General features: G+C 32.4%; 2 protein-coding genes and 1 long non-coding RNA gene across 16 annotated transcripts; all 3 read left to right on the forward strand.

Moving 5' to 3' along the window:
* The first annotated feature begins 27375 nt into the window (after nt 1–27375).
* On the forward strand, nt 27376–30933 carry LOC107886661 (BTB/POZ domain-containing protein At1g67900). 2 transcript variants are annotated; one of them, XM_016810706.2, is made up of 5 exons: nt 27468–27803; nt 28170–28271; nt 28357–28426; nt 28515–29780; nt 30221–30933. In XM_016810706.2, exons 2-5 carry the CDS (start codon nt 28213–28215, stop codon nt 30719–30721), a joined length of 1896 nt encoding a protein of 631 aa, XP_016666195.1. In that variant the 5' UTR covers nt 27468–27803; nt 28170–28212; the 3' UTR covers nt 30722–30933. The 2 variants fall into 2 exon arrangements, with proteins under 2 accessions (XP_016666194.1, XP_016666195.1); XM_016810705.2 differs by having other exon boundaries at nt 27376–28271.
* Nucleotides 30934–36574: 5641 nt separating this feature from the next.
* LOC107886660 (uncharacterized) lies at nt 36575–38547 on the forward strand. The gene is made up of 2 exons (XR_001680841.2): nt 36575–38108; nt 38202–38547. It is a non-coding gene; the product is annotated as an uncharacterized lncRNA (long non-coding RNA).
* Nucleotides 38548–45079: 6532 nt separating this feature from the next.
* LOC107886658 (uncharacterized) lies at nt 45080–50320 on the forward strand. 13 transcript variants are annotated; one of them, XR_005915171.1, is made up of 7 exons: nt 45080–45340; nt 46257–46423; nt 47391–47424; nt 47489–47626; nt 48603–48809; nt 49867–49964; nt 50099–50320. XR_005915171.1 is itself a non-coding variant. In XM_041096221.1 (4 exons), the coding sequence occupies exons 1-3, from the start codon at nt 47369–47371 to the stop codon at nt 48786–48788; spliced, it is 321 nt and encodes a 106-aa protein (XP_040952155.1). In that variant the 5' UTR covers nt 46962–47368; the 3' UTR covers nt 48789–49964; nt 50099–50320. The 13 variants fall into 13 exon arrangements, 1 of the variants encoding a protein (XP_040952155.1); XR_001680834.2 differs by having other exon boundaries at nt 45111–45455; nt 47489–47567; XR_001680836.2 differs by having other exon boundaries at nt 45114–45347; nt 47489–47567.
* Nucleotides 50321–70303: the final 19983 nt, after the last annotated feature.

Below are 70303 nucleotides of genomic sequence, written 5' to 3' on the forward strand. Positions count from 1 at the left end.
CTTCAAAAGTTAGCCAAGTTGTATGTGGCGGAGATTGTGCGACTTCATGGAGTCCCAGTTTCAATTAATTCTGATCGGGATCTCAGATTTACATCTCGATTTTGGCAAAGGTTACATGAGGCATTGGGGACACGATTGAACTTTAGTACGGCTTTCCATCCCCAAACTGATGGTCAGTCAGAGAGGGTTATTCAGATTCTGGAGGACATGTTGAGGGGATGCGTGATTGACTTTCGAGGTAGTTGGGAGGATTACTTGTCGTTGGCAGAATTTGCATACAATAACAGTTACCAGGCGAGTATTCGAATGGCACCGTATGAAGCACTGTATGGACAAAGGTGTCGTACACCTAGTTGTTGGACTGAACTAGAAGAGCGACAAATTCTTAGACCAGAGTTGGTAGCTGATACTGAGGATAAGGTCAGAATAATTAGGGACCGGTTAAAAGAAGCATCAGATAGGTAATATTTGTATGCAGATTTGAAGCGTAAGGAGATTGAGTACTCAGTAGGTGATATGGTCTTCTTAAAGGTTTCTCCTTGGAAGAAGATATTAAGGTTCGGTAAGAAGGGCAAGTTAGACAGGATTCACGATGTTTTTCACGTCTCCATGTTAAGACGTTATCGTTCTGACCCTGCTCATGTCCTGCCAGTTTCAGAAATTGAAGTTCAGACTGATTTGACCTTTGAGGAGGAGCCTGTGCAAATATTGGCTCGAGATGTTAAGGTTCTCAGAAGGAAATCTGTCCCGTTGTGAAAGTGCTTTAGCGTAATCATGGAAGGGAAGAAGCTACTTGGGAATCAGAAGAGACTATGCATCAACGATACCCTCAACTAGTTGGATTAGGTAAATTTCGAGGACGAAATTTCTTTAAAGAGGGTAGAGTTGTAACGCCCCAATTTTTGGGAATTCTGTGAATGTTGGCATAGGTTTAATTATGTTAGTGGGCCTCTAGAAGGCCCAAGCTTAAGATAGAACCCGGCAATTTTAGTTAATTTTTGTTCCATAAGAAAAAGAGGGGTGAAATTATGAAATAGGACCTATGTGAAAATGTTAGAAAATGCTATAGGCTAAATTGAAGTGGCCAAATAAATTGGAGTGCAAAATAGGAGGATTTGCATGACAAACCTCCCATTTTACATGAAGTGGCCAGCCATCATGTTGTTGTAGACAATATGAGCACTTGATATCCATAATTCATGCTACAAATTGATAATGGGTTAGGTAAATGTTCCATGATAATGGATTAGGTAAATATTCTATGATAATGGGTTAGGTAAATGTTCCATGATAATGGGTTAGGTAAATGTTCCATGATGGGCATTTCATGTCTTTTGTATTAAAGAATTAAATGGATGAAATATGAAATTTTATTAAAAGAAAAAGTGGTGAAAAAAATAAAGTTTTGTCCATCTTTGTTCATCATAGCCGAAAGTTAGAGAAGAGAAAGGAGAGGAGAAAGCTCTTGAATGTTTGGTCACTTGAGGAAGAAAATTGAAGGTAAGTTCATGGTAGTTTGCTTCTATCTTGATGTTCATGAGTTCTTCTTGATTCTACCTTAACTCTTGAAGCATATTTTGGTTTTTAGTTATGTTGTGAGCATTTAGTCATGAATTAAAATGAAGGAAATGGTTGTTTTTTCATGTTCTTTTGATGAAAAATGAAAGATAGGTGAAGTTTAGCCAAACAAATGAGCATGCATGTGCCTTAGATGCTAAGGGGAAAAATCAGCTAACATGTTGTGCTTTAAAATGATGAAATGGAGATTATACTTAAGTAAAATCATAGATATGTGATGATTGATTGGTGATATACATGTTTAAATAACATGCATGCAAGTTATGTGTGAAAGAGTGATTTGGTAATAAATCTGCTTGGGACAGCAGCAGTAACGTGACTTTGGAAAATCACCATAAATTGTGGGAGATGAGTTAGAAGCTACATAAATTATGTAATTAAATCTTGTTAAGTCTAGTTTCAAATTAAATAAACTAGAACATATTTTGAATTCTGTAAAATGAGAAATTTGATTCGTAATGAAGAGTGGTCAGATTAGTCAAACAGTGAAACATGAGAAACTTTAAGAAAAATCTGGTATTGATTGGCCAAACCAAAAATTCTGAAAATTTTATGGATAGAAGATATATGAGTCTATTTTTAGGAAAAATTAACGGCACTTGATTTGGAGTTTCGTAGCTCCATTTATAAATGATTTAGTGACTGTTGCTCAGGAAGACAGCTTGCAGTGAAATTATGATTATGTGGTAAACATTGACAAAAATTTGTTAATGAGTTGCTTATTGATTTCTTATAAGCTTACTATGATCTGCAGGTGTGGTTGGCCGAATATTGTAAGGGGTTAATACGTATTTTGTATTTGAATGGTTAGATTAACGTGTTAGTAATTCAATTGTAGGCGGTTCGTGTGTGGATCTCGTCAGCATATCGTCGCAAAAAGGTGTGTAACTAACACCCTCTTATAGACTAGATCGGCACAAGCCGAAAAGCCGAAATGCAGAAAAGCTGGTATTTTGAGATCTTGCGAGTGTGTGAATGCTCATGAGATTAATAGTTTGATGTATATGGTAAATTAAAGTGATAAGACTGCAGAGTGCGCGATTCTGTGCATTTTGATATTTTTGGGCTTAATGGGCAAAAAACGGGATAATGGGCCAATGGGCCCAAATTGGTAAGAAAATGCAGTAAGTGTTTCTGATCGTACGTAAATGGCTATGTTATGTATAAAAACCTTAAGAATAGTTTAATTACTTGAATACCCCTATGTATGCAAAATTACCATTATACCCCTAGGGTTACTTTTGACTGAAAAGCATGACAATCTGATTCTGTATGATGTATGCCATGGTTATATATCTGTTGCATGGGGTCTTGGGTTATACTATGGAGGAAGCGTCCTGGTGGCTATGCCACAATTATCTGATTTGGTGGCTCTGCCACATATATCTGTCCTGGTGGCTATGCCACAATTATCTGATCTGGTGGCTCTGCCACATATATTTGTTCTGGTGGCTATGCCACAATATCTGTATCTGGTGACTTCGTCACAATATCTGGCAGCCTCGCTGCGATTTCGGTGGTGTGTAGCGGTTGGGTGGGTCGAGTAGTCTCCCCACATGGTGTAAGGCAGGTACGGGGGTGTTATGGATGAATCTGGGTTGGGTTTCTGCATAAACATGTAATATCTGTTTTGTTCTGTTATGGGCCTATGGGCTTTATTCTGAATTTCTATTCTGGGCTAAGGCCAACTTATTCTGTTTCTGTGGGTTGAGCTGATTTAGACTATGGTTGGGTTATTTTACACACTGAGTTTCCCCAAACTCACCCCTTTTATTTTCATCCACGTAGGTAATCCCCAACCATAGTGGGCTTGGAGCTGTGAGGGAATTCGGAGTGGCCACCCGTTCTGAAAGTTTGATTTTCTTCTGGTGAACTGGATATTCTTTTAATTACGTTTAAGGTTTTGGGCTTTTAAATGTAATAAGGCCGCTTATTTATTTTTGATGGTTTTTATATGTTTTATTAAGATAGGTAATATTTATATTTAACTGTTGAAATTGGATAGCTTTAGGGCGCGTTTTCAAAAACAGTAATTGATTTCAAAATAACACGAAAATAAGCAAAGCTTCCGCAATGAAGATATTTTCCAAAATTAATCACTTTTCCTAAAAAGGACTTAATCAAATCGGTTTCTTAGAAATATACATGACGTTAAGGTATGGCAATGGCGGTTTGCATGTCTAGGATTGGATCCGAAGGGAGTTTGGTACTTAAGCAGTCCGATGGACTCACCTCCTCTTTTTCGGTTTCCTACCTGGTGCACAGCTTCCATTCACTTTAACCTATAATGAAATCATCTTTTAAAACACTCAGTAAGTTTTCTTTCTAGAACGGAAATGTTTTGAATGCTTCGATGTGGCATGTCGGATCTGGCCATAACGTCTGGGCCGGGTAAGGGGTGTTACAATCACTCTGACCCTGTTTCACAAAAATTCAAATATCTCATCATATGAAATTCCTTTGCTTACACCGTTTCCTTTATCTGAAATTAGACTCGATAAGTTTTAATTTCATATTTTACTCAACCTCTAACCCAATTTTCGCTATTTTTGGTGGATTTTCAAAGTCGGACTGCTGCTATTGTACTAATCTGTCTTAGTGCAACATAATGATAACCATCACAAATTTGTCATAGAAATTATTCTCATAAATATCACTCATTCATTTGAACTCTTATCACAAGTCCATTTCATTTCACATGGCAAACACATGCTCATGGGTTTCGAGTATGTACCTGTGTTATCTCTTAGCACAACCACTCATCCAAACATGACAATAATTTCCATCTAAGCATAAATGAGTTTATCATTTCAAGTATTTCCAATCCATTTCTCATATTAATTCCTGTTGAATTCCTCGGAATCTAGATGGATATCACATTTATCGTCAAGTCATGCAAGTGATCATTTAAAGTACACACTCCTGCGAACCTCTCTCATTACGGCGGGATTACCAGTCCAGGCTAAATCCCCCGTATCATAACTCACAGAGTGTTGTCGAGATTACCAGTCCAAGCTAAATCCCTTACAATGACATACACTCTCATAAGCTCAGATCTGAATCACCAGTCTAAGCTAAATTCAATCCTTAATCGGATTACCCATCCGGGCTAAATCCTTAATGCACTCATATTCTTCGGGAGGCTCGATCACTTAAGGAACATCCGTTCGGGCTAGATCCTTTCTATATTGAGATCAGCGGATTACCCGTCCAGGCTAAATCCTTTTCTGCAACACATGCATGATCTCATGTCATGTAAACAATGATTTATCCATCGGATATCCCTTTTTATTCAATTAGGATTTTTATCTTTTTATCAAGTATATCAATATGCATAGATGATCATGCAATGTACATTCAATTCAACATATTTTCATGTTTATTTGGGCATTAGTCCATACAATAAAAATAACATATCACCTAGTTTTCATACAAACTTATTCATTTCATTGAAAATGTCAATTTCCATCAAATGTCCATTAGCGTCAAATTCAATACAGTCATAGCAAGATATATTTCATGTATAACAATAACAGTATGAATAATATGCTTATTAAATCACGCGAACTTACCTCAAATACGGAAACGGCAAAATTACCATTTTAGTCCAAAACTTGTATTTTCCTGATTTAAGCCTAAATCTCGATTTCCCTGATCTATCACTTCAAATATAGTCTATTTAGGACTCACAGTATTAAAATTGACCCAAAATCATATTTTGGAAAAATTACATTTTTGCCCCTAAACTTTGTCAAAATTATAGTTTAGCCCCTAGGCTCGTAAAGTGATTTTTATTCAATTTTCCCATTCTATAGGCCTAGCCGAACCATTTTCATAGCTATAGAAAACTACAATTCTCATCATAACACCCTTTTATACCATTTTTACAACTTTTACAAATCGGTCCTTTCAGACGTTTTCGTCGAAAATCACTTAGTAAAAGTCGTTTATTTAACACCCAACACTCATTTTCTACTATTAGATATCAAAATACAAGCATGTAACTCATGGGTAAATTTTTAAACATAAACCCTAGCTCAAAATAATGGTAGAAATAAGTGGATCATGTTACCAGGACTTCAAAAATGTAAAGAACATTAAAAATGGAGCTTGCGATCACTTACAAATAAGCTTGGAAGCTTGAACCAAACCCTAGCCATGGTGTCCATGCTAGTTTCGCCTGGATGGAGAAGATGATAGCCAATTTTGGCTTATTTTCCCTTTTTAATTCTTTTAATTATTAGATTACCAAAAATATATATTATTAGATTACCAAAATGCCCCTAACTTAAAAATATTTTATTACACCCATTTCATGTCTATTTTTGACCGAAAATTAACCAATGGTCTAATTACCATTTAAGGACCTCCAATTTGAAAACTCATAACAATTGGACAATTCTAACATGTGGAACTCAACTTTTGCACTTTTTACAATTTAGTCCTTTTGACTAAATTGAGTGTTCAAACGTCAAAATTTTTTAACGAAATTTTCACAAAATCATTCCGTGAAATCATAAACCATAAAAATATAATAAAAATAATTTTTTTAGGTCAGATTTGTGGTCCCGAAACTACTATTCTAACTAGGCCCTAATTCGGGATGTTACACACGTGTCCAGGAGCTTTGGGATAATTCTCCATTTAGTCCTTGTTGATTTTAGAGTGTTTCATTTTGGTCCCCTATTATTTTTTATTTTTATAAGTTAGGCTCTCAATTTCATTTCAATTTCGATTTAATCCTTATTTATTTAACTTCGATCCTTGATAGATTTTTTATATATATTATTTTATCTATTATTTGTTTATTTATTTATTATTCCTTTACTTTTTTAATATTTAAAATTGATTTATTTTCTTTTTATTATACATTTTATTTCTTCTTTTATTTATTTATTTTTCTTTACCTTCTTAAATATTTAGAATTTATATTACTTATATTTTTTTTGTACTTTTATATTTTATTATCATTACCATTATTATTATTTTATTATGCATATTGGTATTCTGATTTATTACTACTATTATTATACTTTCATATTTTATTATGCCTATTATTATACCATTGTTACTAGTCGCTAGCATAGTATTTTTATTTTATTTTTTAGTCTTTTTATTTCATTTATTTATTTATTTATCATTCTAATATCATTTTATTTTACCCATCACTATTTGGTTTTATTTCATTAATTACATGTCGTCATGTTAAAATATATTTATTCATTTTTACACTATGCCCAAATAAATTAAATGTATATCATTTTAAGAAATAACGTCATTTTATCAAATGTATAGAAAATACTCAAAATCGAGGCAATATTCGTTATTTTTGGAATTTGAGGAGTTATGCTCCTAACCTACGGAGTATGACATCTTCTTAAAATCAAAATAACCGAATACCCTATTTAAAACAACAAAAAGCAAGATTTAGATAGCGGTCAAATGGTGATTATTTTGGTTTTCGAGAATCCAATTTATCGTGTCCTAACTCTCGGGGCATGGTCTTTCTTTTCGATTAACTTGAAATAAGGCCTTTTTCATTTAATTTAATTTAATTTAATTTAATTTAATCATATCTTAATAACATTAATACAAAAGGATCGCATGTTAATTTAATCAATTAGGTACTAATTTTGGGCGTAACGAGGGTGCTAATCTTTCCTTGTGCGTAACCGATTCCCGAACCCATTTTCTAGATTTTTGTAGACCCAAAAACATTGTTTTAATAAATCAAACCTCTTATTAAAACGACCAAATTACGAGGTGACCCGATCATACCTCCTAAAAGTGATTGGTGGCGACTCCCATTTTAATTCTTTTTAAAATAAAAAGTCGATTTCAGTAAAAGGTTTCGACACATGTCATTATAACCCAAAATTTAGTTTGTTACATATACCAAACTGAGTTGATGGATAGTGTGAGATATCTCCACCAAGCTTCCAACCCAATGAGCTTCCAACCCAACGAGCTTCCGAAGTACTTTAAAACAGAGGAAATAAAACACAATAAGCATTTAATGCTTAGTAAGTTCGTATAACGGGAAATTAACTTACCATTTAATTCACATTTAAGGTAAGCAAACTAAACATGCTCAAACCAATTTAGCCAAATGCTTAAATACATATCCTTACCAAGCATATTAGTCATGTATTTCATAGAAATATCAAGAAACATATATGAGCTCAATAATAATAAAAAATTTCATATACATTTATTTTCCACATCATGTGTCCAGATAACATGTACAAATCATTTCCATATATTTCAGTAAATACGGATAATGATTCATTTCAAATTCATATATTTTCTCATTTCAGGATTTTGCCCGTTGAATCATTTAAAATATCGATAGAAACACGGGTAGTACACATGAAGTGTACAAATCTGTAATCCGTCAACTCATATTCAAGAATGCTCATACGATCATATAAACAGGAAGCTCTTTCGAGCCTTATAACGGGAAGCTCGTGTGAGCCATGTAATGGGAAACTTCGGAGAGCCATTAACGGGAATATCATACAAGCCAATATCAGGAAGTTCAAGTGATCCAATATTGAGAAGCTCCGAAGAGCCATTAATCGAGCAGCTCATGAAAGAGTCTTTAATCGGGAAGCGTCAAAGAGTTATATGTCGAGACGCTCATAAGAGCTGTAGTGTGTCTACAACACATCCAGGATTATAACCAATCAAGATGCTCCAAAGAGCTATTAACGAGAAGCTCGCAAGAACCATATAACGAGAAGCTCCTGAGAGCTTATAACAGGACGCTCTTTTAAGCTGTTGTGTGTCCGTAACACATGTAAGACCACAACCAATTCGGGAACCCTGTATCCATCAAATTTCATTTATTCAAACGGGACTTAATATTTGTTGGACATTGTCTGACATATGATTGATTTTCATACATGACCATTACAAAATTCACATACATAACATTCAACTCAAACATATAAACATACAGTTTAATTACACGAACTTGCCTCGATAATGTTCGTCTATACAAAAGCTACTAACATGTTACGTTCTCATTTCCCTGATCTACCTCCGTATTTGATCTATCCGGATCTACATGAATGAATTTAACATCAATTTATATTCAATTCAATCCAATTTACATCTTTGGAAAAATCACCATTTTGCCCTTATACTTTTAATTAATTACGATTTCATCCCTAAACTCGAAAAATGAAATTCATGCAATTTAATCCTTATTCCAAACCTATTCGATTTTTACATATAACATTAGCAGCCTGTGTATTTCAAAATATTTAAAAAATTTTCATGAATTTTACATCTTTTCAATTTAGTCCCTAAACCATAATTTCATCAAATTTCTCTTTACAAAACTTGTTTATCTATCAACAATCTTTCATTCTCTACCATAAAACTTCATAATTCATGCATACTCATCCACGGTAAAACTTTAATATTTTGATAACTTTATAAATTAATCCTCGAGATAGCTAGATTAAGCTATTACGATATTGGAAATATAAAAATTATTAAAAACAGGACAAGAATGCTTACTTAATTAAGCCAAATAAGCTTGCTTGAACTTAGGTTTTCATGGCTAGGGTTTCCATCTTTTTATTTGGGAAAGATGATGAAAAATGATGATATTTTAGTAGTTAATTAATTTATCATCATTCCAATTTAATCCTTTTCTTTTCTTAAATTTCCAATGATGAATCATCGTACTTATCTACTAACTCTACTAAATGGTCTATTTGCCATATAAGGACCTCAAATTTTGAATTCCATAGCTATTTAATCCCTTTAGCTACTAGAATTTAACTTTTGCATGTTATGCAATTTGGTCCTTTTATCAATTAAACATGTAATTGGTAAAATTTACTTAACGCAATTTTTATACGATATTCCTATCATACAGTAGACCATAAAATAATGTTAAAATAAATTTTCTTTCGAACTCGAATTTTTGGTCCCAAAACTACTGTTCTGATTTCACTGAAAACGAGCGTTATAGAGTTCTTATACAAAAGAAGAAAAGATCAAGTGTTGCTAAGGTGTGTAGATGCTATCGAGGCCAGGAAAATCTTGGAAGAAATCTACGAGGGTATTTGCGAAACACATGCTAATGGTTTTACAATGGCCAGACAAATTATGATATTCGAATATTATCGGTCCACCAGTTAAGGGGATTGTATCAACTATGCCAAAAGGTGTTATAAATGCAAAATTTATGGAGACAAAGTTCATGTGCCTCCCTCACCTCTTCATATTATAACTTCTTCATAACCTTTTTCTATGTGGGGTAAAGATGTTATTGGGTCAATATCACCAAAAGCTTCCAATAGGTATCAATTCATCTTTGTGGTCATCGATTACTTCACCAAGTGGGAAGAAGTCGCTTCTTATGCCAATGTCACGAAATCGACAATTAGCAAATTCTTGAAGAAGGAAATCATTTGTCGATATGGAACGCCAAAAAGGATCATATCTGACAATGCATTGAATTTGAACAATAACATGATATCGGAGGTTTGCAGTCAATTCAAGATCAAACATCCTAACTCGTCACCATATCGCCCAAAAATGAATGGCATAGTAGAGGCAGCAATTAAGAACATTAAGAAGATTGTGGGGAAAATGACAGAGACCTATAAAGATTGGTATGAGAAATTACCATTTGCTCTGTCAAGACCTCCACCAGGGTAACGCCTTTCTCATTGGTTTATGGAATGGAGGCAGTCTTGCCAATTGAATTCGAGATTCCTTCTCTCCGAATTTTATTAAAATTGAAGTTAGATGAAGTAGAATGGATCCAATCTCGATATGATCAATTGAAGTTGATCGAAGAGAAGATGCTAAAAGCTATCCGTCATGGTCAAATATACCAAAAACGAATGATGCTAGCTTATGACAAAAAGGTTCACCCCAAAGAATTCCATGATATGGACCTGATATTGAAAAAGATCCTTCCCATACAAAAGGACTTCAGAGGGAAATAGATACCAAACTGGGAAGAACCTTATGTGATAAAGAAGGTATTTTTTAGAGGAGCGTTGATTTTGACCGAGATGGATGGCAAAAACCTGTTCAATCTTGTGATTTTAGATTCTTTCAAGAAATACTTCACCTAAAAAAAAAAGAGGCCGAGACAAAAACTCGCAAAGGGCACCTTAAGACCAAAGGGGCTTTGAGTTGAAAACTCAAAAAATGGCAGCTCAAATTTGGGTTGAAGATTGAGCGTGTGGTAGTCATGTGTAATGGCCTAAACTCAAGGTTATCGGAACAATGGTTTCGTAACCATAGATCTGATTTAAAGAGAAATTTATTTCAATATTTTTGCTTGAAAATTGATATGATAGGAAAATCGTATGAAAATATTGATAGGAAAATTTTATCGATTTAGTGATTAGTTAGAAAAAGAAATTATTGAAGAAATTGGATAAAATAAGGTATCGGGACCTCTATCTCGTAAAACTGAGTCAAAAATAATTTTATAAATATTTATGAAATTTTATTAATGTGGTATTAAAATTTCGTTAGGAAATTTTAATGTTTGGGTAGTCAATTAAATGAAAAGGACTAAATTGTAATAGGTGTAAAAGTTGCTAGAGTGATTAAATAGCTTAAGAGTCTAATGAGAAAGGATTTAAAAGGCAATTAGACCCAAAAGTTATTTGGGCTGGACGGCAAGGGTATGAAATCAGCAGAAAAATTGATAAATTAAGGGTAAAATTGGAATATTGCAAAATTAACTAAATAAAACTAGGACTAAATAGGAAATATCTAGATTTCTCTTCATTTCTCTTCAATTCCAGCAGCTAAAAACGCCATAGGAGGGTTCTCTAAGTTGGTATTTCATAATTTTTGCACCAAGTGAGTTAATCCTTACCTTTTTCTTGTAATTTTTGTGTTTCTAAGACTTTTACAACTAGGTCCTACTATTAAATTCATTAGTTTTTTATTTCATGGATGAAATTGAAAGTCGCCATGGTTGAGTGCTGTAAGTTTATGATGAAATAGAATGAAATTAAAGCTTTAATTTGTTTATGAGATGATTTTATTAGGCAATTTCAATGGAAATTGATTTTTAGGACCTAATTGTGAAAATATTTGGAATTAAAGTTTATTGCTGAAATTTTGATTCCTAAAGGTTGTAAACTAGTTTAAGGTGATAGAATAAAATGTTAATTGAGAAAAATCAGCTCAATTGAGAGGCTAATTGAGTAGGGACGAAATTATCATTTATTAAAAGCTTAGGGGAAAATGGTAATAAACAGCTTTCACTAAAACAGTTTGGACAGCAGCAGTAGACTAACTTTGAAAAATCATCACAAATTTTAGGAATCGAATTAGAAGATGAAAAAAATATGGAATTAAATCTTATTGAGTCTAGTTTCTCATAGAAGAAATATTGTAAACAATGGATTTGTAAATTTTGAGATATAATGAATTTTGTGAGACAAGGTCAGAATGATTTCGGGTTCCCCTGTTCTGACTTTGAAAAATTATAAAAAATTGAATAAAAATAATTAGGGACTTAAATTTATATGTATAGAATTTTGAATGAGTCTATTTTTAATAGAAACAAACAAGAACATCATTTGAATTCTGTATAAAGAGATAATTTATTTTTAGTGAAGAAGGGTCAGAACTGTTAGACAACAAAACAGGGGTGATTTTGAAGAATAAACTGTACTGATTAGCTAAACCAAAAATTATGAAAATTTTATGGTAAAAATATATATGAGTCTAGTTTCAGGTAAAATTAACGGATCTTAATTTGGAGTTCCATAGCTCAAGTTATAAATAATTTAGTGACTATGACTCAAGTAGACAGCTTTGAATGAACTATAAATAATAGTTGAATTATACAGAATGTTGCATATGAACATGAAATGTATTAAAGTGATAATTAAATTTATTTATTTAGATCCAGAAGATTCAAATACGAAGCTAGATCGAGGAAAGGAAAAAGTTCGGGATTAGTAGATTTTTACTGTTTACAAACAAGTATCAAGGTAAGTTCGTGTAACTTGAATTATATTCTTAAATGCTTGAGATTGTATGTTATTGATGTGAATATGATTTGAATGTTCATTGTATGAAAATTTATGAAACATTGATATATTTGATAAAATGGAAAGAAATCCCGGTTGAATGAAAGGAAAATTCGATGGATCTCTGAAAAGGAATTGATGGTAAAAAGGATCTAGCCCGGACGGGTGATCCTATCCTGATATAGCCCTCCCGAAGAATATGTGTAAAATGGATTTAGCCCGGACGGGTAATCCGAATTAGGGTCTGAATTTAGCCTGGACTAGTAATTCAGATCCAAGCTCATTAGAGTAATTGTCATTGCAGGGGATTTAGCCTGGACTGGTAATCCCGACAATACTCTATGAGTTTATATTGCAGGGGATTTAGCCTGGACTGGTAATCCCGCTGCAAGGTTGAGGTTCGCGGGAGTGTGCTCTTTGAAATGGAAATGTGCGCACATGAATATGAATTGACAGACTCGGAATTGTACACTAAAAGTGTACCTCTGAAAATCCATCGAAAATTCCAAGAAATTCAACGGGATAAATATGGAAAAATAACAAGGAAATGGAAATCATGGTATTGACGAGCTCATCAATCATAGTATATATTATTGGTACATGGAAATTATTGTACTAACTTGAATGTTGAATTTGTGCATATTAGGGTAGTAATGCATTGAATGGATATATGGATGTTTATTGTATTGTATTGAAAATATTAGGTAAGTATAATTCTTGTTACATTAGCTTATTAAGCACAAAGTGCTTACCCCGTTTCCTTTTTCCCTGTTTTGTAGTGTTAAAGAGCTCGGAGGTCAGATTTAGTCGGAGACACATCACACTGTCAACCTTAGGATTTCGATATATAAAGAAACTTTATTTTGGAAATCAATGGCATGTATAAGCTAACAAAGTAAATGTTAACGTGAAATGAATGTAAAGTTAGCCATTAGTATGGTTAACAAACCTGGTTATAGATATGTGATGACGTTATCTTATATAAATGCATGAATCTATCATGAAAATATGTTGAATTGATTTGGTTGATGTGGATTGGTCTCGATTTAATATTACAGGGAAGGTTAGATATTTATAAAAAGGGCTATATTGAATATAAAAAAATTTTAATTCGTAAACTCCGGTAATGCCTCGTACCCTATTCCGGCAATGAATACGGGTAGGGGTATTACATCATGTCTTCTCATAAATAGCAAAAAGGAGAAATGTTGCATCTTGGGGCCTCAACAAAGTACTTTAGACCTCCTAGACACATATCAAGCTTAAAATTATCCTAGAAAAGGTTGTGTAGAGAAGCTCATGCTGCGATATCTAGGGTACTCGATTTCATTTTTACCCACTTTGTTTTTTAACAATGTTTGCTATTTTGATTAATATTTTCATTAAGAGTTTTCCTCCCAATAAATTTTAATATTGTCCATTGTTATGACCTTTTTCAAGCATTTTTACATTGAAATAACGATTAATGGACTAACAATATTCAAGTAAAAGGATTTCTGCATATTGCTCTAAAAGGTTTCTAAATAGTACAAGGACCTGAAACAGGACCAACAGTTAGAACTAACCAAATTTGAAGGATGAAAAGATCTCGAAGTGAATAGTCCAAATTATGATTACCTCTTCGGGTTTCCTGTTAAAGATACCAGACCTGAACAAGAAGCATGGTAACACATCAATGATAGAACCTTGACGAGCAACAAGCAATGTCAACCTAAGCACTAAAAAGGGGATCATTCTAAAAATGTCATTCTGCGTTCATACAAATACCATTCATATACATCTTGTTAGGAGCATTTGATTCATTCTGATCATAACATCCTAGTCGTTTGGCATAAAATATAGGCATATAAAATGGATTCTATAGGTCATGTTCCCCAGAGAACGGTGTAACAGATCAGTAAAACCACAAATCCTATACCCCTAAAGTTTCAGTGAGTCAGATTGAATCTGCCATAGCGAATCTTATCTCCCTAAAGTTGTAGTAGAGCAAGATGAAGCTACGAATCCTATATCCCTAAAGTTACAGTGGATCAGATTGAAGCTACAAATCCTATATCCTATATTCTTGAAGTTGCAGTGGATTGGATTAAAGATACAATTCTTATACCCCTAAAGTTGCAGTGGGTTGGAATGAAACTCAAATGGTGAATCTTATCTCCCTGAAGTTGCAATGGAGCAAGATGAAGATATAATTCCTATACCCCTAAAGTTGCAATGGGTCTGAATGAAACTACGATGGCGAATCCTACTCTCTGAAGTTACAATGGAACAAAATGAAGCTACAAATCCTATACCCCTGAAGTTGCAATGGAGTAAGATGAAGTTACAATTCCTATACCCCTGAAGTTGCAATGGGTTGGAATGAGGCTACAAATCCTACACCTCTGAAGTCACAGTGGGTTGGATTGAACTTACTATAACGAATCTTATCTCCCTGAATTTGCACTAGAGCAAGTTGGAGCTACAATTCCTATACCCCTGAAATTGCAGTGGGTTGGTATGATACAACAACAAATCTTATCTCCTTGAAGTTGCAACAGAGAAAGATGAATCTGTGATATTAAATCTTGCCTTCTTAAAGTTGTAACGAAGCAGATACAGTAAAATAGAGTAACCAAGGAACTAAAAGAGTGGGTTACTTGAAAAAGAAAAGCACTAAAGAAGTCGAGATCCAACTAGACCAGACAGAATTGGTCCTCTTTTAAGGAATTTACTCTCTTCCTGTTACACGACAACGAGCAAAGAGGGGCAGCTATAAGGGCCCAAATACGTCCGACCCAATGAATAAAAAAACAAAATAAACCAAATAATAACTAAAGTCTAAATTACAAGCCCAATTTACCCTAACCCAAATCTGCTGACCTAAAAACCCTAAAAGCCCAAAACCCAAAACCTAAAAACTAAACAAGAAACCTTAGCCACCTCTAAGCCTCCAACTGCCGCCGCTTCTTTACCTCTCTATGTCAGCAAAAGCGTTACTCAAGGCCTGCCATCGTTTCACCGAAATGGAAAAAGCACAGGTCCCCATCATCGTTGACCACCACCGCCACTTGTAAGAGGAAGAAAATAGAAACAAAAGAAGAAAAGAAAAAAAAAGATATTGTAATTGATTTGGCTATAAAAGCCTAACAAACACATTGTAATTTTTTTATAGTGGATAAAAAAAGAAGAAAATCTAGAATATGAAAAAAGAACAAAGTTAAAAAAAAAGGTAGCCTTTTTATTTGTCCTTATTTTGAAGCAAAAATAAAAAATAAAAAAGCAAAGATTTTTTTTTACCTATTAAATGTTGTTGCAAGTCCCTTTCCCCCGACTCGAGAAGCCTCAGAACTCCTAGGGTTCTGTTGAGGGCCTCATCGGAAAAGGGAGAAACCGGAAGGTTTCTTTTTCTTCGGCCAAACACTGGTTAATCTTCTGGGGATTTAAACCCCCAATCTACATTCTACTCAAAAAGGGGATCAAAAAAGGCTATTTTGGGGAACTTCGGCCACCGAGGCTACAGTTTCCGTCGCCGATGATCGATGGCATATGGGTGGCTTGAGAGAAAAAGTAGAAGCAATTTTTTTAAAAAAAACAGGTTTGAAATGAATTTTTTTTCAATGAATTTTACTTTATATAGGCTTCCAAAACGATGTCGTTTTGGCCTGGTTTCAGAAGTCCCAAAATGACTTCGTTTTGAGCATGATTCGACAATCCGACCTAGCCCCCTTTAGATCCTCATGCTTTCAAAAAGGGTGGTATAATTATTGCTCCGGTCCTTCTACTTTTGAACATGTTTTGATATAGTCCTGATTTAGCTTTTCTTTTCTCTTTTAAATTTTACCATTTAATTTTATTTTATTTTCATTTTGGTCCTCTGACTATTTACCACTCCTGGAAATGGCCCATATACTGGGGTTTAGAATAATTTCCCATTTGATCCCCACACCTTTCACATATTTTAATTTAATCCATTATTATTTTGTAATTTCTTTTCCTTATATATTCTTCTATTTTATTTTTCAATATAGTACTTTATTTATTTAATTATGCTCCTTTACTTACCTTTATATTATTTTTCGCATTGCAAATTTATATTATTTGCATTTCGCCCCTTTTTAAACTATGCATTTTTATTTTTTTTTATTTTTTTTCTTATCCTTAGGTGATTATTATTTTATTTATGTTGGTATTATGGTATTAATCATGTCGTAACTATGGTCATTATTATAATAAATCAATATTATTGTTACTATTATAGTAGTATTATTATCTATTAGCATAATTACTATTACTTTTATCATCATGTTATTATATCATTATTTTGCCCTTTTTTTACTCACGTAGTTACTTCATTTCTATCCATTTATTTATTTATTTATTTTTTCCATTATCATATACATGACTTGTTTAAATATAATCATTCATTTTTCTCAAATAAATTAAATGTACATTTTAGCCGATGTATAGGAAATAATTAAAATCGAGGCAATGTTCATTATTTTTGGAATTTAAGGAGTCATGCTCCTAACTTATGGAGCATGGCCTCTTTCTAAAACCAAATAAATTGAATATCCTATTCAAAAATAATAATAATAAAAACAAGATTTAAGTAATGACCAAATGGTGATTGTTCTTGTTTTTGAAGATTTAAAGCATCGTGTCCTAGCTTACAACGCATGATCATTTCTTCTCGATTAACTCGAAGTAAGGCCTTTTAGTAAAATTTAATTTAGCTAAGTGATAATTTAATAAATAAAAAATCATCATACAAAGAGGGATCGTATTTTAAATTCTCTTCAAATTTACATCTTTTGACATCAAAATATTAAGTGATCAACTAGGTACCAATTTTGGGTGTTATGAGGGTGCTAACCTTTCCTCATACATAACCGAATCCCGAACTCATTTCCTGGATTTTTTAGACCGAAAATTATCGTTTTAATAAATCTAACATTTTATTAAATGACCAAGTTTTGAGGTGATCCAATCTCACCTAAATAAAAAAGGATTGGTGGTGACTTTATTTTCATTTTAAAATAAAAAGTCGATTTTCAAAAAGGTTTCGACAACTATTATTAATATCAAAGTAATTATTATTATAAAAATTGAAGATTAAAATTTCAAGACTAAAAGCATCACATAATTAATTGAAGGGAGAATGTTATATTTAATATTTGTATTTTCATAAAATATCCAATGTGATACTTATATTTTGAAAATATTCAACTTATACTTTCATAAAATGTACCATAATAAAAACAGTTTTTTTTTAATTCAAATATCACATTATATATTTTTATAAAAATATAGATTTTGACATAATAACCCAACATTGTTAATATAAGAAACAACATTAAAAAAGCATCAACATGAATGTACACTTTAAAAATAAAAATAATTGGAGCTACTAAAAAATCTAGAAAATACAAAACCAAATCTAGTAAAATAATCTATTTAATTAAAAATATATCAAATCAAATTTTATGCATTAATTAAAAAATATGTTAGATATATGATTATAGAAAGATTTGAAATTATTAATTAGTGAGATTAACAAAGAGGAAGAGATGGAGTTATAGTGGTGGTTCATCCTTGGTTGGGATAAAGAGCCACTAGATAATAAGTCAGATAAAATGGTTGTAGGAGATAGGTTTGGTAGAAAAATGATGAGTTTATATATGAGAGATAAATGTGTCAACATATTTCCAACTCATTATTTCGCAGTGATGTAATATCTTAAGATATAATTTTTTATATAATTAAATTATTAAATGCATGCAATTGTATTATTTAACTAAAGGCTTAAGGCTATTTGGATGTTGAAGTTGAAATATGGTTTTTAATTATGTGACAACTTCTCGAAATGTTATGTGCAAACATAAATATAGTTTTTTTTATTTTTTTTATTTATATTTATCACGTGACTTTTTAAGAGATTGTCATGTGGCACCACTAGATTGTCTAGCAATATCAAGTCAACACAAACTAATGTTGTTAATTCAGATGTACCAACCTGGTTAATGGAATATAAGTTCATGTACTAACTAGGTAAAAAAATTATGGACCAACTGGGTACAAATGGACAAATTCAGGGGCTAAATTATATATTATCCCTGAAAACAAAGTAAAGAATGCATGTACTGTTGAAGAGTCCTGATATAGATTTGGGCCACTACAGTTTTGGTATGCAATGGATTTTCTTTATGGTGACGTAAAGTTTGTGCTACATCAAATTCAGCCATTCACTTGATCAATTTAGTTTGTTTATCCAACAAAATTTCAAAAATTAGGTTGTAATATGATGATTTTTTTTTTTACTTTTTTTCCTGCAAACCCAAATTTATTAGTTATGTAGTACTAACTTTATTTATTTTGCTTAACACTATGACCATCAGAAATAAATATAAATCATATTGTGGCAGATGTTGGGTCCATGGATTTTCTTCACATGTAGCAACCAACAGCCCATGCTCATGGATGGTTTCCTTGGGCTTCCTCTGTTACTGTTCAAACTCTAGAATAATGAAATTTGTGCGACAATCTTCACGTGGGTATGGGCGTTGTATACATATCCTTAATGCTCACTGACCCAATTCTACGCCGCTGTTTTCTCACTGACTCAATACTGTTTATGACAATGTCGGCAACTTTTGTAGGCCATTTCTGATTTTTGATCCTTCAACATTTACTACCGCTTGGTTCAACACTTCCCCCACCCCCTTTTATACTAAAAAGAAGCTTTTGTTTAAAGAAAAAGTAACATTGATTAACGTAGTCAAAATTGATACACTAAAATCTAATGTAATCCTTAAAAGAAATGATGATTGAAATCTTTGGATTAATTAGGGTAGGCCCATTAAATGAAAGCCTCTACGAACAAAACTACTACTTTCCCAGTCCCAATGACAAAAAAACTGTTGCCACTTCTTCTACTCATTCATGCACTTTTGAGCCACAATCACCTTAAAAATGAAAGAAAGAGAGAATGAATACTCATTGCCAATGCCTTACACTGGATTTTGGATTAACATTCCAAACCCTATCTTATTGTACTTTTTCTTAAATTACAATTGACTAATGACTTAATTTGTTGTTTGGTGCTGATCCATATCTTGATTGGGATGGAACCTTATCATTATCCCTTCTTCTTTTTGAATGGAAAAAGGGTTTTAGCCCCCCTTTGGATTAGAGTCTCCATTGTTTGTATGAAAAATGCTGCAGAATTGTAATCATTTTCCCCCTACTTTTTGGATTTCATTGATTGCTTTATGATATGTAGTTAACCTAATTTTTACTACTATATTTAATGGGAGTTTGATTTTTGCAGCCATAGTTACTAAATTGATATGACAAACAGTTTTTTTTTTAAAATTAAGAGTAAATTACTGAGTTGGTCACCTAACTTTTAGCACATTTTCATTTTGGTTATCCAAAATGAAATCCTTCTAATTTCGATACTCAACTTTTAGGTGTTTTCATTTTAGTCACTCAACCATTAAATCTCTAAACAACAGTTAACTTGCACACGACACACCATGTTTACACTTTCATTTTGGTCTCTCAAAAAAAATTAATATTGAAACATTAAGGGTTAAAGTGAAAAAACAGTAGAAACTAAAATAATGCTTTAAAAATTATTAAATTGTACTTGTTTACCCTTTGCCGAAAGTTCTATTTTTTTCAATATTGAAATTTTAAATTTCAAAACATCAAAATCAATTAAATAAGTTATTGAAAATTTTTTATCCCTTGATAGTGTCAACCGATTAGCTACTATAATATTGAAATTAATTAATTTAGTCTTCTTTTAAATCTTAAAATTTTATTTTATGTTCCCAAATTAAAATCAACTCAAATAAAACATATTTAATAATTGTACATGAAACCCAAATTTCTTTTGATTATATGATATTGAGCTTTTCATACTAAGCTAAAAGTAAAGAAAATCTTTACAATTAATTAAATCAATTAAATTTATCTTCCATGCCAAACAAAACCTAGAATTTTTTTCATCACTTCTTTAACCAAATGAAAAACAATAAATTACTTTAATTAATTGCAATGACTTTTCTTTGCTTTTAGTTTAGTATGAAAGATTTGTGATTATATAATTAAAATAAATTTAAGTTTCGCAGACAATTATTAAATATTTAAACAAATCAGTTAACATTATCAAGGGATAAAAAAATTCAACAATTTATCTAATTGATTTTTATGTTTTGAAATTTAAAATATCAATATTGAAAAAAAATTAGAATTTTCGACAATGTGATAAACAAGTACAATTTGATAATTTACTAATACATTATTTTAATTTCTACCGCTTTTTTACTTTAATCCTTAATTTTTTTAACCTCAATCAATACTTTTAAAAAATTATATTTTTTATTTTGTTTAAAAAAAAGATATTTTTTTAGTGACTAAAATGAAAGCATCCTAAAAGTTGGGTGGCTAAAATGAAAGTGTGAACTTAATGTGGCATGTGCAAGTTAACCGCAGTTAGAGATTTAACAGTTGAGTGACTAAAATGAAAGTGTCCTAAAAATTGAGTGACAAAATTGCAAGAATTTCATTTTAAATAACTAAAATAAAAATACCCTAAAAATTGAGTCACCTTAAAATTAATATAAAGAAAGAGATTAGATTTAGATATAAACCATGTTTAAAGATACTATGAATCTATGATGGTATTAAAAGTTGTATAAATAATGTAAATATATCATATAAAATCAACTCTTAGGGAATTATAAGAGTTAATAGGGATATTTTAGATAATACAAAAAATCAATAGGAATAATTTAATCATTACGACTTAGTAAGGGTTATTTAAAAATTTTACAAAAAAAATAGTTTATTTATAAATTTTATTATTTTATTTTAATTATTATTATTTATTATTTAATTTATAAATAAAGAAATATATTTTTATTTTTAGTTAATTATGTATAGGTTGAATTAATTAGTACGGGTGAAAAAAAAATCAACAACATTTTGATTCAAAATTAATTAGGCTTAGATTTTATGACTTTGAACTTAATAATATTGTTGTTACATTTTAATTAATATTATACTTTAATTTTTTTATTGTTTGGAAATTACTTTTTTGTAATTTTTAATTTCATAAAAGTTACAAACAATCAATTATATATACACATAAGCGCATACACATACGTGTAACATTCTTTGAGGTTTTTTTTTTTTTGGGTGGTAATTTTATTTCACTTTGATTTGTTTTTCTTCCATTTTCACTGTCATCTTTACATAAATATATATATATATAATCATCTCTTATTTTCTCAACAAAATACTTATATAGCTAATACTTTTTTCATGTTTTTTTCTGTGCAATTTTTTTTGCGAATGAAAGACAAGAAGTCAAATTGTTAAAATAAACTACCAAGATGAATAAGCCAGAGAGAGAGAAAAAAAAAACATTAGACCCATCCCAACAAAAAATCAAGTGTAGAAATCAACCTAAAAAAATCAACAAATTCAACAACAATAAAATCTTGAACCAACATTATCTTAGCTCAAATCATGGAGTCATCAACAATAAATCGTTAGCTAATATAAAAATTAAAAATAAATATAATATTGATAAAATATTAACTTAGAATTTTAAACACCTAAAGTAACATATTTCATAATATTAACTGGTCTTTCTTTCGCTCCATTCCCATTTTCCTATTTCTTTCCCCTCGCAACATTTTCTTTTCTTTTTCTTATTTATTCTTATTTTTAAAGAATTATTTCGAGTTTATTTGTTATAAGTTAATATGCTTTAATTTTTTTTATTATCAACAAGTATAAAACAACGACTAGAAAGAGCATAGGTAGGGCAACTTAATTTCATCATATATGTATTTAGAACAAAAAATTTGAGATAAATACCAAAACTATACATCAATTATGGTTTATGAACTTTGCTTTTGTATAATTTTATACATGAAATTTTAATTTAACCTAATTCTTGTAAATTATTAACATAATTATTGATATAATATCATTTTATGTTTATATTTTACATACATAAATAATTATATTTATCCAATATAAAAATAAATTGATGTATTTATTTCTTTAAATATATATGATTAAATCAAAATTAAAGTTTTATGTGTATAATTGCATCAAATTAAAATCTATGTATATAACATAATTACAGATTAAATCAAAGTTAATATATAGTTTTGAGATTTTATCCCTAATTATTATTATTATTATGGAGTATCAATCATTTAATTTAATTAATTAAATTCCTGGAAGCGATGATTAAAACTTGCTTTTTTTTAAGGAAAAAAATCAGTACAACATTTATAAATTAAATAGCGGAAACGACGCTCCAAAATGATATCGATTTAGCATACTCATTGCCTATATACTTTTTTTTAAGAAAAAATTTAGAGCTTATTCAAATTAAACATAAATTAATTGAAGTAATGCTTTTTATGATTGTGAAATCCCTCGTGTTTTTATTAAACTATCTGCTTTACCAAAATAATGTCTAAGATGTTGAAAATGTAACCATTTGTATCCTAACTTCTACACCCTATTTTCTGACTTCACAAATCAACGATGCTGCTTATCAACAATGCAATGATTGATTGCAAAGCTAAAAGTGAATGAGACGTATTTGTTTATCAGACACTGCTTTTTGTAATTACCAACATGCAAAATTGCATGTATTTGGAGCATATTATCAACCTACATATAGCTGGCACCCTAGTTGCTTTTTTATTATTATTTAACTTTGGTGCTGTCAACTTTTGAAGTCTGGTGTAAAACTTTAGACTTTTGAAGATGATGAGGTAGTAATTGGAGATTCAAACAAAGGCAACACTGTGTCTTGTCTTGCTGTCTCAGCAGTAAGCCTCAAATTTTAGATTTGACATGCATTTCTTAGCTGGATGAAATCATCTTCTCTTTTTTCTACCCTAAAATACAAAATCTTGAATTTTAGGCCCTCCAAATAGTGAAAAGGTAAAATCGGGTGTTATTATACCGACACATTCATCAAATTGGGGTCATATTGATGATTGGATTACTACTAATCATTCACACTCATCCAAAAACAACAAAATCTACTACATTCCTTTTTTTCCCCCTGCTGCTAGTCTTTCACAGTAAATACTAATAAGGAAAAGCTACTGAAGTGTACTAGTTTGGAATTTGTGTTAAGATAAAATCATAAAATTTTAGGGACCAAGTTAAAAGTCTTTAGCTACTACGTTAAGTGGTAAGGAGTTTAATACCTTCTAAAATAATATTTCAATTTCAACACTGTTGAATTCTGGTTTTAGATAATAATAAAAAACATGACACTGTTTGTGGTATGACACTCAATCCTGGCATTACCATGCGTTGCACGCGAACCTCAAGTTATGGCGGTTTACTTGAGAGAAAAGACTTAAAAGAGTAGCCTAAAACCCATCATTTACCAACTGCTACTGTGATGTTCAGGCTTTACTTATTAACTAATCCTCTTACTTTGTCCATAAATCCCACCTAATGTTGATGATTAGAGACAAGTATTCTGAGATAGTCATCGTACACTTTGACTTAAACATTAGACATGTTGCCATCATTTTGTTTTTGGCATATGGTTAATGATCATGACTGGACAATATGCTATTTTTGGTGGGAAAATGTTAAAACAACTATACAAGTATCGCTATTCACTTTTAACTAGATTATCTATTCATAACTTCTCCATAAATTTGTAGGTTCACCAGTAGAAAAATCAGACATTAGTAAGTCAAATTAATGGGGTTGGACCAACTAACTAATGGCAGGAGGTGGAACTTCAACTTGTGTGAGAGTTAGGACCTTCTTCTTCCCCTCTGTGTAAAATTTGGTTAACTCGGGTCGGGCCAACTCAGTAGAAACACAGAAACCCCACATGGGAAAAAGCTGAAAGTGACTTTTTGTTGGAAAGCAGGGGCAGATGAGGTGGTGACACCGTGAGAAGACTGAGCTGAAGGTTAAAATTCATGAGTCTCTATTACAACATCAACATACCAATCTGGCAGAGATGGTCGTTAGGGTGTGCGTGTGAGTTACTTTTGTTAATATGCACACGAAATTCCAAACCCTAAAAAGGGAGTTTACATAACATGACAGACAGACAGCGATGACACAAGCTTGTAACCTTTGCTCAACACCTAGAGTATTACCAAATAAACCAGACAAATAGCTTTAAATATCATCACCAGTCCTTCCAAGTTGCCAGCATTTTTCTGATGACTAGACTTAAACTTAATTTTGGGTGTCGGGTGCAACCCTGATCACCGAGCATTTCACTGTTATGGGCCCATCTTTTATCTCTCTGTGCTTAACTTGTATGTTATGTAAATATCAAACTCAATAGTTATTTGCTGCAGATATTGTTTTTGTTGGAATGAACTTTGGAATTTCCAGCACGAAAATGTACAGAGAAAAAAGTGTATATTCTTCTGTGAAAGACAAATTCGTTTATTATTGCTTTGAAGTTTGATAGAATCTTGAAGTTCCTTGATTTCCCTAAGTAAAATCCCTGAAAGAACAAACGGAACAATGGTGCATTAGGGAGGATCCCACATCAACCTGTCAACGATCAAGATTGCACATTTCTATAATAATTAAATTAAAAAGTATTAAAAGTAAAGAAAAAATAAGTTTTAATATATATATTATGTATATGTTATTTGGAGAATTAAAATTAGTAAATAAAATAAAAGAAATTTAATAATTTTTGCCTGCTTCAAGCGGGAAAAGAAAAAAACTATTATAATACTTTTTTAACTATACTTAAATGGTTCGTATAAAAGATAAAGAGAATAAAATAGGCAAAATTAATAGTATATGCAAATTTCAGAAATTTTTTATTTTTGATTTTTTTTTTCATAATTTTTAAATCTGGCAGAAATTTTAGCAAGAAACTATTTGGTTCATTCATCTAATGTAGATAGATAATTTATCTATTTTTTTAATAAAGAGATTAACATGTAATCCAAAATATAATATAAGGACTGTTATGGTAGTTTTACCGCAACTCAATTAGTGAGGTAACAAAATTTGGGGTTGTTAAAAGAGGTGAAAGGGCCAAGGTTGAAAGCACCAAAATTCAACCCTTGAGGATCCAAAAGGGTTTCCATTGAAAGAGTGGTGGGGTCCTACAAAAGGACGAGTTGTCGGTTGGCCACCCCGTTGGGTAGCACAGACAAGGACCATCAGTACACCCATTTTTGGATCACCTTTTCTTTTCAACATAGGATTTGAATTTTGACATCAATTTATACCCACATACACTTCACCATTATCCAATGCCACTCATTTCTTCACAAATTATCCTTCTCTTTACCCATCATATATCATTTCTTTTTAAGTTTTTTTTTTATTTTAGGATTAAATATTAAATTTATATATGATTTCTAGTTTAATGTGTAATTCGATACACAAAATTTGAATTGTGTGAAACTTTGATTTTGATGCAATTGTGTAGATTTAAAAAAATAATTACATGCATTCATTTTCATAGTGAATTAATATATTTTAATAAACTTTTGGATACGTTGCTATTAATTTTGATACTTATTGCATAATTTTTATTTAAGTGTAGTGCGAGTCTAAAATGTAAAGAACAAGTGAAAACATGAAATCACATTAAAGATTTGGATATGAGAGTAATAATTTGATATACAAAGTTTTTTAAACTTTAAGATTATTTTATTTTTATTTAAATATTATTTTTAAATATATTTATTAGGAGTTAAATTAAGATTAGGTTTTATCCCTTATATTTTATTTAGATAAATATTTAATTTTATCTTTAATAATTTATTTATGAATAAAATACAAGGAAAAAGTTGGCATGGTTCAATGCGGAGTGCATTTGGGTGATGTCATGGCATAAAGTGATCTAATTTAAATGATTCATACGGTTGATATCATTAATTGGAGTCGAGTTCTTCTAGTTGCAAGGTTATCGACGGATTAAATTGTAGAAGCATCTTTCAGGCTTATTAGTTCAGTAATGGTTAACAATTGAGCGATTCTTGTAGTTAATTTACAATTAAGGAAGAATTGATGGCTAAGGTTTTTGATCACTATAAACTGCTTACCAATGAATGAGAAGACATTCATAGTCCGTAATAAATTTCGGGACTAAGACCGACGTCTTACCCGAGGCTAAAACATTCATAAATTGGCTTTGCCTTATTTAATTTCAAAACCAGTTTTTATTTACTGTTTTACTGTTGTTCGATTTTTATTTATTTGATTTCGTATTATTTTAATCTCCCTTAATTTATTTTATCAAGACTCCAAACGAAGTACCTTAATTGTGAAAATTCGAATACTATCAGACCAGATGGATCCTAATATTTTATATTTTATTTTTAGACATAGTATCTAATTTTGGTATTTGATGAGATAAATGGCAGTGTATGGAGCAGTGAAAAGTGTAGGTAAAGCTTTAGAACATGAATGATGTGTGTTGGTTGAAGTGAAGAACACATATTTTCCTATGAAACCATGAAATGCTCATCATTCTTGCTGAACCCACATTCATGTCCTGTTACTAAAATAAATATGATTCAATATTTGATAAATGAATCCCTTGAAGAAGCTATATTTAATCCATCCAGATATAATATGCAAAGTGCAAAGCCGTCGATAAGGATTGTAAAAGGCTTTAAAGCATAAAGGCAACTATACATGATACTCTGTTCTTTTTTTTTTTTTTTGTAAAGCTAGAAGATAATTATTTAAATGACAGACACTTTTTTTTTCTAAAATCATATTTGATTTTATTAAAAAATAAAATAGTAAACGAGAATGAAGAGGCGTACGGTGTGGCGTATAGATAAACTAGAGTTTGACTAAAATAATCCAGGGGTGTGCGTACAGGTGAAAACATCAATGATGAGAGGGAAGGGGCACTAGTGGGCGCAGGTTAAGCACGTGGCTGCTTCCTGTCTCATTTTGCACGCTACCATGGCTTCGTCTTATGTGTTAGTAACTCTCTCACAAGACACCGCAGATTGACCTTCATAGCCTTCTACACTTGAAAGTTGGAGAAACCATATTTTTTTTTCGATATTACAAAAGCCTTACTATATTCAGACATTTTTTAAAAAAATTACAGAGTTTTCTTTTCCCTATGTACTCAAGTTGAATTTTCCGATGAATGATTGGGAGATGTTTGTGAATAGTATCAAAAGCGTTAAATTTCAGGTAGCTGTCTCAGAAAAAGAACACTTATTTATTCGAGTGTGTGAGACAGTGTTTCTACTTTAGAGTAAGGCAGTGAGAGAGAGAGAGTTGGTTTATGGTTGATTGAGTTGGTGAGAGCTTTAGAATACTTAAATATTGATGGGAATGCAATGGTTTTGATTCCTTGTTTATATATCCTAATCAGATGGGTATCTGTCTTTTCCATGATTTCATCTTCTGGGCTTTGATTCCTTTTATCCTTTCTTCTTGGATAACCTCTCCTCTCCAGTAAAATCGTTTGTTTTTACTCCCTATTTAGAAGATTTTGAAACTTTCTGGAGTTTGAGCTCTTCTTTCTTTCCTTTTCTGGTTATGGTTTGCTTTTAGGTGAAGAAAAAACCCAACCCATAAAACAAAAGCAAAATCAGTCATGAAGTTTATGAAACTAGGATCTCGGCCTGACACTTTCTACACTAACGAGGCTGTAAGGTATGGCTTTTCAGCGATTGAAGCCAAATGGTTTTCTTTTCCCTTATTTGAGGGAAGCTGCCATGAATTTGTTTTGTTGATGCAGGTCTGTCTCTTCTGAAGTCACTAGTGACCTTATAGTCCAAGTGAAAGGAAGTAGATATCTACTTCACAAGGTAAAGTTATTTAAGACTGATATATGTTTCAATTGAATTATGTTGTTTTTCTTTTATATGCTTATCTGCAAATTCATTCTACATGCAGTTTCCTCTCTTGTCCAAATGTTTGCGGTTGCAGAGGATATGTTCCGAATCCCCTGAAACATTACAGCACCAGATAGTACAAATACCCGACTTCCCTGGTGGAACTGAGGCGTTTGAGCTTTGTGCTAAGTTCTGTTATGGTATCACAATCACTCTCAGCGCCTATAACATCGTAGCTGCACGATGTGCGGCTGAATACTTGCAGATGACCGAAGATGTGGAGAAGGGGAATTTAGTTTACAAGCTCGAAGTTTTCTTCAATTCCTGCATCTTACATGGTTGGAGGGACTCTATTGTGACTCTTCACACCACCAAAGCCTTTCCTTTATGGTCTGAAGACCTTCGGATTACGAGCAGATGTATCGAAGCCATTGCTTTGAAAGCGTCCACACACCCTTCCAAGGTGAGCTTGTCACATAGTCATTCGAGAAGGGTCCGGGATGATGTATCATGTAATGGCGTAGAGGGCCAGCGGCAACGACCAGCAGCCAAAGGTTGGTGGGCTGAGGACATTGCTGAGTTGGGTATTGACCTTTACTGGAGAACCATGATTGCAATTAAATCTGATGGCAAAATACCCTCTAATCTCATTGGTGAAGCATTGCAAATCTATGCATCTAGATGGCTACCTAATATTTCAAGAAAAATAAAAGCTACCAGAGAACCAGCTGGGTCCACCTCGGATTCGGACTCAGCTAGTGAGGTTACTTCGAAATCTAGGCTGCTGTTGGAGTCAATAGTGAGTTTGCTTCCATCGGAGAAAGGCGCTGTTTCGTGCAGTTTTCTACTTAAACTCTTGAAAGCAGCCAACATTCTTAATGTTTCATCTTCTTCAAAGATGGAATTGGCTCGAAGGGTGGCACTTCAGGTAGAGGAAGCAAGAGTCAGTGATATGTTAATACCCTTATCAAGCTCAAGCAATACCCTCTATGATGTAGACATAGTCCTTACAATTTTGGAGCAATTCATGTTACAAGGACAGAGTCCACCAACTAGCCCTCCAAGATCGAAGCTGGGGACTGAAAGGAGAAGACGATCTCGTTCAGCCGAGAACATCGATTTTAAGCTTCAGGAAAGTAGGAGATCTTCTTCAGCATCACACAGTTCCAAACTGAAAGTAGCCAAAATTGTAGATGGGTATCTGCAACAGATTGCCAAGGACATAAATTTACCTCTATCAAAATTCATTGCAGTAGTTGAGACAATCCCCGATTTCTCCCGGCTCGACCATGACGAGCTTTACCGAGCCATTGACATTTATCTCAAGGTAACAAAAAAAAAAGGAAAGAAAGAAAACTGATTTCATGCTGTCATTAGTTTGCCATATTTCAGACTTGTGTTGAATTCTAACAATATTGCTGCATTACCATTTAGGTTGTGGATCACCACTTTCAGAGGATAACTAAACTAAACCAACTCTATTGACTTAGTAGCCTTTTTCATGTTCTTGATTTAGGTGCAGTTAGGATACAGCTGACCTAACGAATGTAGCATAAATGATTTTACATTCTGCTGACTAAAATGTGACCGCAATTCAAATGCTCCCTTTGTTGACATTTACAGAGTTGTATTTCCTTGACTTTCATCATGGAGGGAAATCCTTGGCATAATTGCAATCATATCATTGAATAACATTAGCATTAAATAATTCTATTAGTGCTCACATGAAGGGCAGATAACCCTAGTTCTTGTTTTTCGAATATCCAGGCACACCCTGACCTAAACAAGAGTGAAAGGAAAAAACTGTGCCGCGTTCTAGACTGCAAAAAGCTCTCTGTTGAAGCCTGCATGCATGCTGCTCAAAATGAAAAACTTCCGCTTAGAGTAGTGGTACAAGTTCTGTTCTTCGAGCAAACTCGAGCTGCGACGACCGGGCACAAAGTGACTGACCTCCCTAGCAACATTAAGGCACTTTTAGCCTCTCATAACATTGATCCATCTAAGCCTCCAAGGGCTTTAAGCACTACTACTAGCATTCCAGGAGATGACCAATGGAGTACCGTCTCAGGCCTTAGATCACCAAAGTCTAGAATCTCAACATTAAGGATGAAGCTTGCCGAAGATGATGATTTGGACGAAAACGATATGAACCCTGATGGAATGGGAAGGCCTTCCAAGTTTAAAGGTTTCTGTGCTCTACCTACAGGACCCAAAAAAATGTTCAGTAGGTTGCTGTCCACCAATAGAAATGCCACTGAAAAGAGTTGAGTGATATTTTGTTCATTTCCAAGTTGGGGATGGTAATTTTAAGGGTAAAATATACACACTTCAATTTTTTCCCCCTTCCTTTTTGGTTCTTTGAACAAATTGCCTTGTAAGTTTAGCAGAGAAACAGAGAATCTCAATGTGCATTGTTGATGTAACCTAAAATAATAAGAATCAGAATTTCCAGGAGAAACTGGAAATTTCTCCTTGTTGAACTTGAATCTCTCTCTCTTTAAAAAAAAAAAAGGGACTAAACTCCCCTAGTTGTAAATGACAAAACGTGGGGCCAATATGGCTGTTTTTGTCCATGAATCTGCAAACACTTTACTTTGTCACATAGTTGCAAATCCCTGGATCCTCCCCTGTTAATCAAAGATTTTAAGTGTTGCTTTTTTCCCCCTATCTGACAGGAAGGAATCAGGATGCAGTGCTGTTAAATTGGAATTTCTTTGTCTTACATCTTTGTTTTCAGCTAACTTCGGATATCTATGTACTCCTTATCCGCACAGAATCAGATTTTGTTTTTGCTTGAAATTCTTTGTAGGGAATCAACAGCGAAGTTGGAAAAAAAAAAAAAACAATGATACAAGGAACAAAATCTGCAGGGTTTTGGCACTTCACATGGATGAGATACTTTGCTATTTCATATTATCAACTTTCAATTTAATTAAAAAATAAAAACCCAAATTGATATTACCTTGATTGAATGTAGAACTGCAAAAATATCCAAAAGTTGAGAATTCCATGTAACCTGGGCATATACAATGAAGAGAAAAAACAGCAAATATGTGATAAATGATTCCTTGTTTGTATTAATGAGATTTAGATGCATGCTAATTCAGATGTTCCTCACTTATCCATAGAATAGGCTAAAATTTTCGACATTACGTCAATCATATAGCACTACCACATCATAGTCGCGTCGGTCGTGGTTGTTTTATAACCATCATTTTATTCATCCTTATCAGAATCTTTACACCTGGATGAAATAGAAACATGGAACCTGGACAACATTCAAGAAGGATAAAGACAAAGACTACGTGGAAAGTCAAGAAGACTTTCAAGCTGATTTTCAAGATTGGCGGTAAACAAAAATTCAAAGCATCCATGTACAAACAAGATATGACAAAGACAACTGACAACATACGTGGAGGCAACAATAAATTCATCCTTATTAGAAACACTGTGCGGGATTGAAGAAAAATCAAATAGATTTTAGAAATTTTACTATAAATAGCAATGTAAAGAGCCTAAACGGGGCATCGAAAAATAGTTTAGAAATCTTTCCTTTTACTTTCAGTATCTTCTCTATAAGCAACCTTTCCTTGTAAAAATCTTTCCTTTAATAAAAAATAGATCTTCCGCACTTTAAATAGTCTGTAATAAAATATCAATCTTCCGCAACCTATATAACAACGGTTCTTGGTCAAAAGAAAATTTTTTAAATTATTTTGTAGGAACTTTTCAAGGAGACATTTTACAATTTTTAAGACGTTGGGAAGAATCAGAAGTAGGAAAAGTCCAAAAAGGACAACTAATTAATCAAATAGGTACTCCTAAAGATCTTTTAAAAGGATTAACAAATATTCTAAAAACAGAATTTTGTGGTTATTTTGATAAAAAAGATCAAGATAGTATAGCTAGTTATACCTTATCAAAAATTAAATTATGTGATATTAGATATCTAGAAGAATTTTCTAAAAAAATTCTTCATGAATATCAAAAATTAAAAAATGAAAATATAGAATTTTGGAAAAACCAATATTTTCATAAACTACCCCCACCATGGGATGAGATATGTATAAAAAAAATATGTCTTATTTAGATAAACATAGTAAAGAATCAGGGATAGCAAAAGAAAATATAGATTCTATAGGAAATAGAATTAATTTTGCAAGAGAAAAAATAACTCTACATTGTCTACAAACTAAAGCGGCTAAACAAGTAAAAAATAAATTAACTTATAGTCATTGTACAAAAATTCTAGAAAATGAATGAGAATTTGGATGTAAAATAACACGTCCTAATACATATAAAAAACATAGAAAGAAAAATAGAAAATATAAATTTATTAGATGGAAACCAGGAAATAAAAAATATACTGGTAATAATAAGAAAAAGAAATAGAATTTTTAGGTTTAAATTATCGGCTGATGGTCTTAAACTACAAGATCATATTATAGTAAAAATAAAAGAATTTCCAGAAGAAATTAAAAACCAAAAACAACTTCAACAATTTTTAGGTATAATTAATTATGGAAGAAACTTCTTTCCTAACTTATCTGAAAAAATAGGAGACTTATATGAAAAATTAAAAAAGGATAAAACTTTTAGCTGGTCTAAAGAAGACTCAGAAATTATTAAAAATATAAAATCAGAAATAAATTATACCCCAAAAGTCTATTTACCAAAACAAGGTGATAGATTAATTTTAGAAACCGATGCATCAGAAAAATATTGGGGATGTATTTAAAAGCTAAAACAGCAAAAAACGAAGAACTAATATGTGGATATAGTTCTGGAAAATTTAAATCAAATGAAGTTAATTATGCTATATATGAAAAAGAATTATTAGCTATTAAAAAAGTAATAAAAATATACCTGGCTCTGATACCAATTGCTTGCTATATAGATTGCGGAAGATTGATATTTTATTACAGACTATTTAAAGTGCGGAGATCTATTTTTACAAGGAAAGGTTGTTTATAGAGAGGATACTGAAAGTAAAAGGAAAGATTTCTAAACTATTTTTCGATGCCCCGTTTAGGCTCTTTACATTGCTATTTATAGTAAAATTTCTAAACTCTATTTGATTTTTCTTCAATCCCGCACAGTGTTTCTGATAAGGATGAATTTATTGTTGCATCCACGTATGTTGTCAGTTGTCTTTGTCATATCTTGTTTGTACATGGATGCCTTGAATTTTTGTTTACCGCCAATCTTGAAAATCAGCTTGAAAGTCTTCTTGACTTTCCACGTGGTCTTTGTCTTTATCCTTCTTGGATGTTATCCAGGTTCCATGTTTCTATTTCATCCAGGCGTAAAGATTCTGATAATAGTCTTGGTGAATTCCAAGTCTCCCACGTGTTCTTGATTTCTTCAATTATTTCTGAAGGGAAATCGTCTATTTCCATATCTGCTATTTCTTTAGCAGTTGTATGGATTCTTCATCTCTTGATTTTTGAATTAGGCTATTTTTATCAGCTACTATTCTTTTTCCATCGGTAGATAGTTTGTACGTTTGATCTTGAAGTACATGTCGTGCTGTTGACATTAAATCAATTCCGGCTTGGATTTGAAAATATTTTGGATTATTGTAACACTTGTCAATGGTTTTGGTCAAGTGTTTTTTATCTTCTTTGGCTGCTGATAAATAAGGACTATCAAACATTCGTTGAATAATCCATATTTGATATGGTTGATAGAATCGCTCTTTTTCAGCAATTCCAATAAGACTACTTATTTGGATATAAAAATAGTAATAAAAATCATCTTGATATACTAAAAGTGATAATATAGCTTTTATAATAGCAGGAAAATCTTTTAATAAGTGAAAAGAAAAGTTTTGTACTACAATTTCCTTAACGAAACCCCATTCAATACTGTTTATATCAATTGGTTCATGATCTAATCTGAATTTTATAGTAGGAATTTCTTCCCCTATATCATTTAGATAAACATATGATTGTAAAAAGTATTCAGAAAAGACTTTTTTATATTGAGTCTGCTGGTTGCAGATAATTTTATTGATTTTTTCAAAAATTTCTGCTGGTAGTATTTTCCTAGCTTTATTATATAAACATATTCTAAACATTTTATTCATAATGGGACTATTTGTTCCTTTATGAATAAAGTATTGAAATATATCAATAAGATTATTTATCTCATTGATATTTGTATACTCTATTTCGAGTTCTTGCCAATCTCTGTATAAAACAGCTTTTAATAATAATTCATGTGCTTCATTTTCTTTAATTGTTTTTTCAACTAGAAATTGTGAAAACTTTGTAAGAGCTCGTCTAAAATTTGCTCTTTGTTCTAAAATATGGGTTTTCCATATTTCATTAATATATTTATAAATTTCATTTGGTAATCCTGGATTATAAAAATCTTTTATTTCTGGAATTTGTTGTTGTTTCAACAAATTTTCTGCTCCTTTTATAACTTCAGAATAACTGGCTTGATATGCTGAATTCGGATCTTGAGACCAAGGAGATTGAATTATTCTTTTTGAAGGGTATTTGTTTACCATTCTTGATGCATATGATGAAGGAGATCCAGTTGGTTGTCTTACCATTGGATAAGGAACATAATATCCTTGATTAGGATAGAATCCTGTTAATATAGGAGTAAATCCCTGATTGGGAGTAAATCCTTGATTAGGATTTATCTGCTTTCCTTTGTTGGGTTTTTTATGGACAGTAGTCCATTCCCCGACTTGTTCTAGAGGTTTTTTACCTCTATCCATAAGGCCTGCTAAGATAATCAGCAATAATATTATTAGTACCTTTGACATATAAAACTTCAAAATTGAAACTACATAAATCATTATACCATCTAATTCTTCTTGGTACACTTTCTAGACTATTAGAATCAATGATATTATGTTCCTTATCCAATGGTAAGACAACCAACTGGATCTCCTTCATCATATGCATCAAGAATGGTAAACGAATACCCTTCAAAAAGAATAATTCAATCTCCTTGGTCTCAAGATCCGAATTCAGCATATCAAGCCAGTTATTCTGAAGTTATAAAAGGAGCAGAAAATTTGTTGAAACAACAACAAATTCCAGAAATAAAAGATTTTTATAATCCAGGATTACCAAATAAAATTTATAAATATATTAATGAAATATGGAAAACTCATATTTTAGAACAAAGAGCAAATTTTAGATGAGCTCTTACAAAGTTTTCACAATTTCTAGTTGAAAAAACAACTAAAAAAAATGAAGCACATGAATTATTATTAAAAGCTGTTTTATACAGAGATTGGCAAGAACTCGAAATAGAGTATACAAATATCAATGAGATAAATAATCTTATTGATATATTTCAATACTTTATTCATAAATGAACAAATAGTCCCATTATGAATAAAATGTTTAGAATATGTTTATATAATAAAGCTAGAAAAATACTACCAGCAGAAATTTTTGAAAAAATCAATAAAATTATCTGCAACCAGCAGACTCAATATAAAAAAGTCTTTTCTGAATACTTTTTACAATCATATGTTTATCTAAATGATATAGGAGAAGAAATTCCTACTATAAAATTCAGATTAGATCATGAACCATTTGATATAAACAGTATTGAATGGGGTTTCGTTAAGGAAATTGTAGTACAAAACTTTTCTTTTCACTTATTAAAAGATTTTCCTGCTATTATAAAAGCTATATTATCACTTTTAGTATATCAAGATGATTTTTATTACTATTTTTATATCCAAATAAGTAGTCATTTAAATAATGGAAATAGAATTAGAAAAAACAGGAATAGAATTTTTAGGTTTAAATTTATCGGCTGATGGTCTTAAACTACAAGATCATATTATAGTAAAAATAAAAGATTTTCCAAAAGAAATTAAAAACCAAAAACAACTTCAACAATTTTTAGGTATAATTAATTATGGAAGAAACTTCTTTCCTAACTTATCTGAAAAAATAGGAGACTTATATGAAAAATTAAAAAAGGATAAAACTTTTAGCTGGTCTAAAGAAGACTCAGAAATTATTAAAAATATAAAATCAGAAATAAATTATACCCCAAAAGTCTATTTACCAAAACAAGGTGATAGATTAATTTTAGAAACCGATGCATCAGAAAAATATTGAAACTACATAAATCATTATACCATCTAATTCTTCTTGGTACACTTTCTAGACTATTATTAGTCAGAAATTGTTTGACTGCCTGGTTGTCAGTTTTTATAATAAAATTTTCAGATGCTAAATATATGAGAAAGGTTTTATTGCTTTTTTAATAGCTAATAATTCTTTTTCATATATAGCATAATTAACTTCATTTGATTTAAATTTTCCAGAACTATATCCACATATTAGTTCTTCGTTTTTTGCTGTTTTAGCTTTTAAAATACATCCCCAATATTTTTCTGCTGCATCGGTTTCTAAAATTAATCTATCACCTTGTTTTGGTAAATAGACTTTTGGGGTATAATTTATTTCTGATTTTATATTTTTAATAATTTCTGAGTCTTCTTTAGACCAGCTAAAAGTTTTATCCTTTTTTAATTTTCATATAAGTCTCCTATTTTTTCAGATAAGTTAGGAAAGAAGTTTCTTCCATAATTAATTATACCTAAAAATTGTTGAAGTTGTTTTTGGTTTTAATTTCTTCTGGAAATTCTTTTATTTTTACTATAATATAATCTTATAGTTTAAGACCATCAGCCGATAAATTTAAACCTAAAAATTCTATTTCTGTTTTTCTAATTCTATTTTCTTAGGGCTTAAAATAATTCCATGTTTTATGAATTCTTGGGAGATAATATTTAGATGTTTTCTATGCTTTTCCAGTGTTTCTGAAATATTAATATATCGTCTATATAAACTACACAAAATTTTTTATATTTATTAAATATAGAATCCATCCATCTTTGGAAGATTTGAGGTGCATTACATAATCCAAATGGCATTACTCTCCATTGATAATGACCATTAGGTGCACTAAAGGCTGTTAATGGTTTAGATTCATCAGTTAGTATTATTTGCCAAAATCCTGATTTACAATCAAATTTACTGAAATATTTTGCTTGTTTAGCTTGATTTATTAAAACATCTTTCCGTGGAATAAAGTATCCATCAAAAATAGTATTTTGGTTTAGTCTTTTATAATTAATAACCATTCTAGCTTTTCCTCTTTTTATTTCAGCATGGTTTCTTACCATAAAAGCTGGACTTGAGTGTGGACTATTAGTTTTTTCTATTAATCCTTTTTTCCAATAATTCTTTGATTTGTATATCAAATTCATCTATATCTTGTTTAGTATAGATCATAGGTTTGATTCAAATTATTTTATTAGGATTCTTTAATTTTATTTCACAATATCTTGGACTATTTTCCCATAATTTTAATGGTTCTTCACTAAAATTATTTTCTAGAATTTTAAACAACCAATGATTTGTTTCTAGTTGTTTAATTTGTTCTTTTCTTATTGGTCTAAATCCTTTATCACAAACAAATTTATGGTTTTCTATTAAAGGTATTTCTACAGAAGTTTTTTCTGTTGATAATATTACTAAATTTCTATCTATAGAAAACGGTAGATGATGATATATAAAATTATTTCCTAATAATATGTCACCATGCATTTCAGGAAAACACAATATTTTAGGAATTACAAATCTTACATTATTTATGTAAATTGGTATATTTCTAGCCTTAAATTGAATTATGGTTTCTTTACCATCAATTCCTATAGCTCTAATTGGATTTTTCATTAATTCCCATTTTTCTACAGGAATGGCATTTTCTCTACAACTACTTGTGGTAGCTCCAGTATCTAATAAAGCATGCAAAGAATATGTTTTATAGTCTCTAAATTGAAGTGTAATTTCTAATATGTATAATATTTCCTAGGTTGGAAATTTGAAAATGTAATAATATCATTTTTTCCTATTTTCATTTGTTGAATAATAGTAGTAGATTGTATTTCTTCCATTCTAGTATTTCTAGAATTTCTGCTAGGTTCAGTAGGGAAAATAGGTATTTGAACTGTTTTCATACCTATCGGTGTTGTTGAATTTGTACTAATATTATCTTCTTCTTCTTCTATTTGAGAATTAGAAGGTAAAACTAAATTATCATTTGTATTTGTTATAGCATTATTTTTAAAATATAGTCTATCTCCTGATGACATATATTCTATAGTACTTACGGGTTTTGAAGTACTAGCACCACTTATTCTATCAATCATCCAATCTTTTGGAATTGACAGATCTTTTAAATGTAATAATTTTGGTTGTATTTCTGTAGTAAATTTATTGGGTTCAAATAACTCAATTATTTATTATTGATTTCTTTAATTTCTACTTCTGCCGTGTTGGTATATTCATTAATAGAAGTCCAACTTATTGCTAAATCTTCTGCTAAATCGCTAATTTCAGAATTTTTTGTCTGAATTCTTAAACATATGCATTCTTCTATTAGGGGATCTGTAATAGATATAAAATAGTTTGGTTTAACTTTAAATCCTATTACTCCAGTGTGTAAATTAAACTGAATACCACCAATAAGTGCTTTTATCGGGTTTTCAAATCTTTTATCTAATAAAACCGCTATTATGGGTATATCATGTCCTTTTCTAAATAAAGCTCTAATTGTTATCATAATTATACCTAAATGTATATATCTAACTTGAAGGTATTTCTTTTTAATCCTCTTAATTTTTTCTTTAGTAAATAATGGAATTTCTGTTAATCCTCCTCTAGTATCCTTAGCGACTGTGTTGTCACTAATTTTTTCTATATGTCTTTGACTCCATATTTTAAACTTAGATATTTTATATATTTCTTCTTTAGAAATGTGATTTTTATTTATTTTTTCTATCATTTCATCAGAAAAGTCTTTTTCTTCTTCAATCAAATTTCCTAATTTTATGTCTTGTTGTTCAGACTTAGGAATTTCTTCTAATTGATTTTTAGAACTACTTCCTATATTAAACATAAATATATATTCTTCTTCATCTAAATCAGAATCCGTTTATGATATTAACTCATATAATATTTCTTCAGGATTTATTTCCTCTTCATAACAAATTTCTAAATCTTGTTCTTCAAGACTTTTAATCATCTTTTTAGCACTTTTTCCTTTATTAGGACAGTTTGGTGCTATATGGCCTTCTTCATCACAAATAAAACATTTACATATCTGTTTTTTAGATTTTTTAGAAGTTTTTCTTCTAACAAATTTTTTCTTTTTCTTATTATTACCAGTATATTTTTATTTCCTGGTTTCCATCTAATAAATTTATATTTTCTATTTTTCTTTCTATGTTTTTTTATATGTATTAGGACGTGTTGTTTTACATCCAAATTCCCATTCATTTTCTAGAATTTTTGTACAATGACTATAAGTTAATTTATTTTTTACTTGTTTAGCCGCTTTAGTTTGTAGACAATGTAGAGTTATTCTTTCTCTTGCAAAATTAATTCTATTTCCTATAGAATCTATATTTTCTTTTGCTATCCCTGATTCTTTACTATGTTTATCTAAATAAGACACATATTTTTTTATACATATCTCATCCCATGGTGGGGTGGTTTATGAAAATATTGGTTTTTCCAAAATTCTATATTTTCATTTTTAATTTTTGATATTCATGAAGAAATTTTTTAGAAAATTCTTCTAGATATCTAATATCACATAATTTAATTTTTGATAAGGTATAACTAGCTATACTATCTTGATCTTTTTTATCAAAATAACCACAAAATTCTGTTTTTAGAATATTTGTTAATCCTTTTAAAAGATCTTTAGGAGTACCTATTTGATTAATTATTTGTCCTTTTTGGACTTTTCCTACTTCTGATTCTTCCCAACGTCTTAAAAATTGTAAAACGTCTCCTTGAAAAGTTCCTACAAAATAATTTAAAAATTTTTCTTTTGACCAAGAACCGTTGTTATTTACAACTATTTTCATTGACTGTGCCCAATCATCAATGGTTTTTTCATAGTCTGATATTGAAATATTAGTCAAATCTAAATATATTCCACCTTGAGCCATATTTCTTTTATTTAAATCATCTATCCTATGTGGTATAGGTATAGTTTGACTTGGTTGTTGATTAGAAGATTCGCCTGTATATTCAGTTTTAACTTCATTAGTAGCTATATTTTCAGTTTGATTACCAAAAATTCTTGTTGTATTTTCAACTGTTTCAAAGTCTTTATTTAAAGCTCTCAGATAATCATCTTTTTGAATATCTGATTCTAATTTTCTTTTACCATAAGGGTCTGTTTGATCAGTATCCATAGGTTCGGGGACTTCTATATTTTCATCCTCATCTGTTGAAGTGTTTTCTTCATCAGATTTATAACTAGTTACATTTAAATCTTCTTGATTATCAGAATTACTAGAACTACTACTTTCTGTAATATCATAATTTAACATATAGTGATAATTAAACTGAGTAAATAGATTTTTATGTTTTTCATAAAGTTCTTCTATTAATTTTAAGTATTCTATTCTTTCATTTTTATCAGTACTTTTAGTAAATTTGACTTTCCAATGTTCTATTAATTCTTTATAAGATTGGAAATCATATTTTTGTTGAGTAATATTTTTTCTTCTCTGTTTTTCAGATTTTTTATTTCTATTAATAGTAGAAGATGACTCTTCTGAAGAAGTTTCTTCTTCTTCATCTGATAAAGTTAAAATTATATTACTATTACCATAATATAATAGACCTAAATCTATATCTGATTCCATATTATTATTATTAATCACCTGATCTAATTTATTATTGACTTCTGATAAAATTTCTTTAGATTTGTTGTTCAAATCTAATTCTTTAATATCTCCCATGTAATTTACTTTTTCTTCTATATTACTGACTTTATTATATATTTTATTATAATATATGGATGTTATATCTATTAAACTATTAAATCCTTTACTAAGGGCCGAAATATTATTTTCTTGTTTAGAATCTATATGCATAATATGATTGCAGGTTTTATCTTTATATAAATAATCTGTCTCTTCCATGTTACTTATCTTTGGTACCTAAAACCGTCTGTTATATTATTTTGTCTTAACACACAAAGGCCTATTGTCTCTCACCTAGACTGAAAAAGGCAAAAGTTAGACAAAATAACAGATATATAGGTTTCAAGATAAACAACCACGAAATTAACTTGATTGTAAATTAAAGATAAGAACTTACAAATGAGTATTATGATATGAATTTCTCCAAGAACCGTAACTCGTGGGGCCTCTGATACCAATTGCTTGCTATATAGATTGCAGAAGATTGATATTTTATTACATTCCATTTCCAATGGCCATTCGCTATGTGTTTCCTTCCCATTTAATTTTCCCCCTCATATTAGACAGCTGTGCTATATATGCACTATGATTAACTTGGTCGGTTATCTAAATCAGATTCATCTATCAAGCAAGGGTTGAGGATTAATTATATAGTAACTCTTTTTTATAATAATCTTGCTGTTTTATAATAAAATTTATATCCTTAATTTGGAAAAATTAATGCATGCATTATTATTTTTATGCATATTCTGTTTTATATGTTTTATATTCCTTCACATGATTAATTATGAAGTTTATAATTTAACAAGTTCAATTAATTGGTATGAATATTAAATTAAATAAATTAATTTATCATGAGTTATTAAATTCAAGTAATTAATTTTTAAGTTTATGATGTTCTAAATTTATAGTAAAATATTTAATTAAGAAACTTAATAATTTTCATTTAACAAAATATGATTACAAGATTTTTCATTTAAAATTATAATTAAGATCATTGTTATTTAATAAATTATAATTAATAGATTTGCTTATGTAAAATAACTATAATTATACTAAAATTTTGGACTAGAGAAAGAATTTAATAAAGAATGTATTTTTTAATTATGAAAATTGTCGTTGTTATAAAAAATTAAAATAAAACATAAAAATCGATACTTGTGATATGGAAGGTGGGTGTAAAATGAGTAGCATTAAAAAGAATAAAATGATAACCAAAAGGCATACAAATCACAACAGTAAATACAACACCAAAATTTTATCACCAACCATTAACACGTTGATTTCTCCACCTCATTATCTGCAACAAACAAACATATATTACCAACTTTATACCTCAACATATATATTTCTTTAAACATAATCCACAACTTTCATGGTTAACTGTAACAATTAGTTCACTAAGAAACAGTAACCTCCCCTTCATTAATAAATCCACAAAATTTATTTCATAAATAAATTAATTAATTTTTAACTCAATTGAAAAAATTTCACTATATTTGTAACACTTCTTACCTGTCCCGATGTACGGTATGAGTGAGAAGTGCTATCAGTACACTTCAAGACTTAAACTAAGATTTTTCTTTAAATAAAACACCATTTAATAACTTTATGAAATTCCTTAAAACAATCCTCATAATTTTGGAAAGAATCAAATGTGGTTTGAAATCATTTTGAGTTGTTGTATACATACGAGGACCTTACCAAATCATAAAAATGGGTGTTTGTAGCTCTTTAGCTTAAAATGACATTAGTCGTGTTGAGGAAAATAGGAATTTTGTCATAAAAATTTTAAACAATTTAAATAAAATTATAAAAAAATATAAAATCATTGTGAAGGCTTTAAAATCATGTTAAAATCATTTAAGAAGGGTTCAAAAGGGAATGGGGTTGTTCGGGGACCCAAAACAAACCTTGGGAGGTAAAAAGGCTCAAAATAGTGCAGTGGCCTAAATCTTGCATTATGGTATAAGTACAGGTGGGGAGAAGTATCATTACTTCTCCCTAAATTGTAGACTTTTACATTTGTATATTAAAAATAGAAAAAAACTCGGTTCAACTGGCATATATTGGTTCGCGAATCAATCAATTCAACCTCTTTCTTTGAATCGGTGTATTGACTGGTTCTCAATTCAATCGATACTGACCTGTTTAAACCAGTTCTAATAACCTTGGAACACATTATACATTGATCCACTACAGGAAAATAGGGCTTTAGCGGCGTTTTGCAAAAATTGTTAAAACGCCACTAAAAACAAAGTAATAGTGGCGCTTTTGGTAAAATGCCTATAAAAAACAAAGCATTAGCGGCGCTTTTGGTAAAATACCGCTAAAAACTAGAGCAATAGTGGCGTTTATGGTCAAAACACCACTAAAAGTCATATAACTCCTAAAATCCTAAGCCCCCAAAAAATCATAAATACTAATTTATAACCCCTAAAATAGTAAACATCTAAACCCTAACAAACCTTAAACACTAAACTATAACCCCTAAAACCCTAAATGCCGTAATAGGTTCATTTTTAGCGACGCTAGGTTATAAACGCCGCTAATGTTAAATTATTTTGTTCAAAATTTCGTCGTTTAGCTATCTTATTTTTTACCCAGACATGATACACTTAACATTTTCCCCATTTTCCCCAATTCTATTTCCCCCTTCTTCCTCATCCTAAATCCATTCGACATCCCAAATCCCTAACGAATTTAATAATAATAAAAAAGTAATTTTAACAATTAAACTTAAATTCAGAAATTTGAAACATAGAGGGATAAAATTGTTAAGAATAGAAATATAATGACTAAATTTTAATCTTACGAAAAGTACAAATACTTATCTCATATTTTAGCTTTTACAGATTAAGTGGTTTAGTATTCAATTTGTTAAAGTATGTTAAGCGAATTACTTTTTTTTTTAAGATTTAATACTCCTATGCGAAAAGATATTATTTAACTCGTATATTTATTAAAAGTTTATATAAAAATTAATTTAAAAGTTTATATAAAAATTAATTGTTATTTTGGTTATAATCATAAAGTTAATTGTGTCTCGAATTTTTATTATAGAAAAATATTTGTTAAAAATGAAAAAAATTAAAATACTATTATTTAAAATAATTTTAAAGTTTTTTGGGTAAATAACTTATTGTTTTTAATTTATATATTAAATAAATTCTTATATAATCGTAAAAGAGCTAGTCTTAATTTTAAAATATTGAATTAATTATCATTATAGTTTAGGATTTATGGCTTAGAGTATATGATTTAGGGTTTAAGGTTTAAGAGTTACTATTTTAAGGTTTATGGATTATGGATTATGGGTTTATGGATTATGATTGAAGGGTTGGAGTTTAAAGTTTATGTGTTAAGGGTTATGGGTTTATGGGTTATGTTGTATGATTTAGGGTTTAGAGGATAAAAGTTAAGGGTTTAGGTTTAGATTAATTAGTGTTTTTTAATTTATATATTAAATAATTTCTTATATATTCGTAAAAGAGATAATATTAAATTTAAAATATTAAAATTATGATTATAGATTAATTTATTTAAGAGATAATAGATAAACTTTATATATATTTAGGATTTAACTTGAAATTTGTTAAATGATGAAATTTTATGTAATCAATTAATGCTTTTATATTTAAAAATATTTAATCTAAACAATTTAATATATAAAAATATATAAAAAATTCAAATTTTATCTAATTATTTTAAATATTATTTAAATTTTTAAAAAATATTTATTTAAAATCAATATAAAATATATAATAATTCAATATAAAAATTATAAAAAATCAAATATTAGGGGCGTTTATGAAATAAAACTCTGCAAAAGGCAAGCAATTTATTTTAAATAAAACGCGCCGTTTTGATATAATACGCGGCTAAATTTTAGTTTTGATTGAAACCATGTCATTTTATTTCTCTCCCCCCCAATTCCCTTCTTTCCCGATTCCAATTTCTTTCTCAGCCATTCTCAGCCTGTACTTCTATTTCTCTCCCCCGATTCCCTTTTCTTTCCCAATTCCCTTTTCTTTCTCAGCCTTTCTCAACCTGTTCTTCTATTTTATACCCGAAAAACTCTATTAGTCTCTCATTTTTGTTTTTAATAGGTAAGAGGTAAGCCTAAGCTCTCATCTCTTCGACTTAGGGTTTATTGTTTATCCTCCTCCTGTCAAATTGCTTTGATTACTTCCCAAAATTTCATCACTCTCACGCTTTTTAGTGGTACATTTCTCAATTCCTTATCCTCCCTTATGATTTCTTGGTTTTCCCCCTTATCTTATGTTGAATCTATCTACTTCTTCTCTTTATTCGTTTATTTCGATTCTGGCCGAGGATATTTTGTTAAAATGAAAATTTTTAGGGTTTTGAGATTTGATTGACGATTAATATGCTTCTACGTACGATGTTTTAAATAAAATACCTTATTTCCAATTAATTTTATTAGGTTTGGTTTTCGTATCTCGAATAATTTCAAGGTTTTTGTTTTTAGATATTTGAAATCAGGATGGGTTTTCTGGTTCTTTTGAGTCTGTTTCTTTTCTCTCGAAAATCAGATGATGTTATTTTGAGCTTGTAAGGTTATGATTTATGACACTTTGTGTGGTGTATTCTTGTGTTGACAGTGCGGGGTATTGTTTGTTGGAAGAGAGGATGGATAGTCGTTTCACCATTGTTTTTGCATTTATTCATGTCTATTGATCTTTGATGTGTAATGCGGCTGAGCTTTCCCACTTTTGTACATTTGTTATCAACTTATAGTTCAGTAGTATTGTTGTGAACCTGAAGTTGTCATTACAACCTGATTATGGTTTAAACATGACTTCGTTACAACCTGATTATGGTTCAGTAGTATTATAGTTAGGATGTTTTATCTACCTGAAGCAATGTTCTGGGTCAAAGTTGACCCCTAATAGTAGAATATATATATATTTTTCCTTTTTTCAAGTGCATCTTAAAGCATGTTGTATCAATAAAGAATTTGATTTCCCTAATTTTTAATTATTTCAATTCTAATTTTTGCAGGATGATGACTTGAGTTCCAATTATGGTCTCAAGCAAAAGTTGTATAAACACTGGTTGGATGTCTACAAGACATCTGGAGGCAATGACTTCCACTCATTTAAGCAGAGATGGTTCTTCACTCTTGAACATGTATTTGTGATGAATGAGATCTGTTCTTGACTGCGAATGTAATCCTTGACACATATCATTGTAGCATCTAGACATTTAAATCATATAGCTCCTGCCGCTTTCTTGCATTCATTATTTTAAATATTCTGCCGTTGTTAATGCTATATTTTTTTGAGTTGTGAAGCTTGAAATATTAGATGTTAGACCCATCTAAGTTGATTCAAACACTAAACTGTAAACTATCACCTAACAGCAGTGGTTATCACATTATTAAAGATGTTTAGAGAAAGCAAATGTCTCTATTTAATACCAAATGTGTAATTAACCCTTTTTTTGAAGAGAACATTGGTTAATTTGTCAGCATTTGATTGTTAAGGTTTGGGAACATGATTATCTATTTTTCAACTTGAATTGATAGATGAAAAAATGTGTAATTAAACTTAATTGCTTTCCCACAGCACACAGACACACATAATATGTTATAACTAAGTTGGTATTTTTTGGGTGTCTTAAGCTGTGCAAATCTAGGATCTAAAAGCAAGAGAGAAGGAACTTAAAGCAAAAGAGGCCGAACTGAATAAGCGTGAACATGTAATTTGTTGTTGGCTGTTTACACTCGAGTGAGGCTGGCCCTTGAATAATAAGTGTGGTGCTTCCGATTTATTTTTGCAGTATTCGATATCAATTGTGATAAGTTGTTCCTTTCGCATTGCAGTTACAAATTATACAGATTTCTGAAGCAATTTAAATATTGCTATCTTGGCACAAAAAAATCAAAACCATAGTTTTTGAATCTGAATTTCCTATTCATATTTCAGTTTAGTTTTTCTGTCTGAATGCTTGTAAAATATCTTTATGTTTTGTAGTCTTTTTATTATGAAAATACTAAAATTATGCAATGACTTGATTCTTATATGTTCGGATGCAATATGTAACTGTGTTGTATGTAAGGTGGTTTTGCTATTCATTTTGCTCTTAGATTAATTTGTCCTTGTAGTAACTGAATGTTAACTTTATATTTTGCAGGAGTTGAGAAGGAAAGAGGATGCAATAGCACGAGGTAGGTTCTTTTTTTTGTTTTTCTCTCAGTTGTTTATTTTAAAATTTTCTTCTGCACATTCCAGGGATACATGGGACATGGCTGCTGAAATTTGCCTTTCTCAGCTTCCATCATTGGTTGAGGATCGTAATGCAGAGTTCCAGGTGTGTTTTTCTTCCAGAGTTAGAACTTACTTGGAGAAATTTTAGTAAGTTCTTCAAAGGTAACGTGTAAAATTATTATGTTTGAAATATAAGTATTTCATGCGGTGTGGTTCGGCAAATGGACTGTTAAAATTATGAATTTAGGAGTTAAAAATACATGCTGATTTTTATTTTTATTTTACCGAAATGTTGCTGTTAGAAGAGATGTAAATGTGAGAAGTATATGCACAAGTTGACTGCTGAATGTATTTTGTTTCAGCATGCGACTTGTATAACCGGTCTGCTGCTTTGGTGTTAAAGGAAAATAAAATATTAGTGGTTAAATGTTAAACTTGGCCCCTGTTTTAAAGTTGAATAAGTCATACTGTAATTGTAACATATGTTATGCTACTAAATTAATTGAGAGTAAAGTGTCAAATTTACTATCCAATGCACTGTCATTTGAGCTGATTTTCTTCATTAAGTTCAGCTGTCCGAATCTGTTGTTGATATCAAATTATATGCAATGCACTATGAGATTGTATATGCATGTAAATTTGGTTTTTTGGAGGTTTGGATGGGTTGTATGGAGATTGAATATATTGTTGGAGACCAGATGTTGCAGTGATTATTCCTTTAAATGTAAAGCAAAGAGTTTGCAGAATTTATAATGCAAGACCAGTTATATTAAATGGTTGATATGTAGACACTTATATGTTTGTTCCACATTAAAAACACTACTTTAGGTTCAACATTTTTTGATGTTTTATTGTCATTTTTGGGACCTTATTTGCAGTACTTTAGGTTCAACATTTTTTGATTTTTTTTTTTATGAGTATGAAACTAACTTATTTATGATCAGTGACTCTAATGGCACATATTAAAGACTCAATATACTTTGTAAATATGTCAGTTTCATGCCTACTTGAAACTTGCCTTATGGTGTAATTGATGATTTGGTCCTCGTGATTGTAATGTGTATATATATATCAATATGCATAAATCTTGGGATGTTTATTTGATCTGGAACTCATATATATTTGTTAATGTTGACAGTTGGTCAAGAATTCTGGGTTTACGTCTGCTGCACCGCCTTCGGTAGTCCTCCGCATCGTCGTCGGCAGCCTTCTGCTACATCTCCGTTGGCATCCCTCTGCTACATCTCCGTCGGCATCCCTCTGCTACATCTCCGTCGGCATCCCTCTGCCGCTTCTCCAGTTTTCTGCCATCCAATTTGCTTAGCTTCAATCCACATTGACTTAGGTAAGGCTTTGGGTCCTCCATTGTGGTAATTGCGATGACCATGACTTTCTCCTTTCTTCTTAGATAGTGCAGCAGCATACCTGCTCTGCCTCCAATGCTTGCCTCTTCTAGCAATGCATGTTTCAATACTTGAACACCTTACAAAAATGCAATTAAAATCGTAAATGTGAGACTTTTGAAGTTGGTGTTTATATAGTATAATTATATTATAATCTGTTAAAAAAATTATACTTTTATCTTATCAAGCACATGTTTCTTCTATTTTTTTACAAAATGGTGATTGATTGGTTAACCATTATGGTTGTATCAAATTTTTATGTTATAATTATATTATACTTTATCAGTTGAAAAATTATATACAATTTTTTATAATTTTTTATAATTATTTATATAACTCTTAATAAATGTTCATCTTAGTTTATAAATTTTCAAGTTTATTACTGTACATTTTGAACTTGTGCATTTTTTTTTTTGCAATCAATTAGTTGCACCATTTCAATGTAATTTTGCTATTTAAATATTAACATGATTTTTCAATATTTTGACTAAAAAATATTAATTTATTATATGATTAAATATTGTCTTCTTGACTAAAAGTATATATTTAATACTAATTAATTTTTGGTATTAATAATGTTTGATTTTAATATTTATAATTTTTAAATATTTTTAAAACTTATAAATATATTTTTATCAATATAATAATATTGATCATTATTTAAATTTATTTTAATATAAAAATCAAATTACTATTCTTTTTTTCCAAAAAAAATGATTTAAAAGCTTTTTAAAATGAAAAGTTACTTTTTGTTACTCATCAAATTATATCGTTGTAATTGAGGTATATAAGTGTTGTTAATTGAGATGTTAAAGTGCTACAAATTGAAGTGTTTAAATGCTGTAAATTGAAGTGTTAAAGTGCTGCAAATTGAAGTGTTTGAACGCTGTAAATTGAAGTGTTTGAATGCTGTAAATTGAAGTGCTTAAATGTTGCAAATTGAATTGTTTCAGTACTTATTTTGGGTTTTTTAACTTGTGTGATTATTTGTGTTTCTAGCTATTGGTTTCAATTAGATGAGGCTAACATCTCCATCATCGGTGTATAGAGGTATTTTCACCACGTTCCTTACAGGTTCAAGACAGGTTTCAGGGAAGGTAGGAAAATGCTAATGTCCTTAGGCTCATTGCTTTCTGATTTTAGTTCCATTGCGTATTTCTGTTCTTGTAAGAAATTTTGGTTTTTTTTTTCTTTCAAAATGTTCTCATTTTTTATTGGGGGTGATGTATAGGTACTGAAGCAGCACCAAGAAAGAAGGTTGCGGCTTCTGCTTAAAAGGTAAATTGTAATGGTATGAAGTTTTGTTTTGGATGAAGCTATGTTTATGAGGAAACATTTAGTGATGAAGAGTGAAATTATGTTCCATTGGATGCTTTAGTTGTTATTTAGTTTCTATTTGAATGTAGCTGTCTTATATTTTGAACAATTATTGAAGCTAATGTTTGACCCTTAATTTCTTCATTGTCTTTTTTTTTTTAACTTGATCAATGTTCTTGTTTCGTTAATTTAAATTCATTAATTTTTATATTTAGTTTTGAAGTTTAAATTTTAATAGAAAATTTAATTTAATTAATATTTTTTATTTATCCTTAGAAGTATATAATTTAAAGTTCAAATTTTAAAAATTAAACATAATATAATATTTATCATAGAAATAAATATTATTTAAATTAAATATTTTGAAAAAATGTGCATATTAAATTTGCCAAAATTAGCGGCATTTTTCGAGATAAACGTCGTAAAAATTTGTGGCGTTTTCTATAGCGGTGTTTTTTTTGTGCTCTTGTGAAAATGCCGCAAATAGTTTTAGCGACGCTTAAAAATGCCGCTAAACGCTACAAAAAGCGCCGCTAAAAGTCTATTTTCTTGTAGTGATTTTGTAAAGTAGCAAAAAAGAAAAAAAAACTAAAGAGTAAAACAATCACATCTATACTTTATTTGAATTTAGAGTTTTGAAAAAAATTATTTCATTATTTAAATAAAGGATAAAAAGAAAAATGAAAAAAAAAGATGGGGTGTTAAACAATTTATTTTAATGATATAGGATAAATATTAAAAGCACCTTTTTTGGGGGGGGGGGAGTGTTTGTTGGTTAGAGCAGTTTAGTTTGGATCTAAATAAGGTTTTCGTACCTAGAGTGATCCTTTGCAACCGATAAAAGATTGGGTTGTTCATAGCATTAATATAGATAGATTAGAGAACAAAACCAATAGGTAATACTTTAGAGATTTGATAATATATCTTTGGAGGATTTGGACTCACAAAAAAAAATCATTTATGAGAATATTAGACCAAACTCGATTGCAGTTGTTAAAGAAGCAGATGTGTATATTAAACAGGCCAATGAAGCTTTTAGCATGTCTATTAATTCGTAAACATAGGTTGGGAATGGTACAAGTAACACAAAAGACACTACAACAAAAACAGGTTTTTAGCGGCGCTTATAAGGCCGCTAAAACTATTTGCGATGCTTTTACAAGCGCTACAAAAAACGCTGCTAAAATTTGTAGAGTGTATGTAAAAAACATAACTTTTAGCAGCGTTTTTTAGAAAGCGCCGCTAAAGAACGTGACCTTTAGCTGCGCTTTTCACACAAACGCCGTTAAAGAATGTGTCCTTTAGCGTCTTTAGCGGCACTTTTCTCAAAAATGTCGCTAAAGAACGTGACCTTTAGTGGTGCTTTTCACACAAATGCCGCTAAAGAATGTGTCATTTAGCGGCGATTTTCTCAAAAACGCCGCTAAAGAATGTGACCTTTAGCGTCGCTTTTCATACAAATACCACTAAAGAACATAACATTTAGCGGCGCTTTTCATACAAACACCACTAAAGAACATAACCTTTAGCAACACTTTTCTCAAAAATGTCGCTAAAGAACGTGACCTTTAGCAACGCTTGTAGCACCCCAAACTCGGCCCAGACGTTAAGGCCGAATCCGACGTACCATTTTGAAGTTAAAAATTCGTGTTCCCTTTTTAGTGTTTCAAAAAGCCGACTTTTGTCAAACTAACCAAGTGAATGTAAGTTGGGCACCAGGTAGGTATCCATAATAGAGGAGGTGAGCCATGAAGGCTGCTTAAATACCAAGCTCTCCGATTGGATTCAATCCTAGACATGTCCACATCTATTGCCACACTTGGTTATAACAAGTTGAAATTTCTTTGGTAAATCGAATATTCGTGACGTCGTGTTATTTAAAAAAAAATAAGTATCGTTTTGAAATAATGCCCTAAGTCTAGCCCATTTGAATTAGTATCCATCAATTTAAAGTTGTTTTTAATAATATAATCCCAGAAAAATCAAATAAGAAAATAAAGTTAAAATGACCTTATTACAACCTAAAAATTAAATAGCAATTAAAAATAACTTAAGAAAACCAGTCTTTTTTTTCAAACAAAAAGTATTCACCATGGCCACTCTGAATCCCCTCCGGCTCCAAGTCACCCACATCAACGCTCACCTGCAAGGTTAAAGAAGGGGTGAATTTGGGGAAACTCAGTGTGTAAGGAAAATCCATTCAAAGCCCAAGTCAGCTCAAGCCCATTGGGCCTAAGCCCATTCAAGTAACAGTGGTACTGGGCCAGAGCTCTTTTCAGATTATAATAAACTGGGCCTTAGCCCCTTATTCAGATAACAGTATGGCCCATAGGCCTATTTCAAAATACATGCAACATCAGTAAACATATGCAAGCCCATTTGGGGAGACTACTCAACCTACCAACCACTACACTTCACCCGTACCAGCCATACACTCCATGTGGGGAATAGCTCAACCCACCTAGCCCAACACTCCAAAGTTGTAGCCTTGCTGCTCAGTTAACAGTAAATTGAGGCAAAGCCTCCAGTACGTGGACAAGCCACTTTCAGTACTTCCTCCATTAATATCCCAGTCCCATGCATTAGATAAGAACAACATGGCATGTAGTAAATAACAACAGTCAAACATGCATTTAGGTCAATTTAACCCTAGGGGTATTTCGGTAATTTCTCTTAGGGGTAAAACTGTAAATTTTCCACTTTTAAAGGTATTTCAGTAATTTATCTATTTTAGGGTTTTTCATGCATATTCTTACCTTTCACGTACTAACAGAATCACTACCGAGGGTTCTTACCGAATTGGGCTCGTTGACCCATCATTCCAATTTTGGCCCATTAAGCCCAAAAATATCGAGGGCACAGAAATCATGCACTTTGCAGTCCAAACATTGCAACTTACCAAAAACATTAATCGATTTATCTCACGAGCATTTGCACACTCACAAATCTACAAAATACCGATTTTTGCCGATCTAGACTAAGAGGGTGTTAGTTAAACACCTGTTTGCGACGATATGCTGACGAGATCCACACACGAAACGCTTACAATTGGATTACTAACACGTTAATCTAACTATTCAAATACAAACTACGTAATAACCCTTTACAATATTCGACCAACCACACCTACAGATCATAGTAAGCTTATAAGAAATCAATAAGCAACTCATTAACAAATTTTTGTCAATGTTTACCACATAATCATAATTTCACTGCAAGCTGTCTTCCTGAGCAACAGTTATTAAATTATTTATAACTGGAGCTACGAAACTTTAAATCAAGTGCCGTTAATTTTTCCTGAAAATAGACTCATATATCTTTTATCCATAAAATTTTCAGAATTTTTGGTATGGCTAATCAATACCAGATTTTTCTTAAAGTTTCCCATGTTTCACTGTTTGACTAATCTGACCACTCTTCATTACAAATCAAATTTCTCATTGTACAGAATTTAAAATATGTTTTCGTTTATTTCATTTGAAACTAGACTCATTAAGCTTTAATTACATAATTTATTCAGCTTTTAATTCATCTCCCACAATTTATGGTGATTTTTCAAAGTCACGTTACTGCTGCTGTCCCAAGTAGATTTATTACCAAATCACTCTTTCATACACCTATCTTGCATGCATGTTATTTAAACATGTATATCACCAATCAATCATCACATATCTATGATTTTTACTTAAGCATAATCTCCATTTCATCATTTTAAAGCACAACATGTTAGCCGATTTTTTCCTTTAGCATCTAAGGCACATGTATGATCATTTGTTTGGCTCAACTTCACCTATCTTCCATTTTTAATCAAAAGAACATGAAATAACAACCAAAAACTAAAATATGCTTTATGAGTTAGGGTAGAATCAAGAAGAACTCATGAACATCAAGATAGAAGCAAAGTACCAAGAACTTACCTTCAATTTTCCCCCTCCTAGTGACCGAATATTCAAGGGTTTCCTCCCCTATTTGCTCTCTCTCAAATTCGGCTATGAAGAACAAAGAATGAACAAAAACCTTCCTTTACTTCCTTTTGTTATTCTTATCACTCAACATTTTATGACACATAAATGATATACTAATATTTGTGCCATACTCATGCCATAATTCCAATAAAAATATGCCCATAATGCTTACCATGCCCTTCATCCATTAACTATTAAAATGCTATTGCCCATCATCTATTAACTATTAAAATGCTAAAATGCATACATTTTCAACTATCAATCACCTTGGCTGGCCACTACATTAAAAGTAGGGAATTTGACATGCAAATCCTCCTATTTGCACTACTATTTATTTGGCCACTACAAATTAGCCTATAACATTTTCAAACATTTTTACATAGGTCCTATTTCATAATTTCACTCCCTTTTTTTTATGGAACAAAAATTAACTAAAATTACAGGGTTCTATCTTAAGCTTGGGCCTTCTAGAGGCCTATTAACATAATTAAACTTATGCCAACATTCACAGAATTCGCGAAAATTGAGGCGTTACAGCGTTTTTCATACAAACGCCGCTAAAGAACATAACCTTTAGCAGCGTTTTTTCTCAAAAACGCCACCAATTTTAGCAGATTTCTAATATCCTATTTTCATTCATATACAACCCTTCCTGTAATATCAAATCCAACCAATAACAGCAAATCTAAATGATATTTCAAAAATCCAACAAAAGATATATTATCTAAATTAATATATGAAATAAAAAAATATTCTTACAGTAATGTTAAAAGTTATATTGTTAAAACATTCTTACAATAAGAAAATAAATGTCTAAGATGGTGGATTCTGCGACTGCTGAAACATCTTCATCATATTCTGAAGTTGTAGCTGGAGTTCGTTGTATTTTTTGTTTTGCTCTGCTTCCCTCGCTGCGGCCTTCGCTTTAAGTTGAGCAATTTGCTCAACTGTGCTCGCTTGCATCTGAGCCATCTGGTCTCTTAACCTCTGAACTTCAGCTTGAGCTTGACTCCCCGAAGTCATGTATTGCTGCGAGCTGGATCCAAAATATTGGGTTGGGTTAACACCAGATCCTTGAAATCGAACCCGACCATACCTTTCAGGACCCAAAACTTTAGTAATAATTCTGTTATCAATGTTCTCAAGATTAAAAGAACTATCACTCAAAGCAATTGCTTCATACTCTGCCTTTTTATCCTTTAGTTTATCCTAATAAATCAATCAAAGAGTTAGAAACGAAATATATAATAAAAACAAATGCAACATAAATTAACATTATTTAAAACTACTAACGATGAATATACCATCATAATTAAACCATTATGATTAAACATTATAAATATTTAAAATAAATCAAATTTTATTAAGTAAATATACCATAATTTCTTCAGCTTCAGATGTCATTGGAGATCCATCTTTCTTTCTATGTGTAATGTCAAAAAGCTGAAGGCGTCTAACTTTTTTACCAGACAAGAATTCCTACAATATGGTAGTAAAAATATTATTTAATAGAAAAAATTAATATTTGACAATTAATAAATTCAAAATACCTCGGCCTCAGCTACACAAGCAAAACTTTTCGACCCTGCTCTGTGCGTGAATTTTTGTTTTTGCTTACTGCTTGTTCCAACTCGCTCACAGTCCTACTTTATGAAATTATTATTACGTATATAGTCAATACTATAAACCGAAATAATTATAAGAGTTTGGAAGTACGTAATACCTCTCTTTTCTTTGAATTCCAGAAGTTAACCGCATTTTTCCATTGGTACCTCAGCATTCCAGGCGGGACATTTCACAATTTCTCTTTGAGACTTATATCTTTCTTAAAATATTCTTTTTTTAAAGTGCTTTTATGGTATCTCCATTTTTTTCCCAATGCCTTCTTGATATAAGCATCCGAGACCTTTAAAGCAAATCTCTCCTAAAAAAAACACAAGTTTAGAAAATAAATATAAATGAAACTTAAACCAAAGTATAATAAATTACATTAATGTTTTGCTACCTTAATATTATCGAGAGCTTGATTTTTGTTGCTATCAGACATTTGATGCCATGATTCGTAGTTGACAGGCAACATATTAATATTTCGTGCTATAATTCCCAAATATCCTGCTAAAAGTCGAGCTTCTGATCCAACAGGCTGACCAAGATTATTTCTAGATACTTTGACATGTTCGATAGGATTTAACTCGTATAAATCTTTTAGTAGCGTATGTCCTCGAGTTCTGCGCGACCCACCGCTTTCAGCTGAAAAATGGTATATTATAATATATAAATTTGAAAACGAAATTAATAATAAAAGTCAACACGCATGTAGATTAAATTTAACATTACTTTGAATTTCTACAAGCTCGCCAGGTGTTTCCGGAATATTCGAAGATCCAATAGCAGTCTATCCTTCACTATTTATTTCTTCCGAGTTTGGAGTATTCTGAATGATACTTAGATCTCGTAATCTTCTTCTAGACTTTTTTTCTCACATAAAATAATTGAAATTTTAGTAACTAATTACAACAATAATAGTACATATAAAATAGTTGAAATATTTAACAAGACTAAAATTTAAATTATAATATTACATATAATTAAAAAATCGTAAAATCTTACTACATCATAATTCGTAAACATCTTCATCCAAATCCTGGTGAACCCATTGAAATTGTGTACTAGTACTAGGGATATTTTCATTTAAGTTTTGTTCTGGAAAAGGCAAAGTTTCTGATCTTTCGACGATGTCATCTCTACTTTCATTTCCCATGTCAAACAAGTCTATAGGGGTGTTTTGAAGTACAACGTACCAACCCTCATCAGTTTAGGGTTAATTATTTATTTTGGGTTAATTATTAGATTAAATTTACAAGTTTAGGGTTAATTATATTTTAAACTTTAAACTATATACTTTAAATACAATTTAATTTAATTAGGTAATTTAAAAATAAAATATAAGTAGACAAAATATTTTTTGTGAATCGATTAACTCTAACAAATTGTTTAAACATTTTATATTTTAATATTTTTCGGGAAACAATTGTTTTATTAAAATCAAATCATTATGATAAAAACATAAAAAAGAAAAAGAAATAACTTTTCATTTTAAAAATAACAAAAATAATATACCTAGCGAGGTATATTAGCCCAATACGAGAGGATGAAGTTCCTGGTGAGAGATTTATGTTATTATGCTTATGAAAGAGTTAACTAAAAGAACATAAGCAGTCGCACGCCTCCATAATAACCTTCGCTTTGAAACAGATTAACCTTCGAAGTAAAAAAATTCGTGTTTCAGCCCGTTTATATCGAACATGCAATGTAGATATCTATACCTATGAATGCAAGTGGAACCAGATATAATACAAGGGGAAATCTCATTATTAAAGCTCAAAAAGACCAATCCAAAAGTAATGTTGCTTGCATTCAATAATTTGTAAGATTAAATGATAATACATAAAAGACAAGCATACATGCATACATACATACATACATATATGAGATTCATATAATGAAGTTAAAAATCTCATTACTAAAGCATCTAAAGAAGAAGCAAAGCAAAAGCATGTGGCTTGCATTCCATAACTTGTCAGACGAAAGATAACACATAAAAGACAAGAATACATTCATGTGGCTTGCTTTTAATCGTATTAAAGATAACACATAGAAAACAAGCATACATACATGCATGCATACATTCTTATATGCATACATATATGAAATATATATTAGCATCAGAAAGGCCAAACTACAGAACCAATCCTAAGCACTTCATCAACACATGGTAACCATTAACCAAAGAATTTCTCGTATATAATCTACAATAGGTACCACAAACAAATTACTCTTCTCAAAGAGTTCTGAATCATAATCTTCGACACTTGAATTTAAAAAGAAGAAAAAAAATTGCAATCAACAACAGAGCATTACATCTCCCACTTTAAATCAAAAAACTATTATAGAATCCATCTTATATAATTAGAATGGGGTGCAAAATTAACTCCAAATCAAAACTCAAAAAATATAAATCATATCAAACTAGATTAAATAAAAACCCAACAAATCTCAATCTCGGTATCTTCCAAATCCTCTAAAAATGCAAATGATATTTGTCGTAACCATTTTTTTGAAAAAACGAGTATCGACTTGGAGAAAAAAAAATGAAAACAGGAGTCGCCACCAATCTTTTTAGGTGTGATCGGATCACCTTAAGTTAATCATTTTAATAAAAGTTAAGATTTACTAAAACGATAATTTTTGGTCTATGAAAATCAGAAAATGAGTTCGGGAGTCGGTTACGCACGAGGAAGGATTAGCACCCTTGATACGCCCAAAATTGGTGCCTAGTTGATTAATTAGTGTCTTAGTGTCGAAAATTTGAAAACTTGAAAGAATTTAAAATACGATCCCTCTTTGTAAAGAAAATGCTCAAATGTTAAGGACCTTCTCGTCTCACAATATAAAATGTCACATCCAGTAAGTTAGGACACGACATCTTGAATTTTCGAGAACGAGCTTGCCTTTTATATAAAAATTCGTGTATTTCAAAAGGTTATTCAGTTAGTTAAGGTGAACGAGGAAAATCGAAACCCAGTAAGTTAGGGCACGTTTCCTTGAATTCCCAAACACCGAATATTGCCTTTACTTGCAAAAATCTTATTTCGAGGTAACAAAATGCCATACCCAGTAAGTTAGGGAACAACACCTCGTATCTCCGAGAATAAGCATTTTTCAAAACTCATGCTGCGATTTAAAAGAGTATTCCGTTATTTAGGTTAAAGGAGAAAAATCGAAACCCAATAAGTTAGGGCACGATTGTCTCGAATTACCAAATACGGAATATTACTTTTATGAAAGAATTATTATTGGGTTGGATATAATGATAATAAGAATAATATTAAAGTAAAGTAAACAATAATACTATATATAAATATATATATGTATATAATAGAAATATACACTACTATATAATAATAATAAATATAAAAATATGTGACAACCCAAATTAGACCCTGGTCAGAATGTGGTTTCGAGACCACATTACCGAGCCAAAAATTTATTTTCGTGTTTTAATTGCATAAATTGTTGCGTGACAGTGAATATATGAGAAATTAAATGTTTAATATTAGCATTAGGATTGTGAATTAATTCAAAAAGGACCTAGTTGACGAAGTTAGAAAAGATGATAGATGAATTATAAGGATTAAATAATAACAAGGTGAGAAAGTTTGGGTTTGCATGTCAATGTGCCCAATTCTTGATAGGTGGCCGGCCAAGCATGGTTCCCTTCCTCCAAGTTTATGTTGATTATTATTTAATATTGGTAAGTGGAGTAGGAAATAAAAGAAATGAATTAAAAAGAAAAGAAAGGATGAATAAAATAAGGGAGGAAGGAGGAGTGTTCATCCTTTTCCTTACCACAATAGCCGAACCTAAAGAAAGAAAAGAAGAGAAGAAGGTGAAGCAAAGGCATTCGGCCTTTTGAATGAAGAGGAGGTTAGTAAATTTTGTTAAATTTTCTTTTGAAATAATAGTTGTTTGGGTTAATCATCACGTTTTTCTTACCTAGCCATACTAAAATTTCGAATCTAGAGTGTTGGATGGAGCTTTCGGTTATGGTATGTGTGAGAAGAACTTGATTCTTTCTTACCTTTAAGTTTTGATGGATCAAGAAAACAAAAGGTTGTTGATGAAAGAAATTAATGTGTTAAGAGATTATATGAAACTTATTCATGTTTATATATGTTATATGCAACGAAAATGGTTGATGATTTTGGAGGTGATTAGCTTGAATCGGCCACGGTATATCCATAAACACGATCTATGCTTGTTATGTTACTCATGGTTAAAACAATTCGGCTATGACATTCGGCCATGGATGGTTGTATTTCTTTGATGTTGTTTTTGATGCTTTAGGGCATTGAGGGTTGATTATAGATGAGGTGAGTTTCTTGATTTAAAATTTGATGGATGTTAAGCTAATTGGGCAACCAAAGGTTCAATATTTTTGTTATGAGGTCATATGTGCATTTCGGCCATGGTCTTTGCTTGAATATGAGATTTGTAATGTGATTTTCCTAAATTGTCTATGAATTTGGTTGTTGATTTCATGGTAATGGTATATTGAATCCATGAGAATTTAGTAAGGTTGCATTCGGCAACTTACTTGAAATTAAAAAATCGATGTCTAAGCTTAGGTGATTTCGATGATGATATATGTGTATATACATAAGTATATTTAGTTGATTCGGCTTTGGTAGTTGCATGAGATTATTGGCCGAATATACTAACATACATATACATGTGAGATTGGATTGTAAATATTTAGCAAGGTGGTTAAACTAGTTAAATTATTGATATAGCTCAAGGAGCTAAAGGAGGTGAATCGAGCAAAGGCAAAGAAAAGGTTATCGAGTAGCCGAGTTGGAACCGTCTTACCCAACACGAGGTAAGTCATTAAGCATGTAGTGGGTAGTATATCAAATGGTCATAATGTGTATGTATTGATGCTGATTGGAATGAATAAATATACATATATATATGCATGTACGTATGTGATGATGAAATTGTTGAATGAATGAAAAGAGGTAAGATGTACTGAGTTGTTGATCTCGGCACTAAACGTGCGGGATAACCATTTATGACCATGAGATGGGCGCTAAGTGCGCGGGATTAAATTGTACAGCACTAAGGGTGCGATTTGACTATGTTGCACTAAGTGTGCGAAATGAATATGATGCACTAAGTGTGCGAATTGACCATGCGGCACTAAGTGTGCGAGTTTGACTATGTAGCACTAAGTGTGCGATTTGATTATGTAGCACTAGGTGTGCGAGTTGATTATATAGCACTGAGTGTGCGGACTCGATATACATTCGTGAATTATTATGGACACTATGTGTGCGACACTATTGAGTCGATCGCGGACAGCGGGTCGGGTAAGTGTCTTGAGTACGTGGCTAATAGGTGCTATGCTTATACTTGGTGTTGAGCTCGGTAAGTTCGAACCTATGTGACAAATATACTTGAAGTCACGTACATAAGTTTTATCGTAGGATGGGTGAAAGGTCATATAGTCGTTTGATTGTAACGAAAATAAATCGATTTATGAAATTGCTTCAAAGTCCTATTGATGAGTATATAGAATGTGAATGCATGAATTGATATGAAATTGAATTGATAAGTTGGAGGAACTATGGTATGGTTCGGTATGGATGGAGTAAATTGTCTCGTTCCATTTTGTTTCCTCTTGTGATAATGTTGTTGATAGATGGTAGTGCATTGCTTATGACTTACTGAGTTATAAACTCACTCGATGTTTCCTTGTCACCCACTATAGGTTGCTTGGACTCATCTATTTTTGCGGGGTCGGGCCGTCGTTGAAGTCATCACACCGGATAGCAAGTTTTGGTACTTTCTTCTTAGTATGTTTAGAAGATCATTTTGGCATGTATAAGCTAGTACGTTGTATTCGAATTATGGCATGTAAACTTTAAGCCATGCGAAAATGGCACGAATGTTCGATTGAATTGGATCAAGGGTAGGCATGAAATGGACCTAGTTACTTTCGTAACAGATGCTGGCAGCAGCAGTGTCATGAGATTGAAAAATCACTAAAAATAGTGGGAGTGGAATTAATTGATGAATAAATTATGTAATCGAAGCTCGATGAGTCTGCTTTCATGAGGAAGTAACGAAAAGATCATATGGGCAGTATATTAAGAGATAATCAGATTTTAGTGGGACAGGGCCAGAATGGTTTCTGGATTCCCTGCTCCGACTTTGGAAATTCATTATAAATTAACCAGAGATAATTAGGGGTCGTACCATATATGTGCAGATTCCTCTCTGAGTCTAGTTTTCATAGAAACAAACGGCAATAGTATTGAAGCCCCGTGCATGGAGATATCCCAGTCGTAATGGGCAAAGGTCAGTGTAGTCGACCCCTGCAACTTGGGGGATTTTGACTAATAAACTGTACTAATTGGCCCAACCAAAAATTCTAAAAAAAAATAAATAGATGGGCACATGAGTCTAGTTTCGGGGAAAAATTACGAAACTGATTTTCGAGTTACGAAACTCAAGATATGATTTTTAAAGCTGCTAGTACACAGATTGGGCAGTGTCTGGAAAATAAATTTTGTAAGGGGTTAAAGCCAGTTAACACCTCGTGTTCGACTCCGGTGTCGGTTTCGGGTTCGGGGTGTTACATTTTATTGGTATCAGAGCTATGGTTTAGTCGGTTCTAGGACTACCATAGCGCGTATGAGTCTAGCTATACATGCCGAATGTTAATGTTTAAATGTGTGATGACTTCCGACGGTTGAAATGTTTTTGTTTTGATTAGTAAATGGACCCCGGTGAAGAAAGAACCCTAGCGGATGACGTTGAGAGCGTAGCGGCTGCTCCTGCACAAGGGACGCCGCCTGTTGAACCTCAGTCATCTGCGAATAATCAAGGTGAGGGGGCTAAACAAGCCTTCTTTACCATGATGAACGAGTGGGTCGCGCAATATGCCCGAGCCAACCCGGCTGTCCAACAATTCCCAAATTTGAATAATCCACCCCAAGAGCCTGTAAGGCCATCAGTCGTTGATCCTGTGAGGCTGAGTAAGCCACCTGTAGACTTGATTAGGAAGCGTGGGGCCGAGGAGTTCAAGGCCATAGTAACTGATGATGCCGAAAGGGCCGAGTTCTGGCTTGATAACACCATGCGGGTGTTCGATAAATTGTCATGCACACCCGATGAATGTCTAAAATGTGCTGTATCTTTGTTGCGAGACTCAGCCTACTATTGGTGGAGGACCTTGATTTCCATAGTCCCGAACGAGCGAGTAACTTGGGACTTCTTTCAAACGGAATTCCGGAAGAAATTTATTAGCCAACGGTTCATTGACCAGAAGCGTAAGGAGTTCTTGGAACTCAAGCAAGGCCGTATGACGGTATCTGAATACGAACATGAATTCGTAAGACTTAGTAGGTATGCCCGGGAGTGTGTAGCTGATGAGGTTGCTATGTGCAAAAGATTCGAGGAAGGATTGAATGAAGATTTAAAGCTACTAACGGGTATTTTGGAAATAAAGGAATTCGTAACACTAGTCGAACGAGCCTGCAAGGCGGAGGAACTTGGAAAGGAGAAGAGGAAGGCTGAATTTGAAGCTAGAGATTATCGTAAAAGATCGACGGGTAAAGCTCCGTTCTCAGCTGTGAAGAAGTTCAGGGAGGACATTAATAAGTCGAGGGCGACTGCGGGAATTTCCATCAGGGCAAGACCATCGATGGGCTCCCGAGCTACTTCGGTAGCTAGTGTGGGCAATAATCGCCACGAGAAACCTGAATGTCCCCAATGTGGAAGACGACACCTAGGTGAATGTTGGGGCAAGTCTACTAACAGGGCCTGTTACGGATGTGGTTCGAAGGACCACTTCATTAGAGATTGCGCGGAGCTGGATGAGAAGAATAAGATTCAAGGTGCAAGACCTAGTGGAGTGACATCTAGAGGTAGACCACCGAGAATTTTAGGAGGCAGGGGTGGTAGTCAGAGGGGGGCCTCTGATACGGCCGATCGAGCCGAGAACCGTACTCCTGCTAGAGCATATGCCATTCGCGCACGAGAGGAGGCATCCTTCCCCGACGTCATCACTGGTACCTTCACTCTCTTTGATACTAATGTGATTGCATTGATTGACCCTGGTTCTACTCATTCATATGTATGCGAAACCTTAGCAACCAGTAAGACTCTACCTGTTGAGTCTACTGAGCTCCTAATTCGAGTATCAAACCCTTTGGGTCAATGCGTACTTGTTGATAAAGTGTGTAAGAGATGCCCTCTAATAATCCGAGAATCCTGTTTTCCGGCTGATTTGATGCTTTTGCCGTTCGACGAGTTTGATGTTATTCTTGGTTTGGATTGGTTAACCGCGCATGATGCGGTTATGAATTGCAAAAGCAAGACTATCGATTTGAGGTGCGCAAATAACGAGATAATCCGAGTTGAGTCTGCGGACTTAAGGGGGGTTGCCAGCTGTAATATCAGCAATGTTGGCCCAGAAATATGTAAGGAAAGGGTGCGAAGCATACCTCGCGTATGTACTTGATGACAAGGAGTTAGAAAAGAAACCCGAATCGGTGCCGGTGGTTTGTGAACACCCGGATGTTTTTCCTGAAGAGTTACCGGGTTTGCCACCTGTTCGGGAGGTAAAGTTTGGTATTGAGCTTGTACCTGGAACTACGCCAATTTCGATCGCTCCGTATTGTATTGCACTAACCGAGTTAAAAGAGTTGAAAGCTCAGTTGCAAGAATTGACGGATAGAGGTTTCGCTCGACCGAGTTTCTCACCTTGGGGTGCACCAGTATTGTTCGTGAAAAAGAAGGACGGAACCATGAGGTTGTGCATTGATTATCGTCAACTAAATAAAGTGACGATAAAGAATAAATATCCGTTGCCGCGTATTGATGATCTGTTCGATCAATTAAAGGGGGCATCGGTGTTTTCAAAGATAGATTTGAGATCGGGTTATTATCAGTTGCGGATTCGAGATTCGGACGTACCCAAAACTACTTTCAGAACGAGGTACGGTCACTATGAGTTCTTAGTGATGCCGTTTGGGCTCACTAATGCCCCTGCGGTGTTTATGGATTTGATGAATCGGATCTTTAGGCCGTATTTGGATCGGTTCGTAGTTGTGTTTATTGATGACATCTTGGTCTATTCAAGAGATGAGGCCGAACATGCTGAGCATCTGAGGCTAGTGTTGCAAATTTTGCGGGATAAGCAGTTATATGCTAAGTTCAGTAAGTGTGAGTTCTGGCTAAGAGAGGTTAGCTTCTTGGGTCATGTGGTATCCGCATCGGGTATTCGGGTTGACCCGAGCAAAATTTCAGCCATACTTAACTGGAAGCCTCCGAGAAATGTTACCGAAGTCTGGAGCTTTCTAGGGCTCGCCGGTTACTACCGACGATTTGTCAAAGGTTTCTCGATGATAGCCACACCAATGACGAAGCTACTTCAGAAGGATGTTAAGTTCGAATGGACGGAGAAATGTCAGAAAAGCTTCAATCAACTGAAAACTCATCTGACTGAAGCTCCAATTTTGGTGCAACCCGAATCGGGTAAGGAGTTTGTCGTTTATAGTGACGCATCCCTACTCGGGTTGGGTTGCGTATTGATGCAAGAAGGTCGAGTTGTGGCCTATGCGTCGAGACAATTGAAGCCACACGAGAGAAATTATCCGACCCATGATCTCGAACTAGCCGCCATTGTGTTTGCATTGAAAATATGGCGACATTATTTGTTTGGTGAGAAGTGCTATGTGTTTTCGGATCACAAAAGTCTCAAATATTTGATGACTCAACGGGACTTGAATCTGCGACAAAGACGTTGGCTTGAATTGTTGAAAGATTACGAGCTTGTCATTGATTACCACCCGGGAAAGGCTAATGTGGTTGCGGACGCCTTAAGCCGGAAATCACTGTTTGCTTTGCGAGCGATGAATGTACACTTGTCTGTTCTACCTGACAATGTGTTAGTAGCTGAATTAAAAGCCAAACCATTATTGACTCATCAAATTCGTGAAGCTCAGAAAGTCGATGATGAATTGGTTGCAAAACGAGCTGAGTGTGTTCCGAACAAGGAATCGGAGTTTCAGATTGATGATGATGGTTGTTTGAGGTTTAGAAGTCGTTTGTGCGTTCCAAGGAATTCGGAACTCATTTCGATGATCCTGAACGAAGCCCATTGTAGCCGAATGTTAATTCACCCGGGGAGCACGAAAATGTACAACGACTTGAAACGTCGGTTTTGGTGGCATGGTATGAAGCGAGACATCTCCGACTTTGTTTCGAGATGTTTAATATGTCAACAAGTGAAAGCGGAACATCAAGTGCCTTCAGGGTTACTTTAGCCGATCATGATACCCGAGTGGAAATGGGATCGAGTCACAATGGACTTTGTGTCCGGACTGCCAGTGTCCGCAAGTAAGAAGGATGCGATTTGGGTTGTTGTTGATAGGCTGACTAAGTCGGCTCATTTATCCCCGTGCGTACGGATTTTTCATTGGATAAACTAGCCGAATTGTATGTTTCTCAGATTGTGAGATTACATGGAGTACCTATTTCTATCGTGTCGGATAGAGATCCGAGATTCACCTCGCGATTTTGGAAGAAATTGCAAGAAGCTTTGGGTACCCAGCTGCATTTTAGCACCGCTTTTCATCCCCAAACCGATGGTCAATCCGAGCGGATAATTCAGATACTCGAGGATATGCTGAGATGCTGCATCCTTGAGTTTAGTGGTTCGTGGGAACGGTATGTACCTTTGATCGAATTCGCTTACAACAATAGTTTCCAATCAAGTATTAAGATGGCACCTTACGAGGCTTTGTACGGTCGTAAATGCCGTACGCCATTGTTTTGGACCGAGCTCGGTGAAAGTAAAATTTTCGGAGTTGATTTGATTAGAGATGCCGAACAGAAGGTAAAGGTAATCCGTGAAAGTCTGAAGGTAGCCACAGATCGTCAGAAATCGTATGCGGATCTGAAACGGAAGGACATTGAATATCAGGTGGGAGATAAAGTGTTCCTTAAAGTTTCGCCTTGGAAAAAGGTACTTAGGTTTGGCCGTAAAGGCAAGTTGAGCCCGAGATTCATTGGGCCGTACGAAATCTCTGAACGAGTGGGGCCGGTTGCATATAGATTGATTTTGCCCCCTGAACTTGAAAGGATACACGATGTCTTTCATGTTTCGATGCTTCGACGCTATAGGTCTGATCCTTCGCTCATAATTAGTCCGTCGGAGGTTGAAATTCAGGCTGATATGAGCTATGAAGAAAAACCGATTCGTATCCTAACTCGTGAAGTGAAAGAGTTGCGAAATAAAAGGGTTCCGTTGGTTAAGGTGTTGTGGCTTAAACACGGGATCGAGGAAGCAACCTGGGAACCCGAGAGCTCGATGAAAGAACAATACCCAAACCTATTTACCGGTAAGATTTTCGGGGACGAAAATTTCTTATGTGGGGGAGAGTTGTGACAACCCAAATTAGACCCTGGTCAGAATGTGGTTTCGAGACCACATTACCGAGCCAAAAATTTATTTTCGTGTTTTAATTGCATAAATTGTTGCGTGACAGTGAATATATGAGAAATTAAATGCTTAATATTAGCATTAGGATTGTGAATTAATTCAAAAAGGACCTAGTTGACGAAGTTAGAAAAGATGATAGATGAATTATAAGGATTAAATAATAACAAGGTGAGAAAGTTTGGGTTTGCATGTCAATGTGCCCAATTCTTGATAGGTGGCCGGCCAAGCATGGTTCCCTTCCTCCAAGTTTATGTTGATTATTATTTAATATTGGTAAGTGGAGTAGGAAATAAAAGAAATGAATTAAAAAGAAAGAAAGGATGAATAAAATAAGGGAGGAAGGAGGAGTGTTCATCCTTTTCCTTACCACAATAGCCGAACCTAAAGAAAGAAAAGAAGAGAAGAAGGTGAAGCAAAGGCATTCGGCCTTTTGAATGAAGAGGAGGTTAGTAAATTTTGTTAAATTTTCTTTTGAAATAATAGTTGTTTGGGTTAATCATCACGTTTTTCTTACCTAGCCATACTAAAATTTCGAATCTAGAGTGTTGGATGGAGCTTTCGGTTATGGTATGTGTGAGAAGAACTTGATTCTTTCTTACCTTTAAGTTTTGATGGATCAAGAAACAAAAGGTTGTTGATGAAAGAAATTAATGTGTTAAGAGATTATATGAAACTTATTCATGTTTATATATGTTATATGCAACGAAAATGGTTGATGATTTTGGAGGTGATTAGCTTGAATCGGCCACGGTATATCCATAAACACGATCTATGCTTGTTATGTTACTCATGGTTAAAACAATTCGGCTATGACATTCGGCCATGGATGGTTGTATTTCTTTGATGTTGTTTTTGATGCTTTAGGGCATTGAGGGTTGATTATAGATGAGGTGAGTTTCTTGATTTAAAATTTGATGGATGTTAAGCTAATTGGGCAACCAAAGGTTCAATATTTTGTTATGAGGTCATATGTGCATTTCGGCCATGGTCTTTGCTTGAATATGAGATTTGTAATGTGATTTTCCTAAATTGTCTATGAATTTGGTTGTTGATTTCATGGTAATGGTATATTGAATCCATGAGAATTTAGTAAGGTTGCATTCGGCAACTTACTTGAAATTAAAAAATCGATGTCTAAGCTTAGGTGATTTCGATGATGATATATGTGTATATACATAAGTATATTTAGTTGATTCGGCTTTGGTAGTTGCATGAGATTATTGGCCGAATATACTAACATACATATACATGTGAGATTGGATTGTAAATATTTAGCAAGGTGGTTAAACTAGTTAAATTATTGATATAGCTCAAGGAGCTAAAGGAGGTGAATCGAGCAAAGGCAAAGAAAAGGTTATCGAGTAGCCGAGTTGGAACCGTCTTACCCAACACGAGGTAAGTCATTAAGCATGTAGTGGGTAGTATATCAAATGGTCATAATGTGTATGTATTGATGCTGATTGGAATGAATAAATATACATATATATATGCATGTACGTATGTGATGATGAAATTGTTGAATGAATGAAAAGAGGTAAGATGTACTGAGTTGTTGATCTCGGCACTAAACGTGCGGGATAACCATTTATGACCATGAGATGGGCGCTAAGTGCGCGGGATTAAATTGTACAGCACTAAGGGTGCGATTTGACTATGTTGCACTAAGTGTGCGAAATGAATATGATGCACTAAGTGTGCGAATTGACCATGCGGCACTAAGTGTGCGAGTTTGACTATGTAGCACTAAGTGTGCGATTTGATTATGTAGCACTAGGTGTGCGAGTTGATTATATAGCACTGAGTGTGCGGACTCGATATACATTCGTGAATTATTATGGACACTATGTGTGCGACACTATTGAGTCGATCGCGGACAGCGGGTCGGGTAAGTGTCTTGAGTACGTGGCTAATAGGTGCTATGCTTATACTTGGTGTTGAGCTCGGTAAGTTCGAACCTATGTGACAAATATACTTGAAGTCACGTACATAAGTTTATCGTAGGATGGGTGAAAGGTCATATAGTCGTTTGATTGTAACGAAAATAAATCGATTTATGAAATTGCTTCAAAGTCCTATTGATGAGTATATAGAATGTGAATGCATGAATTGATATGAAATTGAATTGATAAGTTGGAGGAACTATGGTATGGTTCGGTATGGATGGAGTAAATTGTCTCGTTCCATTTTGTTTCCTCTTGTGATAATGTTGTTGATAGATGGTAGTGCATTGCTTATGACTTACTGAGTTATAAACTCACTCGATGTTTCCTTGTCACCCACTATAGGTTGCTTGGACTCATCTATTTTTGCGGGGTCGGGCCGTCGTTGAAGTCATCACACCGGATAGCAAGTTTTGGTACTGTCTTCTTAGTATGTTTAGAAGATCATTTTGGCATGTATAAGCTAGTACGTTGTGTTCGAATTATGGCATGTAAACTTTAAGCCATGCGAAAATGGCACGAATGTTCGATTGAATTGGATCAAGGGTAGGCATGAAATGGACCTAGTTACTTTCGTAACAGATGCTGGCAGCAGCAGTGTCATGAGATTGAAAAATCACTAAAAATAGTGGGAGTGGAATTAATTGATGAATAAATTATGTAATTGAAGCTCGATGAGTCTGCTTCATGAGGAAGTAACGAAAAGATCATATGGGCAGTATATTAAGAGATAATCAGATTTTAGTGGACAGGGCCAGAATGGTTTCTGGATTCCCTGCTCCGACTTGGAAATTCATTATAAATAACCAGAGATAATTAGGGGTCGTACCATATATGTGAAGATTCCTCTCTGAGTCTAGTTTTCATAGAAACAAACGGCAATAGTATTGAAGCCCCGTGCATGGAGATATCCCAGTCGTAATGGGCAAAGGTCAGTGTAGTCGACCCTGCAACTGGGGATTGACTAATAAACTGTACTAATGGCCCAACCAAAAATTCTAAAAAAAATACATAGATGGCACATGAGTCTAGTTTCTGGGAAAAATACGAAACTGATTTTCGAGTTACAAACCAAGATATGATTTAAAGCGCTAGTACACAGATGGCAGGTCTGAAAAAATTAATAAGCATTAACCTGGACC

This window comes from Gossypium hirsutum, chromosome A03, assembly GCF_007990345.1.
Source record: "Gossypium hirsutum isolate 1008001.06 chromosome A03, Gossypium_hirsutum_v2.1, whole genome shotgun sequence".
Lineage (NCBI taxonomy): Eukaryota > Viridiplantae > Streptophyta > Magnoliopsida > Malvales > Malvaceae > Gossypium > Gossypium hirsutum.

Excerpts from the sequence above, each read along its gene's own strand:
- LOC107886661 (XM_016810705.2), top strand. The coding sequence starts at position 28,213 with ATGAAGTTTATGAAACTAGGATCTCGGCCTGACACTTTCTACACTAAC. Across the intron at positions 28,272-28,356 it reads TACACTAACGAGGCTGTAAG|GTCTGTCTCTTCTGAAGTCA; the intron begins GTATGGCTTTTC and ends TTGTTGATGCAG. Across the intron at positions 28,427-28,514 it reads GTAGATATCTACTTCACAAG|TTTCCTCTCTTGTCCAAATG; the intron begins GTAAAGTTATTT and ends TTCTACATGCAG.
- LOC107886658 (XM_041096221.1), top strand. The coding sequence starts at position 47,369 with ATGTTAACTTTATATTTTGCAGGAGTTGAGAAGGAAAGAGGATGCAAT. Across the intron at positions 47,425-47,488 it reads AGAGGATGCAATAGCACGAG|GGATACATGGGACATGGCTG; the intron begins GTAGGTTCTTTT and ends TGCACATTCCAG. Across the intron at positions 47,568-48,602 it reads ATCGTAATGCAGAGTTCCAG|TTGGTCAAGAATTCTGGGTT; the intron begins GTGTGTTTTTCT and ends TAATGTTGACAG.